Here is a 71,005-nt window from a genome sequence, read left to right on the forward strand (position 1 = left end):
TAGGCCCTGTTTAGTTCCCCACCCAAAATTTTTTCGTCCATTCTATCGAATCTTTGGACACATGCATGGAATACTAAATGTATATAAAAAAATAAACTAATTACACAGTTTGATTGAAAAACGTGAGACGAATCTTTTAAGCTTAGTTACTCCATGATTAGCCTTAAGTGCTACACTAACTTACATGTGCTAATGATAGATTAATTATGCTTAATAGATTTGTCTTGTAGTTTCCTGATGAGCTATGTAATTTGTTTTTTTATTAGTTTCTAAAAACCCCTCCCGACATCCTTCCGACATATCCGATGTGACACTCAAAAAATTTTCATCTCCAATCTAAATACGCACAATAGGGGCATAGTCTAATATGCAGTACCTCCTTTTTTCATCTTTCAACTTAGGCCTTGTTTAGTTCCAAAAAATTTTGCAAAATTTTTCAGATTCTCCGTCACATCGAATCTTTAGACACATGCATCGAGTATTAAATATAAACAAAATTAAAAACTAATTGCACAGTTTGGTCGGAATTGACGAGACGAATCTTTGGAGTCTGGTTAGTCCATAATTGGACAATATTTGTCAAATACAAACAAAAGTGCTACAGTGTAAATTTTCCGAAAATTTTTTGGAACTAAACATGGCCTTTAAGAATGAAATGGGCTCCATTTCTAGAAAACCTTTTACAGCGATTCAATGTTTTGTCGTTTGGAACAAACAAAATACAAATGCGACTCGTGTAGTCGTGCTCGGCCAGCCAGCCAACAAATCCAACGGGCGAGAATATATTTTTTAAAAAGAAAAGCAAACTGAAAATCAAAACTCAAGATCGAAATCTGGCTTTCTTTTTTCCAAGACTGACCCGTGGGCCACCCTGTTGCGCCCCACATGTCAGTGTAACGGTCGAAGCGCCGCACAGTGCCTTTCGTGGAAGCTTCCCACGCTGCCTGTCACGCAGATAAAATGAGCAGAAATCCCGCGCGCACGCAGACTGTCACGCACTCGGCCACTCGCGCTCGCTCACACCGGAAGAGGGAGGGAGGGCCTGGCGTTGCAGGCGGAGGCGCGGAGCCGGAGGCGAACCCGCTGGAGCGCACGCGAAGTCCGAGGTGAGGCGATGGCCGCCGCCGCCGCCCCCCGGTATCTCGATCCTTCCAGCGTCGTCGTAGATCCTTGTCGTTCTGACATGGTCGATTGGCCGGGCCTGTGCGTGCTGCTGTGTTGCGCAGTGGTCAGTGCCTAGGCTTCGCGGGATCCTGCCAAGGCGGAGGCGCTGCGTTGGGCTGCGGATGGCCTCGGGGACGGGGAGCTCGCCGGCGGCGGCGGCGCATGAGGAGGAGCAGGTGCTGGAGGGAGAGGACGCATTCGAGATACCCAGTAAGAACGCGTCGCACGATCACCTGCGACGGTGGAGGGTACGGCGTCTCCACCACTACAGTTCGGTTCAAATTCTGTGTGTTTTTTTTTTAGTTCGGGATGAAATTACCATACGCTTGAGCAGTTGAGCTCAAACCTGCGCATTGCGGTCCGCACCGCCAAACGGCCTGTAGTTGGTATTGGTAGATGCCGCGTTAAATGATGACAGGATTTTTCGAATCAGTAGTTTGTTCATCCTTTTAATTTACTACCAGTTTGTCACATCGTATTACGGTGGTGTTTTTTCCCCCTGAGAATGTGCTCTGCACACATTTCGTCACTAACTTGGCCTAAACAGCAAGTGGCGGCACACGAAGACTCAGCACTCTGATGGGTGCTTGAGAAGTTCCTTCAGACTCTCTCTGTGCAGTCCATTCTTTCGTGGGACTTCTGGTTTGCGTCGCAAATAATGTCACCTTTTTGTGACTTATTTATGCTGCCTCTGATGGTCATCACTGAATTAGAGTTATCTTGAATGAATGCCGGGTACTGAAAACGATGGCATACTGCATTCTGAATACTCCTGTATCACTGTATGTATACTCGTGGAATTAGAAAGTTTGTTGGCTATGTAATTCCCCTTGAGTATATAGTAACAAGAGTAACAAGTTTCGAATCCTAATACTTGTTACTCCTAACCACTATGTACACTTTTACGAGAAACATTAGTAAAGTTTGTTGCATAACTTGCATCCTTCGATAGGAGGCTGTACTTACTATGACTGCATGTTCTCTTTTCACTCTTCATTTCAGCAAGCTGCTCTGGTGCTCAATGCTTCTCGTCGTTTTAGATACACTCTAGACCTGGAAAGGGAGGAAGAGAAAGATAATTTAAGAAGAATGTTACGATCCCATGCACAAGTGATACGAGTAATATCTTATTTGCTAGTTTAAATAGCAATTTTCTTTTCTGAAGTAAATACATTTTTCATTCCAAGTCTGAATTCTTCAGGCAGTATTTCGTTTCAAGGAGGCTGGCCAGAAGAACCTAGGAGGTAGAGGTACTGCTTTCATCATCCAACTTCTAAGCTTAATGGAAGATTCCACCATCCTTGCAAAATGGTCATGTAACAAGGGAAATCCCATGTGAATGGTGACATGTCATTATTAGTTTATCTCTTCCATTCGTAGTAATCATTATGCCATTGTAAATTTCTTCTTTCATTTCATATGTTAAATTTGCTAAGTCTCTTACATCTGAGTGACCCTCAGCTTTGTACCGTTTTCACATTTTCCTGATCATATGGCCTTATATTTCATACTTATTCACGTGCTTTATCACAACATAGGTTACCTTGAACAATCTCAATTTTGTCGCCATATAATCCAATAAAAATGATTCCCTAAAAAATCCAATAAATCTCTCTCTCTCTCTCTGGATTAATTGTAGTTAATACGTTTGTGATGTTTTTAATGCTGTTATCTAAGCAGAGTATTGCACTAGCATAAAAGATGAGACGCTCTCTCAGAGATTTTCAGTTGATCTGAAAAAACTCAAAATGCTGAACAGAGACCATGACGCTATTTTATTCCAGGAGGTTGGAGGGGTAGGTTCAATTGAAAATGTACTTGGATCTGTATCTTATTTTCCTACTTTTCATTCTGCGGTTTGATGACATATTTCTTACAGAACGCTCCCATTTAGGTTAAGGGGCTTTCAGATTTACTAAAGAGTGACTTAGACAGAGGAGTTAGTCCAGATGAGAATGAATTGATGCAGAGGAGAGACATTTTTGGGGCAAACACATATCCACGCAAGGAAAGAAGAAGCATTTGGGTACACAATTTCTTAAGCGATGTCTTATTTTGAGTGTGGGGTGCTAGCCTCTGTTCTGAAATAACCACTCCTAGTTCATTTATTTTACTTAGCTGTCTTATTTTCCTACAGTATTATGTCGACCTATTCCGGTACTCGATTTGTCCGGACCAGATTCCAAGTGGTCCGACTAATAGTCGCTTAATCGTGATTAGTCGTCCGATTAGGATGAAAAGCGTCTAGCTTTCAGGTTGTGTGTATTGCGTTGCTGAGAAACTGGGCTTCGACGAGCTGGTGGGCTGGCGACCCCGAAGATGAGCTCCTCTAGTCCTCCAATCCCCCTCCATCCTGTCGCTGCTATGCTGTGTGCGCGTCAGCCTCTGTTGCTGCTGCTCTCTGCCTAGTGCTTACATACACATACACCTACGTGGCTGTGTGATGTACTCCTATAGTCCTATGTGCAGATGTGGATAAGCGGCCAACTGGCCATCAAAACCTCACAAGAATCTGTGCCCTAGTGCTTTTAGACTCTTGGTGCTTGCTTTATACTATAATATGCTATATGATATATCAGTCTTCGAAAATACAGACGGCTACATGGACGGTTAAGACTGACTAGAAATACAGGACGACTACATGGATGATTAAGACCGACTAGACTTGACTAATAGGGCTGGTTGATGATTAATCACGATTAGTCATCTAGTCGGTACCATGGAGACTAGGGTTGGCTAGACGATTTGTTAACACTACTTTCACTTTATTCCGCCACCAAGATAGGATGTTAATTTTGTTTGTGGAACAAATAGAGATTTAATAATCCTAATTTACATGTAGTATTTTCAAAGAACTTTAGAACACAAAATACACCAAGTGATATTTATTATTCACTGGCACTTCATTGCTTGAAACATACAGCTTGCGTCTTCAAATTTAATATTTATTATCTCCTTATTTGCAGCATTTTGTATTTGAAGCTTGTCAGGATTTAACTCTTGCAATTCTAATGGTAGCTGCTGCTATATCATTATCACTGGGCATGACAACAGAGGTACGTTTATAACATTCTGATAATCCTGTCTCCTCAATATGGATAGTCATATTATCTTTTTTTTTTCTTAAACATATAGTAGTCATTTTGTCTTACCTACCTAGTTCCAACTAGGATGTAATTTTGATGAAATAACACTTAGGCTGATTAGGATACATGATTTAGGGTGTAAAAGATGGATGGTATGATGGTGGAAGCATATTTTTTGCTGTCTTCCTTGTGATATTCGTTACAGGTAACAATTTGTGTTTTACAGTTATCTCTCTTCATTCTTTTACTGTTATCAAGTTTCATGCCTGCATCAGTTCATCGATAAGCTTAAGTTATTGTCTAAGTTTGTTCTCAACCACCAAGGCACCAACCCAGCCTCACCTTGCAGCTCATTCAGGCAATCAAGCCCTGACTAGTATGTATCATTTTATAGTTTAGTGTTTTGGGGGCGCAGATGCAGACCGATCATGCCTAATGTAGTCAACAGAGGTTACTTTCATGTAAATAGTCTTGTAGGGTTTCAAGCTTAGGAGCCATGATGTCCTACTCTGCAAATGTGCGAGTGCACCCTACCTTGCTGGCAATGTTATTGGGCCACTATTTTCACTCTTCTTATGTGTGTTCGAGAAAAAAAATAATGTTATCTGCCAACCATTCCACCAAAGATCTTAGGTATTAGAGAAGGCCATCAACCAGTTCTTTTTCCTCTTTCCTCTCTCTCCTGGAGAGACCTCGGTCTTCTGGACCCTCCATTAATTCCTCTTCTTTTATTTTCTCAAGAGAAACCTGTTTGCTTTTTTCCCTTTTCTTTTCTTATATAGATAAATATTGACCACAGTAGGAGAAACCTGTTTTCGCTCAAAAATATGATCATATGTCAAAAACTGCACTTAAACATGGTCGCATTCTATTTTACGGTTTTCCCTCATGGTACAATACCCCGAGTCATCATGTTCTGATATTTTATTTTTTTTACAACTTTCTTAGCAACCAGTGATTATAGACAATCACTTCAGTTTCAACATCTGAATGAGGAGAAACGAAACATACAAGTTGAGGTGAGTACGTTTATGCATATTTATTTTGGGATTTAATTCTGAATATAGACCGTCATTCTACGTCAGTACCAACTTATTGTGATCTATAGGTCATCAGAGGTGGTAAGAGATTAGTAGCTTCAATATTTGACCTTGTTGTTGGTGATGTGGTTCCCCTCAAAATCGGCGATCAAGTATGAAATCATATATTCTGGTCTATCTCTACATCTTAGTTCCTTCTCTATTTTCCCCTCAAAATTTGATGTGGTTATGTTCATCCATCTTTAGGTTCCTGCAGATGGTATACTTATATATGGTCATTCTCTTGCAATTGATGAATCGAGTATGACAGGGGAATCCAAAATTGTAGGTGTTGATAAGAATGGAACCCTTTTTTGTTTCCTAAAAGCTGTGTTTCTAAATGTTTCAATTATATATCATGATCAGGTTAATAAGGACCAAAGGGCCCCTTTCTTGATGTCCGGTTGCAAGGTTGCAGATGGTTATGGCTCTATGCTGGTAAGCATCAGACTTTTTTTCCAGGGCTTGTTGAGTATAACTTAATTGACTCTTCCAAAATATATATGGTGAGTGGAGTGTGTTGCTTTAGCTGAGTATCTTTCCTGTACAGTATTATGTGTATCGGCTGCTACTATCACATTCATTCTGGCACTTTATATTGACCACTAACATGATCTTTCTGCAATTGCTATGCATACAAAGGTAACTGGTGTGGGTATCAATACTGAATGGGGTATGCTGATGGCCAACCTTTCAGAGGATGTTATTGAAGAAACCCCATTACAGGTTAATCTCTTAAGTTGCCTTTTGAGAAGGGATGCTTACGTACTATGAGTCTGTATTGACTATTGATTGGTCCTTGCTCCCACTTGCTTTGACATAGGTACGCTTGAATGGTGTTGCTAATCTTATTGGTATTGTGGGTTTGTCGGTTGCTGGTGCTGTCCTTGTCGTCCTCTGGCTAAGGTCTGTTCAAGAGTTAATTGCCATGGCCATGTGGTATATGTTACACAGTTATGCAACACTTCAATGTCTGATTCTTACAAGGACTTAAAAAAATGCAGGTATTTTACTGGACATACCAAGAATCCAGATGGGACAACCCAATTTTTGGCTGGAACAACAGGTGTAAAACAGGGATTTATGGGGGCAATTAGAATTTTGACAATTGCTGTATGTATTGCTAGCTAGTTTTTTTATTAATGTTATGAAGCTTTTACACACCGGATTATGCCATATTTTTTGATAGGTGACTATTGTGGTTGTTGCTGTGCCTGAAGGACTTCCTTTAGCAGTAACATTGACGTATGGATTGTAATCTTTCATGCAAGTTAATTATACTTTTTTTAGGTACATTACTCACGGTTTCTTTTTTCTTTTTTGTTTCAGTCTTGCATATTCAATGAGGAAAATGATGCGAGACAAGGCTCTGGTACAACCTTCAGATAGATTTGCGAAGCAAAACCTTCATATGACTCAGTATATGTATATATATATTTGTATCATTGACTTTTTCATTTTTTTCCCAGGTGAGACGGCTCTCATCTTGTGAAACAATGGGATCAGCAACCACAATTTGCAGTGACAAGACCGGAACTCTTACCATGAATAAGGTTTGTGAAGTCAATATGGACTCACGACAAAAGCACCGTGTATTATTCCCATGCTGCCTAGGAATATTGTGCTGTATATTTTTTTTAAGTATAAAAGGCAGGAACTCTGCCGCTAATAATAATAATGTGCTGTATGGGATGGTGTTACTTCATATTTTTTTCAATTGAATTCTAAAATATGAAATTCTAACAGTTTCAAGTGCATGTGTTCCTCTACTAGTGTTTAACTATGAAACCCATGATAGCATAAAGTCAATGACACCTTAAATTCATATATTCTTTTGGTGCCTTGTTTGTATTGATCTTCTAGATGACAGTTGTTGAAGCATATTTGGGTGGGAAAGAAATGGATCCTTATGATAATGCCAACACGATGTGTACCAGCGTGACAACTCTATTAATTGAAGGAATTGCACAGAACACAACAGGGACTGTGTTTATGCCAGAGGTAATAACTCCATAAACCTTGTGTTGTTTGCATATAGTTATGTTACATTCACATATATGCCATTTAAGTTCTATTGATATGAATTGCACGAGACCAATCCTATATTGTTTTCATAGCATGGCAAATCAAATCCAAGTTAGTATGGTTCCCTATTTTTAGGATGGAGGACCTGTGGAAGTTACTGGCTCACCAACTGAAAAAGCAATTATTTCTTGGGGCCTTATGGTAATACTCAGTATACACTCATTTATTTTGCATTATCTACTTCCATTTATTTTATTGGTTTGACAGTTTAACTGTATAGATTGGTATGGACTTCAAGGATGTGAGATCAAAATCTTCAGTTCTTCATGTTCTCCCATTCAGTTCAGAGAAGAAGCGTGGTGGTGTGGCTTTGAAAGTGGTAAGCTTATTCCATGTACTAAAAAATTCTGAATGAAATAATCTGTTGTCGAAGAAGAAATTATCATGTCTATTATCAATTGTTCTATAGTGGAACTAATAAGGACATAAAACTATATACTTTTTTTTGAACGAACATAAAACTAACTTGGTTCTGTGTAAATTTGAATTTTGCTATTATTTTCACATTTTTTTAACTTTTTTATGCAGTGCTTGTCTATATTTCAAGATTGTTACAACTAATTTGCTGAAAAATATTGTTGGTGAAAATAGAGAAGTGTAAAAGGGCTCAGAAGTGTGGGAGCTGGACAGGATTGGCTCCAGAATCTTCCCCAAACTTGCAATATGGTATCAGAGCTAGGGTTTCCTCCTTGGGCGACGGCGGCGCGAGCTTTGGCGCGTGAGTGCGAGCGGCGCGAGCAGGAGTGCCACGCGCGGGTGCAGCACGCGTGGGCGCGCGAGTGCGAGTGGCGTGCGCGGGAGCAGCGTGCGCGAGCGGCGCGCGCGGGAGCAGGACGCGAGCGGCGTGCGCGGGGGCAGGCGAGGAAGGCGGCCCCGGCGCCCGTGCAGCCCAAGCCCGAGCAAGAAGAGGCCGGCGGTTGCTGCGGCGGCGCCATCCAGGGAGGCACGGAAGGCGCGGACAAGGATTCTGCAGGCGCGGCATGCGTGCGGACTGCTGCAGTGGGATTTGTTGGTGAAGGGAGCAGGACGTGGATGCAGCTTGGATTGGTTGACGGGGGGAGAAGATTGTGGCAGCAGTGGTGAACTCCCAACTCTCCTTGTGCTTGCGTGGTGTGTCTGGCAGCCTGGGAGCAAAATTCTTGCGTCCTGTGGGTGCATGCTGTGGCTGAGAAGGTAGGCTGTGTATTGACTTGTTGAGGCGAAGGTTTCTTGGTTATCGGTGCCGTCTGAACTGAGGTGGAGATGGATCCTGATGGGGAAGAAAAGAGGAAAGTGGAAGAGGATGCAGGGAAGGAAGAAGGTAAGCAGCATAGCAGTGATAGTAGTGGTAGAGGTGATCCACTAATTACCAAGAGTGAGATGAAAAGTGAGATGAGGTCTATGATTTTGGAGCTTGTGGAGATGGGCATAATTGGTTCTAGGCCACATGAGCTGAAACTGGAACTGATGCCGAATGAAGTGAAATTAGAGGGAAGTAAAAATTATTTAAGTTGGGCTAGAAGAGCACTATCTGGCAGACGAATGTGTTGAGCCGGCTAACAGGCTTAGCCCCGAATGGAAGATTTGGCGTGCGACAAATTCTACTATTGTGGCGTGGTTGTTGGCATCCATGTCACCATCTGTTGGCAAAATGGTGGAAGCTATGCCTACTGCAGCACAGATATGGAAAACCTTGAGTAACATGTATTCCAGGCGAGGGAATGTGATGGTGATGATGGAGATTCAAAACAAGGCTGATGGAGTGAAACAAGCAGGGCGGTCAGTGGAGCAGTATGCTAGTGAGCTGCAATACTTGTGGGGAGAGCTGGATCACTATGCTCCACTTCATATGAGAGACCCACAGGATGCCCAAGATGTCCAAAAATGGGTAGAGGACAGGAGAGTGACTCATTTCCTGAGGAATTTGGATCCCGAGTTCGAGAGCAGGAGGGCTGCCTTTTGTCACCAGGACAGTCTTCCTACCATGGAGGAGGCTGTGTCAGCCATGGTTATTGAGGAGAGCAGACTACGGATGATGAGTGGTAATAATCCTGTAAAGTCAGCCTATACCACAGTGGCAGTCAAGAAGTGTTACAACTGTGGAGAGGAAGGACACTTGAGCTACAATTGTCCTCTTCCCAAGAGTTATGTTGGTAGGAGTGGAACTCGTGGAGGTCGCGGTGATGCCCATGGTGATCAAGGTGGTCGTGGTGGTCGTGGAGGAGGACGTATAGGGGGACGTGGCAGAGGCAGAGGCCGTGCTGGTCCTCAAGTCAATGCTGCTACCTCAGAGGAAATTCCTTCTCTTACTTTAACTGGGGAACAGGTCAAGCAGTGGGAACAATGGCAGAAGATTAAAGCATCTGAGACCTCCAGCACTCCAGTCGGTCCTGTGATTACCACCACCAGTCACTTTGGTAACTTTGCCAACTATGCCCACTTGGGCAAAGGTATTCAGGCACAGGCACTTGCATCCACATATAGGCATAATATAGAATGGGTCATCGATTCAGGGGCTTCTAAGCATGTCACAGGCATATTTAGTTCTTTTAGAACATACACTCCACATTCCTATTCTGAAACTATCCAAACTGCTGATGGTACCTCCCAACCTATTCATGGAGTAGGATCTATAGACTGTACCCCATCCCTTCATTTAGCTTCTGTTTTGCACGTTCCTTCTTTCCCAGTGAATCTCCTCTCTGTCAGTTCGCTTATTGATCAGTTCAAATGCATTGTTACATTTGATGAAAACTTTTGTACCTTTCAGGAGAAGAGAACGGGGAGAGTGATTGGGACTGGAGTCAGGCGTAATGGATTGTGGTTCATCAATCAGGAGGAGTCAGCATTGACAGCAGCTACTGAAGCACAAGAGCGGGAGATCTACTTGCTTCATTATCGGTTAGGACATGTACCTTTTGGAAACTTGAATAAATTATATCCTGATGTTTTTAAGGGTGTGGACATAAAGAAACTTGTGTGTGATGCTTGTGAACTTGGGAAACATACAAGGACAACTTATCCTAGTATTGGTCTTCGTAGTTGTGAACCTTTTATGTTAATACACTCCGATGTTTGGGGTCCCTGCTCAGTTACATCTGTGAGTGGATTTAAGTGGTTTGTCACCTTTATTGATTGCTATACTCGTATGACATGGATCTACATGCTTAAGGGTAAGCATGAGGTTCTTCGGTGCTTCCAAGACTTTCATAAGCTGGTTGCGAACCAATTTAATGCTAGGATTCGGATTATCCAAACTGATAATGGGAAGGAGTATGTGAATAATGAGTTTGAGGCATATCTTTCAGATCATGGGATCATACATCAAACCACTTGTCCTAATACCCCACCCCAGAATGGTGTAGCTGAGAGGAAGAACCGACACTTGTTGGAAGTAGCAAGGTCAATGATGTTTCAGATGAATGTACCTAAATATCTTTGGAGTGAAGCGGTGCTAACAGCAGCATATTTAATTAACCGTATGCCGTCCAGGATTCTTAACATGAGGTCACCTACTGAGCTATTGTTGGGACAACGAGAATTTAAAGTATCTCCAAAAGTGTTTGGTTGCGTTTGCTTTGTCAGGGACCATAGACCTTCAGTCGGAAAGTTGGACCCTCAGGCAGTGAAATGTGTTTTTGTTGGATATTCTTCTACACAAAAGGGTTATAAGTGTTGGGACCCTGTTGCAAAGAAATTGTTTGTGAGTATGGATGTGACGTTTCGTGAGTTTGAACCATACTACACAAAATCATGGGATTTGGATCCGTTCTTGGAAGAATTCTCTTCAGTCACTGAGGGTGACAGTAGAGAGGGGGAGAATGATGAAGGAGTTGTTGCTCAAAAGGAAGTGATTGTTGGTGATATCCCGTGTCCAATGGATGTGTCTGAAACTCCGAAGGCGGTTGATCAGGATAATGTTGTGGATATGGGAAATGGTGGACATGCGGTTGATCAGGATAATGTTGTGGATATGGGAAATGGTGGACATGAGAATGACGAGATAATTGGTGATGGGAATGAGGAGGCAATTGACGAAGGGAGTGAAGGGGGGATTGCCAAGGAACCAATAGTATATCAAAGAAGGCGGTTCAGGAATCAGGGGGAGCAAATAGTTGTTAAGGAACCAATAGTGTACCAAAGGAGGCGGCTTAGGAGTCAGGGGGAGCAAGTCGATGCACCACAGCTACAGCAGCCTGCTTCACCAGTCCCAAACCTCTCCACGGATCTCTCTCCATCGAGTTCCTCGACTCAATCTGGGTCAAGTGGTAATGCCTCTTCTTCTCCTGACCATGTAGAGTTACCTCTTGCACAACGTAGAGATACTAGATCCAATTTTGGAAAACCTCCTGTTCGTTATGGATTTGAGCATCCTAGTACAGACTATGACATTGCCAATTTCATTTCATACTCTCGTCTTTCACCTGCATTTAGAGCATTTGTTACATCTTTACAAACAGTGCCTATTCCAAAGGACTGGAAGTGTGCAAAACAGGACCCCAAGTGGAATGCAGCTATGAAAGAAGAGATGCATGCTCTTCAGAAGAATAAGACATGGGAATTGGTACCACTTCCAAAGGGGAAGAAAGCAGTTGGTTGTAAATGGGTCTTTACTGTGAAACAAAATCCAAAAGGTGAGGTGGATAGATATAAGGCTAGGTTGGTCGCGAAAGGGTATAGTCAAACATATGGTATTGATTATGATGAGACTTTTGCACCAGTGGCAAAAATGGGAACTGTTAGAACCCTAATCTCTTGTGCAGTCAACTTCGGTTGGCCTCTTCATCAAATGGATGTGAAGAATGCATTTCTTCATGGTGACCTACAGGAGGAGGTTTACATGGAAATCCCACCAGGTTTTGCAAATAGTCAAACTGTTGGGAAGGTGTGCAGACTTAAGAAGTCACTCTATGGACTAAAGCAGTCACCTCGGACATGGTTTGACAGGTTCAAGAGGGCAGTCTGTGACATGGGATACTGTCATGGGCATAAAGAGGGGCGCCGTAGGGCGCAAGTGTCCTAGTTGGGCCTTAAGCCCATTAGTGTTAATTAGTGTCTCTCTTAGTTATTTGTCTATAGGAATAGTACCATATTGTCTAGGCACAAGAGGTGTTAGTCCTATGTACCTTTTATATTCAGCCCATGGGGCACAATGGAAATCAAGCAATGAATTATGAAGAAACAATTCTAGTCTCCCTCAATCTCTCAAGCTCTTGGTAAAGCATAAGGCCTAGTTATCCCAAAGCTCTTGGCAAAGCATAAGGCCTAGTTATCTATCTCCCAAATATCCACCGTGTTCATAACACCTGGTATCTAGAGAGTCCAGCGATCCTCCTCCATCAGCCAGATCCTCCATCAGCCGAATCCTCCAGCACTTCCGATCCTCCATCAGCCGTTTCCAAAAAAAAAAAGATACTGATCCAGATCGTCGCGTCGCCTACCTCATCCATCGTACCGCGCCGCCACAGCAACGCCACCAGCCGCCGCCGCACCCCCATCACCACAGCCGCTGCGCCGTAGCCCCATCACCACCATCCACCGCCGCCACAATCATCGATCCAGATCCACCACAACACACCGCCGCTGCCACGCTTTGCCTCGATGGACTTCCCTAAATTTGCGGGGAAATCTGATCCTGTGGGCTTCGTCAACCAGTGCGACTCCTACTTCCGCCGAGAGCGCATCATGGAGGAAGAAAAGGTATGGCTGGTTTTCCGTAATTTAGAAGATGACGCCCGGGTTTGGTTCCTACAAGTCCAGCATGCTGAAGGCACCCCGGCGTGGCGTCGCTTCACCGAGCTCCTGCACCTGCGCTTCACATCGCCCCCGTGCCCCGACCTGCTCCACCATGTGTCTCCTGCTGCCAACGACACTTCCCGCATCTTTGCTGATATATTCACGCAGCTGGATCGGATCAAGGAGTTGCTCAACGCGAAGGATAAGAAGGACCGTGAATGCCGGGCGGCTGTACGTCTCCAGGCAGCAGCACGAAGACTCCTGGCTCGTCGCCGAGCGCAGGCTCTTCGTGCCACAAAAGCATCGAAGGAGCAAGCAACGGTGCGCCTCCAGGCAACAGTGCGAGGAATGCTTGTCCGTCGCATGGTGCGGCAGATACGCGTGCTCCTCAGCTCGACGTTGTCGTACGTGTTCATCCACTCGGACTCGCCGATACGGCCTGCGGCTCCAATTGCAGTGGAGGTCCAAGTATGGGCGTTTCTAGTGCAGCGACCTCGCATCCAGCATCAGGCATCAAAGGCTATCTCATTTATCCTTGTGCCTGCCGTGGTGCTAGACAAGGGCCAGCTGCTTCACACTCCACACTTCAGCCTACATGAAGCCAGCAGAGGCGCTCTTTCCATGGGATCCAGGTGGATATCTTTGTATTTTAGTCTTCAATAAAAAGGGGAAGCCGAGATGTAAAAGGCTTAACCCTATTTCGCTTCAGGACGAGCTGGGTCTCCAAGGGCGGGGGAGATGTCATGGGCATAAAGAGGGGCGCCGTAGGGCGCAAGTGTCCTAGTTGGGCCTTAAGCCCATTAGTGTTAATTAGTGTCTCTCTTACTTATTTGTCTATAGGAATAGTACCATATTGTCTAGGCACAAGAGGTGTTAGTCCTATGTACCTTTTATATTCAGCCCATGGGGCACAATGGAAATCAAGCAATGAATTATGAAGAAACAATTCTAGTCTCCCTCAATCTCTCAAGCTCTTGGTAAAGCATAAGGCCTAGTTATCCCAAAGCTCTTGGCAAAGCATAAGGCCTAGTTATCTATCTCCCAAATATCCACCGCGTTCATAACAGATACACACAATGCAATGGTGACCATACAGTCTTCTATAAGCATAGAGGAGCTTTTATCACCATTATGGCAGTCTATGTGGATGACATAGTGATTACTGGAGATGATGAGGAGGAAATCAGATGGTTGAAGGAGAACCTGGGAAGAGCCTTTGAAGTGAAAGATCTTGGACCACTTCGGTATTTTCTCGGGATTGAGTTTGCTAGATCACCCAAGGGAATTGTCCTTTCTTAGAGGAAATATGTTATGGATCTGTTGGCAGAGACTGGAATGCTCGGATGTCGACCATGCAGTACTCCTATTGATAAGAATCATCAAATCTGTGCCCAATCTGGAGATTCAGTTGATCGGGAAACATATCAAAGATTGGTCGGAAGGTTAATATACTTGTGTCATACAAGACCTGATATTTCCTATGCAGTAAGTGTGGCAAGCAGGTATATGCATGACCCAAGGACAGGACATATGGATGTGGTCTACAGAATTTTGAGGTACCTAAAGGGAACTCCCGGGAGAGGGATATGGTTTAGGAGAAATGGACACTTGAATTTGGAAGGATATTGTGATGCAGATTGGGCAAGTAGCAAGGATGATAGGAGATCTACCTCTGGTTATTGTGTTTTTGTGGGAGGTAATCTTGTTTCATGGCGGAGCAAGAAACAAGCAGTTGTGGCTCGATCTACTGCAGAGGCCGAATACAGGGCAATGGCATTGAGCTTATGTGAGATGTTGTGGTTAAAAGGCTTGTTGAAGGAGTTGCGGCTGTTAAGAAATGAAACCATGATGCTTCATTGTGATAACATCGCTGCAATGAATATTGCAAACAATCCTGTTCAGTTTGACCGCACAAAGCATGTAGAAATTGATAGATTCTTCATCAAGGAGAAGCTTGATAGTGGGATCCTGAAGTTAGAGTATGTGAAATCACGTAGCCAACTAGCAGATTGTTTTACAAAAGGTCTAGGACCTAGTGAAAATGAGTTGAGTTGTAACAAGATGGGCATGTTAGATATCTTTAGCCCATCTTGAGGGGGAGTGTTGGTGAAAATAGAGAAGTGTAAAGGGGCTCATATGTAAAACTTGTGAGATAAGAATAGAAGTGTGGGAGCTGGACAGGATTGGCTCCAGAATCTTCCCCAAACTTGCAATAAATATCATCCAAGTGCATTTGGATAATCTGCCACATTTTCATCTGACCCTGACAATGTTGGGGTTTCTTCCCTTCTCTGTTTGGATCTTCTTTTATGTAAATATGCCTATTAGTTCTATCCTGAATGCTTGTCATGGCGACAATATCTGTGTCGTGAGAATCTTTCCTACTCCCTTTTAGATTGCCTTACCCCACTACTCTTTTGTTTGTGTATTTGCAGTCAGATACAGAGGTTCGCATTCATTGGAAAGGGGCAGCGGAGGTACTATTAGCATCTTGCAGAAGATGGCTTTCTGCTGATGGTTCTGTTCAGCCAATGAATTCCATCAAGGTAAATATACGCCCAACTTGCCTTTTTAGTCATTCTGATTTCTAAAGTATTATCAACTTTAAAGTATTCTTTTCAGCATATCGAATTCAAGAAATCAATTGATGATATGGCAGTGAGGTCATTGCGTTGTGTAGCTTTTGCATATTGCCCCTGGGAACCCAAAATGGTCCCAACAGAATCTCTAGATAAGTGGAAGTTGCCTGAGGATGATCTGACTCTTATTGGAGTGGTCGGGATAAAGGTAGTTTATTCTGAGCCTTTATATATTTGTACCTCTCCTCAGTACTTGAATAGTTGTTTGACTTTGATATTACTTCTCTCTCTCTCTCTCTCTCTCTCTCTCTCTCTCTCAATGTAATGCGACTTCACTAGCACTAAATATAAGGATATAACGCTCAATTTCATTTTGCTAGCATCAAGTTCTTACACGTCATTCTCAAGTCCCATAACCATAAGTATGGCAGAAATGAGAAGTTATTAAGAGTGTAATGATGCAGAAACTTGTTCTTGGTGTTTTCTACCCATTATGTTCCAAAATATAGTTTTTATATTAGTTTTCCCCTAAGTCAAACGTATTTAACTTTGACCAAGTTTACAGAGAAATATATTCACATTTACAGCACCAAATAAATGCATTATCAAGACATATTTCATGCTGGATTTAACGAACTAGTTTTATGTTGTGTACATTGATGCATCTTTGATCTTTCTGTAAACTTTTTTGAGAGATCTTTCTGTAAACTTGACTTGGTCAAAGTCAGAGAAGTTTGACTTAGGACAAAACTAGAAGTCTAGAACACCTTATATTTTAAGATAAAGTGATTTTTTATTTACAGGCCCACTCTATGTTTAGATCATTCTGGAAAGTAACTCTCTTTTTGTTTATTTGCTTGTCTAGGCACATATTCTGTTCATATTTGTCCATAATTTGTAACTTCTCAGTGATTGAATTCAGTATTCACCCTTCTATAAGAGTTTCTTCTACTGTAGGATCCCTGTCGCCCAGGAGTGAGGAATGCTGTACAATTATGCAGTACTGCTGGTATAAAGGTTTGTTGTCATTTGTACTCATTTATGTTCCCCTCTACTTTTTTATTTATCATGCATTCATTCATTCACCGTCCGTATTTCATCCGTTTGTTCTAGTCTGAGGCTCTAGCTTATTGGTTAATCTAGATCATGAGTCATGACCATCTCTTTAGCTTTTTCTTGCGAACGCACCTGAGCGTGTGTGACCATCTCTTTAGCTCATATTCTGACAATGTGCCAATGTTAAGTTCATTTTATGAAATAATTTGCTTCTCATGACTTAAATATCGATTTCAATGTTGTTCTATTTTGTCTTCTCTTTTTACCTTTAGGTACACATGGTCACAGGAGATAATGTTGAAACAGCAAAGGCCATTGCTGTGGAGTGTGGAATATTAGATGCAAAATATACTGCATCAGAACCTAATGTAATAGAAGGAAAAGTGTTCCGCGAGATGTCTGAAACTGCACGAGAAGATATTGCTGACAAAATTACAGTAAATCTCCATTGATCTCTCTCCCTCACTATGTTACATTTTAGGATTTATATGCAACTGTAGATTCCAGTTATTATTAAAATTACAATAATATACTTAAATACTTATAAAATGTATATTTCCCACTTATATATGATTGGATTTCAATACAACACATCATTGTATCCAATGGTTGATAAGACTTACATAGTATTGTACCTTTGGTGTCATGGTGGAGTTGTTGGTCCAAATCCTAGCGCACACAATTTTAAAGAATAACTAGCTGTGTGCATCCCTGATTAGTGCAAAGGTTGCAAATTATCTCCATTATCTAAAATTCCACCTACTTAGAGCTCCATATAAGACCCTGTTTACTCATCAAAATGTTTTACTATGATCTGTGGCTAATTTGGAGCTACTGTTATCCATGACAAAGAAGGCTCAAGTTAAATTGGATGTAGCTGGACTATAATGATGCTTTCTGCTGAAAATTTATGGTTCTCCTTTGTTTTATAATGCAACTAGCGAACATTTGTGATGCCTTTTATTTTTATTAATAACATGTCATTACTAGACCATATAAAAAAACTAGTTGATTAGTTGGACTTAATAAAGGAAGAAGCCCATTTTACTTCCCTGAACAATCCCACTCTGTTCGCTTAATCCCATCAATAAAATGTCAGCTCAATTTACTCCCCAAACTATTTCAACTATTCCAATCTACCCCTGTAAGTTTTAAGTTAAAATTTTGTAGAGTGACAAAGGACATCATAACTTATGTTAAAGAAAGGTACATTAAGAATTGTCATGATTATTTTCATAGATTAGGAGTGTGTAATACTAATTAACTGTAGACATACAAAAATTATGAACAATATGATGAAAATTCTTAATGTATTTGTCTAACATAGGATGTCATGTTATTTATCACCCCACAAAATTTGAACTTAAAATTCAAGTTGTACATGGAGAAACAACAATGACAAATTCATTAGGGCAGATTGGACCAATTGAAATAGTGGGTTAAAAGGATAAAGTGGATTGTTGGGGGGTGGGGGGGGGTGGGGGTGGTATTAAAAGGGGTTTTCCCTAATTTAAAACTCGTCAATTGAATTTTCTGAATGTCACTCACTCAACCAACTCTCTGTTGCAGGTTATGGGAAGATCTTCTCCAAATGACAAACTTTTGCTTGTTCAATGTTTAAAAAGAAGGGGCCATGTGGTAGCTGTTACTGGCGATGGCACAAATGATGCTCCTGCATTAAATGAGGCCAGTCCAAAATTTTATTCCTTTGATAGTCAACCTGCAATAACCTTCTCCTAATCCTGAACTTTTTGTCATATAGGCTGATATAGGTCTTTCAATGGGAATATCAGGAACAGAAGTTGCCAAGGAAAGCTCAGACATTATAATCTTGGATGATGACTTCACCTCTGTTGTCAAGGTTATCTTCTGTAACTTCAAAGTATAAGGCTTTCTAACCAAGATGTGATGTGTCCCAGTATACTTTTGTCACAGCATGCATGTTGCCTTTGCTTATTGGCATGCATAATGTCAATGTGTTTTTTTTAATGCACATATTTTGTCAACGTGACATATTATCAAATCACTCGTAATGTTTCTTTTTGTGATCTTTCTGTTAGTTGACAAAATGCATTAAACGATATAATGTTTACAGTTACCATAACAGCCCATACCTGCAGATATTCTTGCTGATTCTATACTTCGCTTGCTTTGAGTATACTTAACGGTAATTTATAACATCTGTCTAGACTTTAGAGTGTGAATGTTTATTTTAATTTTCTCCTTGCAGGTTGTTCGATGGGGCCGGTCTGTTTATGCAAATATTCAAAAGTTTATCCAGTTCCAACTTACTGTTAATGTTGCTGCCCTAGTTATAAATGTGGTTGCTGCTGTGTCCTCCGGGGATGTTCCTCTGAATGCTGTTGAGGTTCTGATTTTCCTCTTGACCTGTAGAACTACAATATTATTCTTACTTTTAAATTTTTTATAGCTCCTCTACCTTTTTACTGGAGTGGTTTAGCATGCCACGTGCATGAGAAGGGCTATGGCAAATTTTTGCTGTCTATTAGAAATATTGGATGCATAAGGCTGATTTGATGACCCGGGCTGGCAGAGCTATTCAAGTACAGTATGTTCTCACAGGAATTCTGGTTTATGTGGCAATGGCTACAGAGCTCCCTCCTTGGGCTCTCAAAGCCATAGATAAGATTAGAAGGGCTTTCCTGTGGAGAGGCAGAAAGGAGGCAAAGGGGGGGCACTGTCTCATTGCTTGGCCCAAAGTGTGTCGCCCCCGAGAGCTCGGTGGGCTTGGGATTGCTGATCTGAAGACCTTATGCATTGCTTTGAAAGCACGTTGGCCGTGGCTCAAGAGAAGCGAGCCCAACAAGCCGTGGGCAAACCTTCCGATCCAAGTCAGTAGAGAGGTAGCAGCCCTCCTCTCTATGGCTGTTACAACTGTGGTTGGAAATGGATCTAATACACTCTTTTGGAAAGACAGATGGCTGGATGGCAAAAGCATCCAGGATATTGTGCCTTTGGTCCATGCACTGGTTTCTAAAAGAAGAGCAAGTAGACGTTCTGTGCTCGAAGCTTTGTCTGGAGATAAGTGGATTGAGGACTTGCAGGGAGGGGCTGGCCCAGCTGCTCTCTCTCAGTATCTTGGCCTTTGGGATATTCTGAACACTGTGGAACTAAATGAGGAAACTCCTGATAGGCACATCTGGAGGCTTTCTTCATCAGGGGCTTATTCTGCAAAGAGTGCTTATGCTACCCTTTTCCAAGGCGCTATCCTTTTTGAACCTTTTGAGAGAATCTGGAAATCCTGGGCTCCCCCTAAGTGTAAATTTTTCATGTGGCTTGTTGCCCACAACAGATGCTGGACTGCGGACAGATTGGCTAAGAGGGGGCTTCCTCATCCAGATCATTGTCGCCTTTGTGATCAAGAAGTGGAAGATATTCAGCACCTTCTCGTGGGATGTGTCTTCTCTAGAGACTTGGTTCTCCCTCTTGTCGCGCTTTGGCTTTGCTGCTCTTGCTCCTCAACCTTCTGACCAATCCTTTGATAACTGGTGGAGAAAAGTTGATGGTGCGGTCAGCGGAGATTATAATTTGGGTCTGAATTCCCTAGTCATTTTGGGAGCCTGGAGTATATGGCGGCATAGAAATGATTGTGTTTTCAATGGGGCGTCTCCTAATGTTAACCTGGCTCTAGCTATGGCTAGAGAGGAGGCTCATTGGTGGAGTAGGGCAGGAGCTAAGGGTATTTCCTTGCTAACTGCAGGAGGTTCTGTCTAATGGTCTGCTGTTTGGTCGTTGTTTCAGTCCTTTGGACTGCCCTTTGGTCGTTGGTATTTAGTTAGCCGGTGTAGCGTTGTGTGTGGGTGTCTCGGGTCTATGTATGACTCTTTTTCTTCTATTAATATAATGATACGCAGCTCTCCTGCGTGTTCGAGAAAAAAAAAATTATTTATTACGGGAATTGGAATACAGATTATTACAATAGATTTTTATTTCTAGAAAATATAGCAAAGCACTTAATGTAAGACCTTGCAGGAATCTTATTTGGTACATTTCTTGCAAATGATGCCCAGTTTCTTTTTTATCTACTTATTGTTCCCCCTTGTCAGCTTCTTTGGGTGAACCTTATTATGGACACACTCGGAGCTCTTGCATTAGCAACCGAACCACCAACAGACAACCTAATGAAGAGGCATCCCATCGGACGAAGGCATGGCATAACATCCTTGATAGTTATCAACACTTTTGTTTTGTGTATTCTGTTCTATTTCGTAATTAGGTGTCGTGCAAAAGAAGCATGACATACTTCCTAATTTACTTCCACAGGGAACCTCTTGTGACAAACGTTATGTGGAGAAACCTTTTTATCCAGGTCTCTAGTTGTCTACTCATCTTCATGTCTTGAAATAGACCCTGTGGAATGGGGGCCGTGTTCATTTTTACATATCTAATTTCATTGCAGGCACTGTACCAGATAGCAGTTCTTCTCATATTCAATTTTAATGGCAAAAGGATTCTGCATTTACAGAATGAAAGTCGGGAGCATGCTGATAAAATTAAAAATACCTTTGTCTTTAATGCATTTGTCTTTTGCCAAGTAAGTTGGTCGCTCTGCAATTTAAAGTTTCAGTTATAAGATTCTCTTCAATGTGTAAGTACCTTCGTGTGGCTTCAACATACGCTTGTCAAATATCCACTTTTTTTTAAAAAAAAATGGATATATCGCCCTGCAAATTATTCCAAGAATAATATGTACTCTACAGCTTCTTAGCAACTTGGTAAGTCTATTAGACAGCACCATAGAATTGTTTTCCCATACCTGCCGTGCCATTTGTGTCAGATCTTCAATGAGTTCAATGCTCGCAAGCCTGAAGAGAAGAATGTCTTCAAGGGAGTTACAAACAACCACCTTTTTATGGCCATAGTGGGTGCAACCACCGTACTTCAGGTAACATGCTATTTGAATGCTTTTACATGGTTTGACGAACGGCAATTATCAAGTATTAACACTCTCTGTCAGATCTTGATGATTGAGTTCCTCGGGAAGTTCTTCGATACTGCTAGACTTAACTGGAGACTATGGTTGTTGTCAGTGGCTATTGGCGCAGTGAGGTATGCATGTATGCTACTTTTGTGTTTCAGTCAAAATGCCTACAGCGTGCTTAGTGTTCCATATAAAGGATACCCAAGCATTGTTTCTGGTTAGTTCCCCCATTGCTGCTGATACCAAGGAAGTTTAGGTAATTTGATGTGGACACGAATTCCCAACAATTTGTAATGCTAATCTTACAGTATACGTACCTACAAAACGTTCAAAGTTATCACAGTTGCATCAACCACCATCCTTTAATTTGCTCTTTCAAGCACCGAGTCTGATTTGACGACAGCCCAATAATCCTAGATTCATTTGATGCGCCCATTTTGATTCTGATTTGTGCCCATTTTGAATCCAGTTGGCCTCTCGCCTATCTTGGGAAATCCATCCCCGTGCCTGCCAGACCCTTCCAGAGCTACTTCAAGCATTGTTCTTGTCGTAGAGGACCACAGCAAGGTAATTCACGAGTATATACTATATGTCTAGACAACCTATCGTTTCCCATTGAGCTTGCGCCGGTGCCTACGTGGCTTGTGTTACATGTTGCAGATGAAGAGCAAGGCGGCAAGAGCTGAAACTTGTCAGGTAGAGCCGCAAGTGCAGCACTACAGATAAAAGGGCGTTTAATTAGGACAACGCACCTCTCCGGCGTCTGTTTGAGCAATGTTATCTGAAGCATCCGCAGGCTGTGTCACTGAGCCAGGCTAGATCCTCAGCAGGAGCCAGGAGCTTCAGCTGAAGCAAAGAAACAGCCAGGGCGTGCATTCCCTATATTTGTATGCAAACGCAATCTAGAGAGAATTAAGAGAGACCCGGCTCTTGGTGCGGGGTGCATCACTGCAGATTGCAGAGGATTGTCCGTGCGTTACCACCCTCTAATTCATCGCAAAATGTTGAAACTAAACCTACATTTCCCAATGAATTTCCATCGAATTGAACTATTAGAAGACAGTAGTGGCTTGGTGCCTTGGTTGTTATCTTGCGAACTGCAGTGCGTGCCATGCGGTCAGGGGGCGTGCCTGCGTTTCTATTGCTGCAGAAGCCGAGAACGCGCGCTCCCGGCAAATCGAATCGAGTGCTCCGCGCGGCTTGTTCTGCGTCCTGCCTCGCCGTGCCCGTGCTGTCCCCTTGTCCTCCACCAATGGCGCTCCATGAGTCCTCGCCGTGTTGTATTGTACACTTTTGTACTGGAGTCTGGAGATTGGAGGGTAACGAGTATTCGCGATCCCGGTTCCGGGAGCCTAGCTAACAGCCAGGAATGTGCAGTGGCCAGTGAGGCACCGGCACCACTGGTTTGGCCAAACGGCGGGACCGCGGCCTGGAGCAAGCAGGCAATCACGGCGTCTTTCTCCCGGTCCCCGGAGCCCAACGCCCATGCCACGACGACTCGTGGGCGCGGAGCCCCCTGGCCGCCGCCGCCGCGATTGGTTACTCATTTGCTCAACGCGCCTCGCTCATCCACGAAACGCACGGGCATGTTTGAAGTTTGAAAACGCCCTGGCAGACACTGTAGTACCTCGCTAGCCAGGCAACGATCACAGCACCATGCGATGGAAATCGGACGTCCGATATTCGTGTCCTGGCCAGGCAACCTTTTCTTGGGACCCAACCAAACAGCCCCGCAGTACCCCCACCTGCCTGCGGGGGCACCTGCAACTGGCGAGCTGACAGAAGGTGATGAGCACTGCTGATTGCATTAGACTATTATTATTACTTTGATAGAGCTCCTGATTCTCCGGCCTTGTTTAGATACAACCAAAAACCCAAAATTTTATAAGATTTCTCGTCACATCAAATCTTGCAGCAAATGCATGGAGCATTAAATATAGATAAAAATAAAAACTAATTACACAGTTTGTCTCTAAATCGCAAGACGAATCTTTTAAGCCTAGTTACTCCATAATTGAACAATGTTTGTCAAATAAAAACGAAAATGCTACGGTATCAAAATCCAAAAAGTTTTTGGATCTAAACAAGCCCTCGGTGGGAAGGGAGAAGTTATTATTTGCCTTTTTACGAGGAAGAGAAGTAGTAATTATTTATAACTCTCTAGGATAAATTCTAAACCAGAAAATTTCTGTGCATCAGATCCTAGCCTCCTAGTTCATTTTCAGAAAATCATTTCACAAAATGATTATAAAATCACTTCGTTTAAAAAAAATCACTTCTCTGTGAAAAGAGCAGTCTGACGGAGCTTGGGTTCGCCCAGAAGCTCTGCCAACCCCCACCATCGAAATGTCGCCCTCCACGATGTCTAATCGCAATTCGGAATCCACACAGCAGATTAGCAAAGCTCACGCGCAATTATACACAGTTTCCATGGAGACTTCCAGAGCAATTACTACATCAACTTGTGAGCAGACAGAAGATAAAGAGCGCTACAAGGTACATGAAGCGGACTCTTTTCACACGCCTAACATCACGTTCATTTTACAGCATACAAGCAGTTTATGCTCCTTGCTGTTGTTCCAAAGTTTAATGTCCAAACAAGTAAACAGCACACAATATATGCTAATATTCCCAATAACAAAATATTAACTAGTGTACAACATCATGTTAACGAGAGGTACTTGTATATGCACCCAGAGCACTGCCCTGCGGGCTGCGGCTCACTTCAGCTGATCTTATTAATGGCAGTACAAAAACATACTAGCAGTAGCATGAGTAGGCAAGGTGGTTCTTGTTGGAGATGTAGGTGGAGATGAAGTCTGAAGCATGAGTTGAGGTGCTGGACTGAGAAGGCACAATGATCTGGGTACGACCAGATGCGATCCTCTTACCTGTGACATGCCCGTAGAATAGGCCAGCGACAGCAGGGATGAACACGTCACTCTGTGAGCAGATCTCAAGGTCCAGAGCCCTTGCTAGGTCGGCATTGCTGGATTTCAGGAATTCACCTTTGTTCTCAGCTGGCATAATGTCATCCTGCAGAAACACAAAAGTGTACTAGTTAATTTACAAAAAAAAAAAAAGCATGATTGTGTACATGAAGTCCCAAAAAGAAGCAATGCACAAACTGGGTGTATTCCCTGAGCTCTATGTTAGTTTTACTATGCAATATAAGGCTACCTTTTATGTCAGTTAGCATAAGACAGAATACTATTGACAGCTTTTATACCATGGCAAGGCAACAAGAGATTATCCCATATGGCCATATTCCCATTAGGAAGAAATGATTGGACAAAACAGAACACTCATTAGATGCGTAGTAAGTTCCTTGCCTTGGTATAAGTGTTTGGAAATTCTTCCTTTAGATCATTCAGGCCTTTGTGCCACCATGTCTCTGTCAAGTAGATGGTTGTATTAGCAGAGAAGCCAACATTCCTGAGGAAAGCCAGAACCTCTTCAGGGTTATAGCAGCCTTTCCTTCGAGCGCCTCTGGTTGTCTTGCAACTCTTCTTTTCCAGCAAGTCGGTCCGCAGATCGATTGCCAAGACCTTCCCATCTGATTTCTTGCTTAATTCTTGAAGCCTATCCAACATTTTTCTGGCCACTTCAGAATATTCATGCTTCAGTTCGAGGCCACTGAACATTGCAAGGCAAGCAGTTGCATCCAAGTCCTTGTTATTCGTCTCCTTTGGCCTTAAACTTACTGAAGAGAAAATGACTGCTAGTCTTAAGTACTTGTTTTTTTGGAAGATGGGCTGGATGGTGTCTGTGATGAAGCTTTCAGTCACACGGTTTGGTACTCTGATAACTGCTGGATTCTTAGCACTTACTTCATCAGGTATTTCTTCTATTACTTCGACAACACCATCCAGGCTCCTCACGAATTTATCCACATTGTACATGTCTTGGAATTTTCTGTAAACAAAACTTATGTCATTAGTTGAGATAGACAAGAATTGTGACATTTATGAAAACAATTTTGAATTCCTAGAAGTTAAAGGCTCATACTGTGTGCACAAGAATTTGCATCATTTATGTATCTGAAACAGGGTTCATCTTAAGGAAATGGAAAATTGTCTACTTGTCAAAGAAGCATACCGCTTATTTCCTAATTCATTTCCTCTGATGTCTGGGAGCACAAGTGTTGCACCTAGATACCTTGCAACAACCACAGCATCTGTGATCTGCAGATAAAAATTGGGAAATGGTGTTCAAGTATTCAGTCAAGTAGAATATGCAGATGTGTAGCTTGTTTTTTGCTTACACAATCAATTATGCCAAAAAGTTCAGAGTTACAGGCTCACCTGTGAGATGTGATATTCAGGGCCCATAGTCAAGGAGAATGTAACAAAACCATTAGATGGCTGATTTTCTGCAGTAATCAGTAGTATCAGTAACCACATTGTTCAGGTAAATGTTCAGATCTGAAGAACTTGAAATTTTAAAAATGTGGAGTTACTTACTTTGACTTGGTTTGGTCCAGCAAGGTTTAACGTCCTCGATAGCGTCCATCAGGTCCTCCACTCCAGCCATATCGACGCTGTTCATTTCAGCATTGTTGTCAAGCTTCACTGTGTTCGACTCCACACCTGTTGCCTCCAAGGCCAGCTCCTGCAAACATGAATTTTGGTTATGACATGCCTGAATCAGTTGACAAAAAATAATACTTTGCAATAATCTGAATCATTTCCAAGATTGCTTAATAATTCAGTGGTTTAACACACAGGATGCAGCCGGTTAGTTCAGGATACCAGTTTGTTTGTTCTTCTGATGGAGGGACTGAGGGAGCTATCTCAAATTTTAAGATGTGCTTGATGAATGATGATAGTGACTGTTTGCAATAAAGAAATTCAAGAATAGTGACTGCCCCTTTTGCTTTATGATACTCCCCGGTTGGTGTTTTCTTCTCAAGGATGCGGGCCACCACCAGGCCTTTTTCTGGGGAAGCTCATAATAATGTATAGTTTACAGATACCGAGCTTCTGATTGCTTTGACCACCTACCTAATATAACCTTGGGGCAACGTGCTTATGGACTGGAATTGAATAATATAAACCCTAGCTAAGCCCCAAAGTCAAGGCCACACAACATTGCAAGATCCGCCTTCAGCATTGGATCCCCAATTCGCTTCAGATTTGGCAAGAACTGGACTGAAATGGAAACACTAATCACACACTACACTCTGCGGAGACCGGCCAGGAGAAACACAGATCAACAACGGAATCAATTGCGCCTCATCTGAACCCGTCGCCCAAACAATACAACACGGATTCGTCGAAACGGACGACTGATCCTCGGAGCACACAGATTTGCTACACGCTACCGAAATCAAGAACCAACAAGCGGCCTCCAGACCAGACCCAGGAACGGAGAGCGAGAGAGGAGAAGGGGGGGAAATAAACCTCGGTGACGGGGGAGGAGAAATGGTCGTGCTTGATCATGTTGCCGAGCATGACGAACATGGAGAGGGTGAGGAAGCCCGCCACCACCTGCCGCGGGTCGACCGCCATTGGTTCCGCCCTGCCAAGCCGACCGCCGACGCGAGAAGGAGACTGGAGAGAGTGGGGCGGACAGGAGGACCTGGGACTGCACTGGGGGAGTGGGGAGATGACAGATGATAGATGAAGCGGGGCGGGTCACCACCGACAGATGAAACAGGGACCGTGCGCGACTGTGACAGTGCGAGGCAAGCACGCTCCGCACGCGGGGGTGCCGGTTTTCGGCGCACCACTGCCTCTTCTACTCGCGGCGGTTGGTTGGTGGCGGACTGGCGCCGGGTATCCCGGCGTCGCGACCGGCGTGGCAACGGCGGGTGGCCGGGTTGGGGTTTTAGGCCCTGTTTAGTTCCCACCCAAAAATTTTTCATCCATCCCATCGAATCTTTAGACACATGCATGGAACATTAAATGTAGATAAAAAAATAAACTAATAACACAGTTTAGTTGAGAATCGCGAGACGAATCTTTTAAGCCTAGTTACTCCATGATTAGCCTTAAGTGCTACAGTAACCCACATATGCTAATGATAGATTAATTATGCTTAATAAATTTGTCTTGCAGTTTCCTGACGAGCTATGTAATTTGTTTTTTTATTAGTCTGTAAAAACCCCTCCCGACATCCTTCCGACACATCCGTTGTGACACCTAAAAAATTTTCGTTCCCAATCTAAACAGGCTTACAGAGGATTTTGTTATTCTGACAGCGGCGGCAGTCAGTCAGACACGGCTGTGGCATACCTGTACCATCGGTACACAAAAATACCTAATTATGAAATTTGTGTAAGCCTAATTACCTTAATTTTAATTAAAATTATAGTAGTATATATTTATAAAAATTTGGCTAGAAAAATTAGAGAAAAAGTTTATATTATCTTCCTTAACTTTCGGAAAAGACTATTTTTCTCTTTCAATTCTAAAATCGAACAAAAACATTTTTCTAAACTTTTAACAAGATCCAATGAATATGAAATTTTTACTACAATTTAATCATACAATAATTAATCTAACATAAAAATTTCAAGAAATCGTGTCATAAAATATTCTATTTAATTATAAAAAAACATAGATCTAAAGGCACAACAAAAATTTTGTATTAAAGACAAGGTTCAGCTAGGCGCTAGGCGTAATCGGGGCGCTGACCCATTACCTAGCGCCTAGTCGGGAGTACTCGGTCCTAGGCGCTCCTAGGCGTTTTGGCAATATAGCCATAAATTATATATATATATATATTATATATATGACTATTGACTATATGTCTATATATATATATATATGTATATAACTACTATATATGAGTCACAGACTCAGTATTTGTGCCAGTAGAGTAGTAGACATACCTGAGTCCTACTCCTGCCTGTTCCTAGCTCCTACATGGCTGCAACTGCAACACATTTTTACAGCTAGTATTAGTCAATAACTCAATACTCAATAGACAGCTAGATAGGAGTATAGGACACTAAATTGTGACTTATCTGGATGATTTCAGCAGCCTCCCATCCATGAGCACACCATACCTCCAGCTGGTGATTACAATACAAGTGGATAGGACAATAATAGAAGTGCACAACACAATTTATAAATAAAGCACAGCACAAACACATAGTTCTTAGTTCAGGTCTCACAAATAATAAAAGAAGGCACACAGACACATAAACAAGGTGACACAGCTGCAGTCCATATCATATTTCTTCTTCACTGTAGTCCCTATTCTCATCTTCATACTCTTCTTCTTCAGACTCAAATTCTTCTCCTTCATAGAGCTCTCTCACTCTTGCACTTCTACGCCTCTCAAGCTGTTCATCTGCTCCCACTGCCTCTCCAATGACAGACCAAGGTATCCCTGTACCTTCCATCTCATCTTCCTCCCCATCTCTAAATTCAACCAATGCACAATCATCCCCACCTTCTTGGAGAAAACCTTGAGCTTCACATGTATCACTAGATAAAAGAACATCAATGATTTTCTTTGACTTGATCTTTTCTCTCTTACTAAGCAGCTTGGAGTTGAATTGGATATACACCAGCTTGTTGAGGCGGGCTGTAGTAAGCCTATTCCTCTTCTTAGTGTGTATCTACAATTGAAAAAGAGGATTCTTAGTTCTACTTCTACAATTTAATTGTAATGCTGCTGAAAATGAAATATTAGGTACTAACCGCTTCAAACCCACTCCAATTTCTTTCACAACCAGAAGAGCTTGATGTCAAAGAGCGAAGAGGGGAGATCAGCAGGGGAGGAGCTGGGAGGGAAGGGAGCTCACCTTGGGGACTTGTGGTGGCCGGTGGGGAGGTGTTCCAGACTTCCAGTCGAGGACGAGCAGGGCAGCGGCGGCAGGGGACGAACTTGGAGGAGCAGGGGACGAGCAGGACCGGCGGGAGGAGGAGCAGGAACAGCGGGGGGCGCCTCGGGGATGAGCAGCAGAGCAGGGGAAGAGAATGGAGGAGCAGGGGAAGAGATTGGAGGAGCAGGGAGGTCGCCGCGCTCCCTTCTATTCTCCCGCGCCTCCGTTTCGTAGCCGCGCGCGCGCCTGGACGCGCGGGATTTGGCCGCGCTCGCCGATTTGGCGCGGGAGATTTGGCGCGCTCGCGCTCGCCTCTCCGATTTGGCCGCACTCGCGCTCGCGCCCGCCTACGCGCCGACTCCGCGCCGCCCAGCGCGCCTCCGCGCCGCCCAGCGCCGACTACGCGCCGCCTAGCGCCGCCCAGCGCCTGGAAGCGCGACTATGGCCATAGTCGAGGCGACGGGCTTCGCCTAGCGCCTAATCGCGCCTAATCGCCGCCTAGTCGCCGCCTAGCCGAACCTTGATTAAAGATATCATATTATATATTTACTATATAGTAGAGTGCAACAAATTTTGTATTAAAATATACCATATTATATATTCATAATAATTTTTTAAAAATTCAACTAAAATAATAAAAAAGATAAAGATAAAATTGCCTTGAAAACCGTTTATAACCGGGTCACGGAGGTAAGGTTAGATGAACGGTTTTCAAAATTAGGAAAGTGTTTTATCTGGTTTTGAAATTTAGACTCCGTTCCTTTGCCTTATAAGAGCAACCCTAACAGGGCCTCTACTAAAACCCCAATAGCTAAATATGAGTGTTCAGGCTAAAAACATTACTTTAGCAGGGCCTCTACTTCAGACCTCATATTTGGTTGGGCACTCATATCTTTCCCCCAGACCCTATTCCTGTTGGCCCAACAGGACAGCCACCATTCTCCATCGCGTATCCTAGCCCTAGCGCATGCTCCCTCTCTCTCTCTTCCCTTGTATGTGCATGACACCCTACGGTAACCGGCTCGATGTTCTAATTATGTCCCTGTCCAAAGGAAGAAGAAAAAAGACGATGACGAGTGGATCTCTTCTGTCATTCTCTCTGGAATAGGTTTGGGGGCCCAAATTTATGTGCTAATGTTAGAGTTGAAGCAAAAAAGTTGAGCCCCCAAAAGTAGAGGGAGCACCCAAATTAAAAGTAGAGGCCTAGTTTTAGAGACTAGTGCTGCAGTTGCTCTAAGCCGTATTTTTCTGCCAGTCAGCAGTGTTTTTCTCTCTCGTAATAAATCAGCTAACAATATTTTCAACCATGATTTTTCAGATCAACAGGCTTTTAGAGAGGAAAAGTGGACTTTCGTAAAAATTAAAGGAGATACCATGGACTTTTAAATTAGATCTAGATCTGTTTTGATAGAACCGAAGGTGGTAAAACTCTTCTGACTAGACCCTCACTCTACACTACTTCATCCGTCCCAAAATAATTATGGTTTTAAGTTTTCGTGTTAAAAATTTGACTAGATTTTATATAAAATATGTGCAATATTTGTATCTCTAAATAAATTTATTAAAAAAAATAAATTTAAATATCTTTTTGATGATACTAATGTAACATAATATTAAATATTTTTAAATATATATTTAATCAAAGTTGTTTTATAGGAAACGAGAACCGTAATTATTTTAGTATAAAGTGCATTGTAGAGTTTATTCTAGAAAATTAGAGTAATTATTTGCAGTTAAAAATCAGCTTCGAGAGAATTTGGAGCTGTTTCTTAAACCATATTTTTTTCCAATCCATTCATTGCTTTTAACGAGAAGACTGCCACGCCACCGGCTAGCCTCGTCGGCTCCTTCGCCTGGTCGTCGTCGGGCCCTTGGCCGGCGACGAACACCAATCAGGTGTGCGCACCCCCTCTCTTCCCTTCCTTTTGTGCGAAACCGCGCTCCAAACCCTATGTATTCGGATCTGTTCTAGTTACAAGTGTATATACATGTATGTATTATGCCTACTAAATTCGATTTTCTTGCAAAAAGAAAAACATTGGCTCTACATGTGTGCACCCTGATTTTAGGCATATAAAACTCAATTTACCTCATGGTCTTCTGGATCGATGTTCGACTGTGGCATGCTTTTGCAGCAATTGTGTTTGAATCTTAATTCCAGATTAAACTTTTTTTAGAAAACACGAAAGGATGGCATTGAAATTTAAGGCATCTGGCTACATTATCCTGAAAGAGGAAGCATCCTGCAACAAAGATAATGATAGTGGTAAAGATGGATCACTTCCAATAAGAAATAGGTATCCGCGGCAGCATCCTATCATTTTTTTTGATGTTAAAGAAGGATGCGATAGGAAGAAGATAGATGAGGTATGATAACTATCTATCCGTGTGATATTTCACTCCTATTTATATTTCTTCCCTTAGCACCGACTCTTGGCATTCTCTTTCAGTTCCTGCTGCAATGGTCTATTCCTATTGCCAAGTCCCGGCCAAATGACATAATCATCCCAGACCCTGCTCCCCAGATTTGTTATCTTCATTACAGAAGTTGATTGAACATTCATTCCATTATATTAATTATTTCGTTTAATCATGTAATATTATAGGGTAGTTAAAGTCTACTGTACATTGTTGTCATATATGAACCTTGCCTAGGAACATGAATCACATGCCTGAACCATGATAGGCTTTAGATCCCCTCGTATTCTCTCTCTTCCCTTCTTGTTGCATGTTGGGTTTCATGGTTTTATCATTGCTGCTATTCTTATTGTCATATATGCACCTCCATGGACTTTATCTTGATGTGCTTTTTTATAGTTGGATAACTGATGCCTTTACCTTTTTCAACTGCGATGCATCCATCTAGTGGGTGAATGATATCCTCTTTGATAAATTCGACGAGCTGAAGCGCATCTTTATAAAGGATAGTGTGCGGCGCTTCCTCCGATTATTCAAGAACTGTGGAGGCAGGGGCATGTCATGGAGTTTAACCGTCACCGCACTTAAACCTCATGGTCTGTTATAATGCTCTGCGATGTGCAAAAGTTGTACTGGAGGGCAAGGCACCTGAGCTCAATGGAATGCACGCCAATCCCAACTGCATAAACCCATATGGATACTTCCCGCTCCATGAAGCTGCTGAAAGGTTCTCTTGTGACATGATCAAGTTGCTTTTACGCCATGGCGCATCAGCCAATGTGCACACTGTTGGCAATGATGTCATCGAGAACCTACTTCCACTCCATGTTGCAATTGAGAATACTTGCATGCATAAGTATCTGGAGGACAATCTTTCTCCCAGCCAGAGTCATTTGGATTATATCTACAAGCTTATCCATCTGTTATGTCTACCTGAAATGGTTTGTTTTCCTTCCCTGTATGAGTTTCTTGTGCGCATGACATAAATGCTAAATGACACTTAGATTTTTTTTCCTTGGTGTTTTACAGAAGATCTTCTTGGATACAACTAGATTGCTTGCTGAAAAAACAAATAATCTACTTGAAGAGCTCTGGAACTACATTGAGAATGGAAAGCTTATCCAGTCTGCGATTCTACTACTGGCTGCTCAGGAGCACATTCGCAGGGGTTGTTCCTCCAAGAAAAATGGTAGCAGTAAAAAAGATGGGTTTTACGTTATCAATAAGCGTATACTGTGGCTTTCATTTGCCTTGAGATGGGAGAAAGGTTCAAATGAAATGGCGGAGAAGCTTCTGAACGAAAGAAGAGCACTTATTGATTGCACAGGGTTGCTTGTTGATGTAATTTCCCAAACCGGTCAACGTCTTTCTTCATATATTCAGTCACATTCAGAGGTATTCATTTTTTGTTAGGAAAAAGTCTACATCACCCCCTGAACTATGGGGTGGTGTCTACTTTACCCTCCGAACTATGAAACAGTCTAATTTACCCCTTGAACTATCCAAAACCGTTCAAATCACCCCCCGGGCGGTTTTTGAAGGCGGTTTTGCTACAATACCGTGGTTTTGACTTTTTCTTTTTTCCTATTTGTTTTCATATAATCTTTAAAAAATCATAGTAAATCACAGAAAAATCATAAAATAGAAAATCTAATTTTGTTGGACTCCGCATTAGTAGATCTACGCAATGAATATATATTATGGTATACTTTATTATAAATTTTTTCTACAGCTTTAAATTAGTTAGAAAAATCAAATTTTATCTGTAACTAATTGGAATAATTCATAGCTGCAGCTTCTGTGGTCCAATTGTGGTGAAATTTTATATGAAAACAAATAGGAAAAAAAGAAAAAGTCAAAACCACGGTATTGTAGCAAAACCGCCTTCAAAAACCGCCCGGGGGTGATTTGAACGGTTTTGGATAGTTCAGGGGGTAAATTAGACTGTTTCATAATTCGGGGGATAAAGTAGACACCACCCTATAGTTCAGGGGTGATGTAGACTTTTTCCTTTTTTGTTATATTGTACCCATGGTTGCTCACATCCTCAGATGCCTGTTGCTTAATATTTTAATATTTGTATTTACTGTTGCTATATGTGTTGTTTAAAAAAAAGCATGCCCTAATTTTAGCAAGAAGAATGTTAATAATTCTTGCATCGACTAAAAATATCTGTTTTATTTGACAACTTTGTAAGTTCATTCTTCTAAACATATCTCTACAGAAATAAACTTTGTAAAGACTTTCACAAGATCACCAGTTGTTTTGCAGGCTGTCAGAATCTAGTTGCATAGATTAGCATGTCTTCTGTTTGCCTTTGAGGTTAAACTTAGCATACTAAATATCATAAGACTATGCTTCCCCAAAAGTGCCGTGGTGTTATGGCGGGTGGGCTGGTTCTGGCCCTGGACGTGCTGCATCAGCAGCCTAGGATTAGTTCACAGTTTTTTCGTTTGTTCATGTTTGTTAGCATATAAGATTCATTAGTTACTAGGATAAGATTCTTAGTAGGTTTGTTGGGTGCTTTGTCTATAAAGGTATCCATAGGTAGCTAGGGAAGGCAAGCAGAAATAGATCCAAGAAGCAGCTCAGAGCCTACACACTCCACAGCAAGGTTGCTTTTTTTTTTGCACAAGTCTGTTCAATCTCTGACCTTGATGTTTGCTCCACCGAAGCGGGTGCCCTCCTCAGTCTTAGCCGCATCATCTGCACCATCATCATGAGATCCGGCAGGCTGGATTTTGATTCAAACAAAATGAATGAAGATATTATTCAAAAAAATTTAGAACTAAATACAACCCATTTTAACTTGTTGTACTTCATTCTTGGCAAACACACAGAAGTACGTGAGCTGAGAATTGGGGTCATGCGAAACCAGGTCCTAGCCGTTTCGAGTGCTAACATAAAACGTGAATCATTCTGGTTCTTGCTTCGTAGGCTGGAAATCTCATTTGGTATCGATTCTTAGGTATGCAAACACACCCTTAGCCTGCAAACTTCAGATCCTGGGACTGGGAGCTCGTACCATAATTTGTCTGTGGGCCCATACATATACAGTTCATGATCAACATTTTTGTCTGATCTTCATTTTCTATCGTATAGCCTGAAGAATTTGACAGCTTTCTCTTTGATAATCCAGAGCAGAACAATTGGTGATTTTAATGCTTGTTCCATGCACTTTATAGTCAAATGCATTTATAATAGCTGGGAGCAAGAATAAATGAACCAGTGTAAAGTCTACTTTAAAATATAGAAGTGCGAAGCCATTCATGACTTGTACCTTTGAAGCGTCTAGATTATAATGTTTGATTACAAAGCTTGTGGAATCAATATAGATGTATATAAATTGTATGTGATTGTATGTTTAGCTATTTTTGTACACTGTTCTATTGTCTTACAACTCATATTGTATAATTGCAAATTTCTCGTTGAAACAATTCTTTGCATCATATATCTCTTCTACCATTGGTTATATGAGATACAGTAGACCTATGTTGATGATATATTGTCTTTTGTGTTTATTTTTATTCTACTTATACATCAGCTTGTATGTCATGCAGGTACCCCGTGTGGAGGTCTTGGAACATGTTTCATCTATCCTCAAGGAATATGGGTTTAATCCTACTGGAGAAATCATGGACACTATAAACCTGTACTAGTCTTTATGTTGTTTCACACACAAAAATTCTATGCAAACACATGTTTAATCTGCTGATTTTTTTTTCTTCTTGAAGCCGGCCTTATGACTGCAAAATGTCAGACACAGAGACATGCAACAAAGGTGCGCAGGCTCAAGTTATTCTTTTTTACATTTAACAAAATGAGTCCTAACCTCTACTTTCTTTTTTCATGGAGAGCAGGGCTTATAAATCCAAACATGGCAGTTATGGAATCAGATAATCTGCACGCTGCAGAGGAAAAGGTAAAAATAATCGAGTATTACTGTATTGGAGCATCATTGTCTGCTTCTTGTCGTGCAATGTCCCTATTGTGATATCTAAGTACATAAGATGTTGTTCACACAAATAGTATTGTGTGCTACTGATGCAGCCAAGCAGGGCAGTAGTCAGATAAGCCACTTGCATGATTAGTTTGTTCTCAAGTTATGTACTTATATTTGCTTGCTAGTTGTCGATTGTTATGGGCTGGTGCATATAAGGCACACCAATCTCTCTTTGTTAGAAAGGCAAAGTTGTTCTCAACTTCCTATCTCTAGTCTTCGAATGGTCTCTACATATTTTTCTGTTTTGTACAATTACATGTTCATGCAAACTATTTTATGCCAGGGTATTGTTCTAGAACTTATTGCCCTGTGAACAAATCTGAAAGTAATTGCTAAGTTATAAACAAAATGTCATTGCTTTAGTTACATTATGATAACATCTAATTTTCTTTCCTCTTTGGTGGATGCATAATCTTGCGATAACAGTGCTTGGTCTTGTTTCGGGTTAGAGTGAGGGTGTTCTCTAATATTGTGGCAGCAGAAGAACAATAGCTATAAGAATTCTGCTGTTTACCAGTTTGATTTTTTAAAGTTTTTAAAATGGTCTAAAATTCCCAAGTTGAGAAATCTGTTTTTTAATTGCACCAAATACAGATGGCCTACTGCAATACCACAGTAGTTCAATTACGATTGAACTCTTTCATGCTAATGTGGAGACCAGTGTGTTACCCATCAGGTCATTTACCAAGGAAAATGAGTAACTGCAGCTACAAAAAAAAATGATAGGAAATGATACAAGTTGTGAAATTAAACTAGCGCTAGGCCAAAACTCTATTGGCCTTGGCCATAATTAGCTTAGTAACATAGCTGGACTGAGAGATATCAACACTGAACTCGAAATATGGGGCTTGCATGTTATTGTTATTTCGACGGCCTTAGTATTCTTGAACGATTTGTTGCATCTGATGTTTGTTTGGTGCTTGTGAGAGATTCTGATAAGAAGTAGCAGTATAATATCATGTTTAGAGGCAATAACAATATTATGTTTCATTTCTATGCTTTTGCCGTACTTTGTGCTGGTTCAACAGCTTATGATGTTGCTTAAGCATGCTACTTAAGTACTGCACTGTAGTAACATATCTAAAGAATATCGTTATTGGGTGTTGACATACATCTCAAGCGTGAGGTGCTGGCTAATATGCTGTTTCTGGTTTTCTGAAGCTGTACTTTATTGAAATATGTGACAGGCTGTGACAGTGACAAAGGAAGTAGGCAGAGGATGGGATCCAACATATATGAGGAGAAGTTTTTTCCCATATTGGAGATCAGTGTTACGAACCAGGTGTCGTGTGAGGTTGTATCCAGCCTATGCAGAGGGATATACTAGGCCTGTGCTTGATCTTGAACATTTCCGTGTCTCTCGGAGCAAGTCATTTGCCAATGGATCTACTCCAACTCCAAATCATAAACTTGGTCTGGTGGGAAGAATCTCACCACTTACAAGCAATCAACCCAGAAGGGCTTTTAGCACTGCTGCTATTAGTGCATTCAGGCTCTTGAAGATGCTAAAGTATGCATGAGTAGAAAGGTACATCACAATTTTTGGCTTCCTGCATCAAGTTTTCTAAACATGTCACAAAAATAAATGGGAGGAAAGAATTATTAAGGAAAAGATCACAGTTGTCTTCAATCAGTAAGATTATTCGTTGTTGTTTCTTAAAAATTAGCTAGTTGCTTGATAGGGTTTGGTGTTCCTAATATCGTGCCTTATTTTCTTGTGTTTAATTTTGTATGGTGCCTTGGTCCATTTTTATTTGTGCAGGTGACTTGGGGGAGGAAGAGTGTTTATTCCTCGCACGTCCCTCCAGTATCTGACAGGCTGCATTTTTTGGTGGACACTCCAGTTAGATGATATTTGTGTGGCAAAAACTTGTGCTACTATGCCTCTCATGTGCGCGCTGTAAGACTTAATCCTAGGTGTAACAGTTGCGTGGAATTTGCACTGATATGATGCTGACAATGCATTAGACATGCGTTTGTCAAGACACGACATGGCATTTCAAAGTTTGCAACTATTATTCCCTTTTTTGAGCACCTGCAACGTCGACTCCAACATATGCTAGGCAGAGCTCCTGCTCTATATATTCTATGCTATGGCTTATTCTCTTGAGAGGAGATTTTTTTATGGAAGTTTTTCTATGATTTTTTTAGGATAAACTACGTAGAATATTTGTTGCCTACGTTATCTCTATCCATACTCCCGCAATGCAACTGTTGGAGTATGAGTGTATTAGGCCCATGAGGTTAGGCTCATATCATGCTATATTGCTATTCTTTTAGGGTTATGCCATGAATCCAATCAAAAATTCTATCATCGTATTAAGCTAGGTTTTCCTCTTCCCTCATCTCCTCCCCAGCAGCTACCAGGTGCTAGTTGTCGGTCGGTCAGCGTGTCGCCGTCGAGAGCAATGGCTGGCCATCCTCCACCACCTCCTCCCTCTTTCACCTATTTTCAGTGCTTCTCTCCCCTTCCCAACTCTACGTGGGCACAGGTGGCCTGCTCGACGCTGTTGTCGGCCAGGGTGCCCTTGTTGTGCAGGGGCCCGCTCGCTTGCCTTTGCCGCCGCACAGACCCGCCCGCCCAGCGTTGCCGCCGTCGCCTCCCTTCTCATGGCCGTGGGCCCGAGCGCTGATGTGGGTGTCGTGGCTACGGGGGTGGTTGACGCGAGCGCAGGCACCACCGATACGGACGCCATGGTCGCCGCGGACGCCGTGGCCGCGGCTGTTGGGCCCGCCCCCATGGCTGTAGGAGCTGTCGCCGCTGTGGTAGCAGGGCTGGGGATGCCGCTAGACGCCGTCGTCGCAAACGACGCCCACTTGCACGTGCCTAGTGTCGGTGCGGGTCCCTTTATCTTCCCCGCCCCGCCTCCTCCACCGCTCGCTTCCCACCTCAATGCAGCGGGTCCCGCCGCCGCTCTTGTCGCTGCACGGGCCGCTGCCGCGGAGGGCCCGGCCCGTGTGCGTGCGGCCGCCTTCGATTGGGAGCACAAGCGTGATGCGGCCGATGCACTAGCCCACCAGATCGCCGAAGCGAGGGCAGCTCCTTGTCCTCCCTGCCTCACCCGATGTTGGGGCCACCTCCTCCGGCTCCATGGGTCACCACGTGTCCCACACCGCTGTCGACGAAAGCTAGTCGAAAGCCTACGGTAGTAGTTTATCGGCAGACAGGTGCGCAAGCTACGAACTTGATGGTGACGCAAGACACAGACAAGGGTTTTATCCAGGTTCGGCCGCCGTGTGGGCGTAATACCTACGTCCTGCGTCTGATTGTATTGGATTGTGTCGAGTTGAGATAAGTTGTCTAAGGAGGGTCCCTTGTCTCTCTTTATATAGTCCAGAGGGCAGGGTTACAGATCTGGAAACTAATCCTAGTCGGTTACAATTGCCATAGATAATACGATATCAATTCCTATTCTAACCGACTAGAATCTGGCTTGATCTCCACGTCTTGTTTCCTTGCGTGAAACTCCGAACAGTTGGATCAAGCCTCGAACTGTCTCGTGATGGGCCAAACCACCTGGCCCAAGTCTAGCCGTAAGGATATAGGGGTTTATACCCCCACAGCTAGTCCTCGAGCTCCATGTATTATGATGCAACACGCCATCTTGAGCTTCTTCGACCAGCTTCTCATAAGGGTGAGTTTTACCTAGGTAGATTTTTAATGAGGCAGCATTGCACAAAACAACTCATTTTGATATCTAAATCTGTTTTATACATCTATCATCTCTCATCTATGTTTGAATATATTATCTAACTGATGAATATGTTTGAAATCTGTGTTTATTGATATGTTATCTGTTCAACGGGCTATGGACTGGCCCAACCCTCTATTTTTACCGTGCCTGATGGGCCAGTCCGATTTTTGCTCATTAAACTTCAAAATAAGATATCTTTAACTCTTAGAAATGCCCAAATGCCTCCCTGACCTGTTTTGAAGTGGTTTTGAATATGGTTTCTTGTGTTGTTTTTACTTAATTTTGGTAAAATCTTGATAAAGTTTTTAAACTACAAAAATGTCTTTATGCTCCTAAAGTTTTCAAAAAAATCCTAAACATAGATAATGATATAATGAGCCCAATAAAATATTTAGAGCTCACAAAAATATCTCTAGAAGCTTTTAAAATTAAAATGGAAAAAGTGTGTAGAAAAATCTAGAAATTTCCAACAACATTCTTGTTGATGTATAAACACATTTTAAAAACTTTCCACCACACAAAACATAAGGTGTAACCAACACGAAGCATGGCATGATGAATGCATTCAACATTGATGTATGTTGCACTAGTTGCATTGCATCTCATATTTTTGGCATGCAAAGTTTAAAACACATTTAGACTTTGTCAGAATATTATTTAGAATTACCTAATTTTTTGGATGTTTTTCTCACTTTCCTATATCTAAATCTATTTTTGTTTGAGCTTATAGAGACGAGCTCTAAATATCTTATTTGGATTTTTCATAACCCAAACTATCTATGTGGGTTATCTTGGAATTTATAAGCTTAGAGACATTTTCATTGTTGAAAAATCTTGTCAAGTATCTCCTACAACTAAAAAGACTAAATCTGGGACATTTTTTTGGTGCGGTTTTGGTTTCGTCAGCCTGCGCGTCACCGGTCGTGCGTCCGCTGCGGGAACTTGGAAACCCCCCATCCCCTCCGTGATCACCCCCCCTTTCCTATCTTCACCGTGACCACCAGAGACCCCGATCCCACCCTTCCCGCATCACCGCCTCACGCACCAGAGACCAGACCCCTGATCCCCTTCCGTGATCTGCAAGTCCCTCGTCGCCGGTGGCGTCGTGGGAGGAGTGTGAGTCTCCTTCCCTTCACTCGCCTTCTCCCCTCCTTCTGATCCCCTTCCCTTCGTCGTTGGAAGCTAGCACGTGTCCCGATCTCGGGTCTTCGCGTGGGCGCCGTGGGACTGGGCGCCAGCGGCCGCGGCGGATCGGGTCTTCACGTGGGCGCCGTGGGGCTGGGCGCCAGCGGCCGCGGCGGATCGGGTCTTCGCGTGGGCGGCGTGGGCGCCGTGGGGCTGGGCGCCAGCGGCCGCGTCGGATCGGGTCTTCGCGTGGGCGGCGTGGGGCTGGGCGCCAACGGCCGCGGTGTGGGCGGCGTGGGGCTGGGCGCCAGCGGCTGCGTCTCCGCCGCCGCCGCGGGGGAGTCCGCGCTGCGCGCCGTCGCCGTCTCCCACATGCCCTACGGCCACTGCCGCCAGTTCCTCCAGGAGATCCGCACCGCGGCGGGCATCCAGCCATGCCGAGCAAAATTCGGTGATTTGTGCCGATTCGCCGCGTCGCTGTGCCGATGTGCTCCGGTTTTTGTTTTCCTGTGAAATGATGAATCTGGATTATGTGGGGGTATAAACCCCTATACCCTCATGGGCCTATATGGGCCGCACCATCAGAGGTGGCTTGGCCCACAAGATGAAGACGTGCGGCGCACGACTGGTCGGCGTCCACCGCAAGGCTACGAGATTTTGTACCAAATAGGATACTTTGCTTGTAACTCTGTCCCTTCAGGATATATAAGGAGGGGCAGGGGTCCCCTAGAGGACAAGTCATACACATTATTCTCTCAACACAAATCAATACAACCAGACGCAGGACGTAGGTATTACGCCAACTCGGCGGCCGAACCTGGATAAAAAGCTTGTCCGTGTCTTGCGTCACCATCGAGTTCGTAGTTTGCGCACCGTCTACCGATAAACTATTACCGTGGGTATACCCCAAGGTAGACTGCCGACTAGCTTTCGTCGACAGATTAACTGGTGCCCTGCGCGCAGGTGGACATCGGCCTCAGCGACGGCAGCTACGCGAGGGGTGCCGTGCCGAGCGGCGCATCCACTGGTACGTCGGTCTGCTTCTGCTCTGTTCCTGAGCGACTGCTTGGTTTGCTGCGTCTCGAGGGGATTCGAGCGGTGTCTGAGATCGTCGAGGCTGTGTGGCTCTGTGACATATATACTGTGTGTGTTTGTTGGTTGGGGGATAATAACAGTCCTTCGTCATGTTGAACAGGCTAGGACGGTTGTTTTGTTGCTAGATCTGATTGATGCGTATATTCTTGTTCTAAGTTTTCAGTCTGTTCTCCGCCGCCATGACCAACGCTTGTTTGGGAAGGGTTTATAAAAATCATCTTATAGTTTCAAAGCAGAATCATCACCGTCATGACATGGTCAGCTGATCTGAAAATTGCTTACCATCTGGATCTGTTAATGAAGCAGGATACAAACTTAATTTTTGATATAATGTGATTTATTTGTTTACCTATTTTTCAGTTACACTTGTCTGAACCTTTGTTTTAATAATCGATTATAAGCATGATTTTGTTTTCAATTAACACAGAAATAATGCAGTAAAGCACTAAAGCCGATAGAGCTCCCCTGAAGTATTCTTATCTAATGAATCAAGAAACATATTTATATGTGATACCGTGCCATTTAATCATTTTGGTATGTTAGCAACATAGAAAAAGACATACTAAATGGAGTTCCATTGCAGTTCCATTGCTTGTTCTTTGACAAATTTTGAAAACTAAATGGAGTAGCTTACTGAACTCTGAAGCTTACTGAAATGCTGGAAAGCTAAATTGTTAAGGTTAAGGTATTTTTTTCTTTTGACAGGGAGAAGCGCTTGGCATTGGACGCGAGCCACGCACACATTTAGCATTTTTGAGTAGTATATTGTTCTTCCTATTGTCATCTGTCATCACTGCCTTTTGTTCAAGAGAAATGGTCTTTGCTCATTGATGTGCTTCATTTTGGCTCGGAAATTAAACAAACTACTATTGTCGTGGAATCTGGATAACTATTAGTGTCCCTGCATGCTCTAAATTACCTGCTGTTGCTCCACTCCAACGATTGAAAATCTTGCTTCAGGTTTGAATTGTCCTAAGTTCTTTTTAACGTTTCAATTCAACAGTGTATTCCTTTATATAACAAGTAAACAACATGTTATGTGCTCAAATCAACAGTGTATGCCTTTTGCTACTATGTTACTGCTCAAATTAGATTTCCTGCATAACCATTTATTTTCAAGTGCAGATTATCATCATATATGCTCTAAATTACTTCATTTCTGATTTGCACAGGTCACGTGCTGCTGTTGCTCCACTCGAACGATTGAAAATCTTGCTTCAGGTTTGAATTTTCCTAGGTTCTTTTTAACGTTTCAATTCAACAGTGTATTCCTTTATATAACAAGTAAACAACCTGTTATGTGCTCAAATTAGATTTCGTGTTATGTGCTCAAATCAACCGTGTATGCCTTTTGCTACTATGTTACTGCTCAAATTAGATTTCCTACATAATCATTTATTTTCAAGTGGAGATTATCATCATATTCTGTAAAACTTGTTTTTCTCAAACCTGTGTATCACCGATATTAAACATTATCTTGGTCGTATCACCGAAAGGTCTATAAAGTAGAATTTGTGAACTTATAACATCATGCTCTCCGTGACTATGTTTGATTTTAGAAACTTTGCTTCTTTAATATAAATATCACTTTATAGCTGGTATTTAAGTTTTATTATAATATTATTATCTTATTGTGCGATACGTGTATTTTTAATAAAAAATGTTAACTATCCCGTAGCAACGCACGGGCACGCTACCTAGTTTACAAAAAAAAAAGAATTTAACTAAAAAAAGACAAAACTACTTTGAAAACCACTCCAACCAGGACGTAATCTAAACAGTTTTGATAGGTCAGGTCTTTATGAGGTAAGATATTTGCTTTTGGAGTTTTAAGAGGAAAATCAGACTACGTCGATTTATTTTTTCCCTCCTCTCTAGGCTTGGTATACAATAAGCGTTGTGTGTAGCAGGTGTCAACAACAGTATGTAACTGGATGTGGAATGACTCGGATGACAAAAACATATTCACTGGTGCAAATAAGCATGCACTACAAGGAGACATCTGTTCGTTTGAGCTTATCTACCGAATCTGCTAGCTATTTAGCAGTGTTTTTCTCTCATAATTAATCAGCGAACAGTACTTTTTGTCATGGCTTGCTAATGCCCTAGCTAGATATAGTGTCGTAGGCCAAAGGCCATGCTGTGGCGGCATTGGATTTAAATGTTTTTCTGGACAATCTAACTTTGTTTTTGGCGATATCACCGTGTCAATTGGTTAATAGAATTCATACATTCAGCTCAAGAACAAAGAAAGAAAATTCTTGACCCCAACGATGAACTAACAAGAAAATCTCCGGCCCTGGCAGCTCCATGTAGGGGTGTAGGACGTATGAACCAAACGAAATGCGGCCTGACGGGCATTCGATCGATAGTACTAGACGCATTGCCATTGCCAGCAATATGGATAAGCATATCGACCAATAGTTCACATGCGTAGTTAGGATTATACGGCTAAACGAGTTGAGAGCAGCCGCCCACGACGACGCTTATATTAGTTTGGACAAGGTGAGGGCACGACCTGTGCTCTCGTCGTCAGTAGTGACGCTTTAATTTCATATTTTCAAGGGAAAATATGCCAATATGGTCGTCACCGAGTAGTACTCTGATAGTCTGATGTGGTTTGCCTTTCATTATCAGCGTCAGTTTGCGTTCTCTAAAAAAATTATCAGCATCAGTTTCCGATACGGATGATGCACTAGTTCTAAGAGCATCTCCAACCATTATGCATTTGAAGTTATACATTTTAGGCAAATTGCAAACCCCCAAATGAAAATGGCAAGTCTAAAATCGGGTGATCTCCAACCGTTATGCAAAATGCGAAGTCCATCATCTTTTTTTCCCGGAAATTTTGTTTCGCGGCACTCGTTCCTGCGCGGCCAATCGATCCCGCGCCAAACAGCCCGCCGTCGTGAGCTGCGCAGTTCGTCGTTCCCGTTCGCAGTACCGATCGCATTGATGAAGAAGGCGTACCTGGCCGGCGTTGATGAGGAAGGCGTCGTAGATTCGTCCTATCGCGCGTTGCGTCGTCCTATTGTGCGCTGCTTCGTCCAAACGCGCGCGCGAAGCTGGCGAAGGAGGACGCGCGATGCTTCTCCTATCGCGCGAAGTGGTGGCGGCGCGAAGGGAAACCGCGCGAAGGGAAGAAAAAAGCCCGCGAGGTGGAACCGAGAATCCCGTGATCTCTATTTGCATAGCCGGACTCCTTTGGCATATATGCCAAGTTTCCCCCTCCAAATGCATAGCTATGTAAAATGCAAAGTCCAAATGCATAACGATTGGAGGGGTTTTTTTTGGAGTTTTATGCATTTTGGTAAATGCCAAGTTCATTTGCATAATGGTTGGAGTTGCTCTAACCAAAGTCGCCTCCATCTAGAAGACCCTGAAGAATCACATGCCCACATATCAACCCTATATTTCTTCAAAAAAAAATCAGCCATATATTTGCCTTATCCATGTATATAGTAGCAAATTAACTTGTGAAACAGGAAACCAATATTCTATATGCTTAAAAATAACTAAAAATAAAGCAATCCTATTTTAAGTTAACACGCTTTGGTGCAAGATTATGTATCCTGCAGTCTACTTTCCAAGCCAACCAAACAAGTCGACAACTAGAGGAGGAAAAAGCAACCAATAATGTGACAGCGTGTTTCGTCCCAACAGCACCCTGAACACCTCAACATGTGTTACCCGTAACACAACAGTAAACATCATCTTATTCACATCAACTGCTCAACTTCTTCCTCGGACAAATTCCCAAGTGCATACATGCTGCTATGACCGGTTTAGTATGTAGAAACATAACAAAATATTTCCGTCCACAATGGAGTCGCCAAAAGGAGTATTGATGTGACAATGTAAGAGATCTTGCCCCATTTTCAACCGAAATCCATGAAAAATAAGCCTTCAAGCAACATCACTTTTCTTTCTTTTTTCTTAAAGACTCCCATAGTCCCATCCATATTGGATCGGAAGTTTCGGTCAAGTACACGGGACATTACAGTTGTATCAAAATTTATCATTATCTTGTTGTTGACTCTGTTGAGGCTTGGAGTCTTGGGCTAAATACGGTCAAGTACACGGGACATTACAGTTTCGGTCAAGTACACGGGACATTACAGTTATATACTTCTAGCGAGATCACAACACGCAGCCGTCCTAGCCACCCTTGCTTGCCTTGCTACGTAGATTTAGCCATGTGTGATCCATAAGTTCTGGATCTAGCACTTGATTGCTAGTATGTGACCCTCACTGCATCAACCTGTGAGAGTGATTAGAAGGAGGCATATAACTAGGTCCCAAAATATTATGTGTCATAGCCTTATTTAACCTAGGAATGAAATGTTTTGGGCATGGGTAGAGCTATATTCAAGGATGTGAGTGTGACTATATCCGTGCAAATTTAAAATCATAGTAGAAAGAGTCAAATTTTCACCATATTTGCACCCCGAGATGATAGATCAGTGCATCCACAAGACTAGATGCAGCCTCCTCAGATTTGCTCTAGCTTCGCCCCTAGTTTTGGGTACTTAGGGGATAAGGCCATGAGGGGGATGCCGCTACAACATTATAACCACAATTGTTGTCAAGAGAATCTATAGCCTAGTGAACTTGGGATTGTAAATGTATACCTCTCACAAATGCAACTAGTATTTTGTCGATAGACGGTAGGCATCAAACAATGCCATTGCTAACAATGAAACTTGGACTACAACCAAGTGTCAATGTGCAACCACTATTCCATGCACCATCATCAACTCGAGCCTATTGGCACGTCGCTGCCTCTTTGGCATGGCTTGCACACTGCTAGCGGTCTCCGCACACCACCACTTCACTACACCAAGCAGACTTGCACTCCACACGCGCACGCAAGTGTGCTTGTACTGAGTAACTTGTAACCTTTGGCCACACCCGCAAGCAAGGATCCACCATAGTTTAAGCATGGCACCTAGGTGGCTAGGCCAACACGATGTATCATTGACTCTTTGCTTCTTGCATCCCACATGTTGTTGTCATCTATGTCCTGCATCTACCACCAAGCTTGATGTGCACACTGACACAAGATTGCCTCCCTGCCTCTATGGCCCACATGCCACTGCAGCCCAATGACCAGAAGGCTAGGGCGAAAGGAAGAGAAACCTATCGAAAGAGGGAGCCATAACAGATTTTAGTGATGACAAAAAATATGAGGATCTCCCGCGTGTGGAATAGGCGATTGCTGAGAAGGTTCTCTCACTGATGTTTGTCCATGTGAACATAGTTCATTCAGCGATGAAGCCTGCATGGGGTAACCCATATGGGCTCAAGTTCTAGGCAATTAGAGAGAAGAGGGCTAATATGTTCGTGGCAGAGTTTGGGAGCGGTACCAACATGGAGAGGGTCTTGGCAGGCTCTCCCTGGATGGTTGGCAGATATGCAATCATTCTAAAAGCCTATGACAAGAAGCTCAATGCATCGAAGATCATGTTTGATTGCCTAGAGATGTGGGTTCATATTTTGAATCTACCGCTTGGTTGGATGAACCAGCACCGAGGGCTTTGAGCAATGAATTTGTTCAGCCAAGTGATCATGATGGATGTGGATGCGGATGGTAAAGCGAGTGGAGCATACCTAAGATCATGGGTGGCCATTGAAATTGATAAGCCCTTGCGGTGAGCAGTGCTCTTACGTATGAGCAAAATAGAGGAACCACGATGGTTCCAAGCCCAATATGAAAAGTTGTCTTTCTAGTTTCTATTGCTTTGGTTGTGGTATAATTGGCCACTCGAAGGTGGAATGCTTAGACTTGGTACCCCATGATGAACGTGGTAAACTACAATATGATGTTCAGCTTAGGGCATTAGAAGAAAGAAAAAGGCATGTGCAGTCCTTCACTGGGGCTGTTGCTAAGACCATTGGAGTGGCTCTTCCTCAGCCTCTAAAGCCCCTAGGTCACTGTACAGTCGTTTAGGGGATGGTAGATCTTTGGGAGGTGAAGGATCCCACCATTCTTTAGAGTTAGTTGGAGAAATAGAAGACCAGAAGGTGCAGTACCCACTTAAACAAAATCCGGCATAGTTCCAAGTGGACAAGAGAGGTTGGTTGGCATGGGGGCGAGCAAGCAACTTGTGATGCAAGATGAAGATACTTGTTGTCCACAACTTTAGAAAAGGAAATCCATGGTGGTGGATCTTGCCACACAAACTCCTGATTTGAATATCCCTTTGGCAGGGTCTAATGCTATTGTGCCGAATGGTCTAGTGAATTCTAGAGTGAATCAGTTGGACAAGATTATAGATAATAGTAGTGAAAGCTTGATTGAGACGCCCAAGAAGTAAAAGCAAGGTTACACCCCAAATGTAGGGTCGATAGTGGCTACAAGTAGCAGCCCCATTGGGCGCCATGAAAACATTATGACTCAACTATCAGGGCTTAGGGCCGTCTAAGATAGTTCAAGAGCTCCATAGCTTGATATAGCTACATCGCCCATGTTTGGTTTTCTTGTAGGAGACACATGTGTTCTATGATTGAGTGGATGTTTTGAAGAGATCCTTAGGTTTTGCTCATGGCCTTGGGGTTGGAAGCTTCAGAAGGGGTGGTGGTCTGGCACTTTTCTGGACAAGTGACATTGATGTGAAGTTACAAAGCTACTACAAACTACATATTGATGTCACTGTCCTAGACCTGATGTCAAAAATAGCAAGATGGAGACTCACCGGCTTTTATGAGGAATCTAGGAGAGAGCTGAGATATAGGAGTTGAGACTGCTTGAGTTGAGATACCTAAACACCCAAAGGGATCTTCCTTGGAGGCCCATGAGCAGTTTGGAGGACATGAGAGGCCAAAGAGGCAAATGGATCGATTTAAGGAGGCGGTGCATGCTAGTGGTTTTGTGGATGTGGGCTACATCGGGTTACCCTACACTTGGGATAACAAGCAGCAAGAGGGAGACAACGTGTAGGTCCATTTGGATAGGGGCCTTGCAATGATGGCCTTCCTCAGCTTTGTATAGAAATGTTAAAGTGGCATGTTCAGACCATGGAATCAAGCCACTATTGCTTGGTTATTAAGTGCTCGAAACAACCACTAGGAAGAAGGGGTAGATAACACTTCTTTTATGAAAATATGTGGCGCCATCACTTGTCTTACCTCCCAATGGTGGAGTCAGCATGGAAGGGTGGCCTGGGAGGGAATGAGACACTCGGCCAACTTTCAGAACACTTGGGGATTTTGCGACAGTTGTTGTCTTAGGGACAAATCCACATTTGGCTTGGTGAGGAAATGATTAACACAACTCCACAAGGAACCTAAACAGCTATAGAGTCAGTCCATCAGCTCAGGCCCAACTAGAAATGAACATCGAGTGATGGCAGAAATATCTGAACTATTGTCTAGAGAAGAAGCTATGGAGAAGCAAAGATCCCATGTTCAATGGCTTCGTGATGGAGATAGTAATACTTCCTTCTTCCAAGCAAAGTCGAAAGAGTGAGATAAAACTAACCATATTTCCTTGCTTAGATAAGCTGATGGCTCGATGGTGACTATACAGGAGGAGTTGCAGGTTGTGGCATGTGGTTTTTAATGTTGATTTGTTCATAGCTGAGTGACTTGGACACCGATGCAATCCTAAATTTTGTGCCACAAAAGGTCACACAACATATGAATGATGAGCTCACCAAGCAATTTACAGTTGATGAGGTGGAGAAGGCACTCTTTATGATGGGCGCAAATAAAGCATTGGGACCTAATGTGTTCACGGCTGGTCTACCATCATCATTGGAAGCTGTTAGGGCCCAGTATCATGGCGGCAGTGTTGTTGTTTTCTGCATGGTGGTGTTATGCCCACCAAGGTTAATATGACAACTCTTGTGCTCCTTCTGAAAGTCAAGAACTCATAGGTGATGAAAGAATTCAGGCCCATATCACTATGCAATGTTACTTACAAGTTGTCTTCTAAGGTTCTGGCTAACAAATTGAGAGTGTTCCTTAATGAAAGTGTGTTAGAGGAGCAAAGTGCATTTGTATTGGGTAGTCTCATTATGGACAATGTGTAAATAGCTTATGAATGTACTCGCTATTTGCAATGTAAGAAATGCAATTCTAGTGCTTGTGCTATCAAACTAAACATGGCTAAGGCCTATGGCTATTGAATGGGAGTACTTGAGGAGAATAATGTTGAAGCTAGGATTCGATGACACCTTTAATTTTCTTATTATGAGGTGTGTGTCATCAGTCTCCATGTCTATAAGAATTAATGGGATTTTATCAGAACGCTTCAGACCAAGTCAGGGGATCAAGCAAGGGGACCCCATTTCTCCCTACCCATTTCTCTTTTATGTAGAAGGGCTTTCTTGTTTGTTCAAGAATTTGGGGCCAATGTTCCTATCTAGAGGTGTGCATGTGGCTGTCCATGACCCCTAGATCTCTCATCTACTCTTTTGCGAATGACTGTATCATCTTCTTAGAAGCATCACAAAGGGGGTCCTCTTGTCTACAGAAAATCTTGGATATCTATGGCCGGGGATCTGGCCAGTTAGTAAATTAGGAGAAATAAGTAGTATTCTTGAGTTGAAACTATACCAACGATATGAAGAATGAGGTTCAACAAACTCTGAATATTGATAACTTCACAAAAAAACTCTGAATATTGATAGAGAAGCTCTAACTAAAAAATATGTAGACCTTCCCACTACCTTGGGATGGTCTACCTCGGAAGCTTTTCAAATTTTGCCGAACCAGATATGAGGAGCAATAGGATCATGGAGTGGAAGAGGCTAGCAATGTTGGGTGGAGACTAATTTCATCGAATCCTAGAGAGGCCCAACTGGTGATGATGGTGTCCGACCTGATCTCGAAGAGAGGTCGATGGAAAGAAGATGTTATTCATCATTATCTTTTTCCCAGTGGATGACACCAAAGTGGATTTTTGCAAAGGGGAGTGTGACACATCTTATGATGGAGAAAGATATAGTTTGACTTTTATCATTTGGCAAGGGGATGAAATAATATATTCAAAAGTTTTCAAAAAGGTTAGTTGTGAATCAGTAACAGCTTGATGAATCACATGGAATAAATATAGACTCAGTATTTTATATTGCAGTTGAAGTTCAATATAAGTTTGGTTGTCTATATTCGGTGTTATACAAGCAAGGCCTTGTTTGTAAAGGACATTAATAAAAAATAAACCTGGTTTTATTGAGCAGTTAAAAAATTGTTGACTTGGATTATGAGAATCGATATGGAATTTGTAGTGGCTTTATGTATTCTTGTGATGAAGCAGCTGATAAAAGTTTGTTGATTGTTTTTTATGCTACTATAGCAAAGGAACTTTATTATAAGAAGAAGAACATATAGTATTTGTCAACACCGAGGAGTGGAATATAATTGATAAAATAAATATTACATAACTTAGTGCTCTATCATTTGTATATTTGAAAGGAGGTAAGTAACTGCTTGATTCATATGATCAATGTTCTAATGTGTCTATATATTCGATGAATCATTTGCATTATAACATTCTAAGGATGTGGCTTTTTTGGACTTCCTTAGTTGTTTGTCCTCATTTATGATGTTTCTTTCTTTAAAAAGAATACACATAATTTGCAAATGCGTAGAATGAGTATTAAATCTTGATATATCAACTGAGTTAACTTTTCTCCTTTTTCTTTGTACGATGTAGGGGCATATTTGAGATCACCAATAAAGGTTTAGGGTTTAAACTGATAGATTCTATAAGTTTTGGTAAATTATTATTTTCTATAAGAATTATCTAGGAAACCAGCAAGGGAGACTTATTTGTCAAAAGAAACGATGGAAATCTATGGTGAAAATTATGAGAGAAGACTCTAGAAGGATCACAAAGACACCACACTAAAGCAGGCCCCAAAAGGATCCAAAGTGGGCCCGACCGGTCCCACCCTTGGGTTGGCCGACCTGTCCCTGTGCCACCTCACCTCCTCCTTCTAGAAGCTTCCTCCACTGCCTCCTAGGAGACCCTAAAGTTGGTTTGATCCAAGGACTCATGTTTATCCCACTAGGCTATATAAGGAGACCCTTGCCCCCTCCTAGGAGCATTTGGGCTAGTTAATCTAGTATTGTTTGTTAAGGTTATTACAAGCAAGTTAAAAATGGTCTTGGTTTTTTTAGCAGTTAGAAAAAAATGTTGACTTGGATTATAATAATCGGTCTAGAATTTGTAGTGGCTTTACATATTCTTGTGATCAAGCAGTTGATAAAAGTTTGGTGGTTGTTTTTTATGATACTATAGCAAAGGAACTTTACTATAAGAAGAAGAAAACTGCATTTTATATAGTATTTCTCACCGCCGAGGAGCGGAATATCATTGATCAAATGAATATTGCATAACTTAGTGCTCTATCATTTGTATATTTTAAAGTAGGTAAGTGTCTGCTTTAAACAATGATTCATATGAATCGACATTCTAATGTGTCTATATATTCGATGAATCATTTGCATTTGTGACATTCTAATGTCTCTACATATTCTGATGTATAGTTCGATTTCTGTTGAATGGCCCAAATAGAAAGGATAAAAGTGACCTACAAGATAAAACAAATGTGGAGTAGAAAAGTATGTTAGAATATTTTTCCCTGTACAGTTTTTGTCTTGGATGTTCTTTTTCTAGATATTCATGAACATCTATGTAATTGTCATAAGCGACTTCAGTCTGCCTAGGTTTAATCGTTAAGGAAAAGTGAAGGACCATTAAGTCAGTCAACAAATGAAGATGGAGGTCGTTGAAGTGATTTGGAAGGCTATGGAATCGAATCGAGCATATGTTTTCTTAGGCTCATCTGAGATAACATAAGTTGTGAAGCTATGAATTAAACTTAGGACTTTTTTGTATGCATGCAACTTGTAATTGCTCATGAGAATTGAACTTAGACCAACGTTCCTGTGGGATGAAACCCAACATCTACCCTCTTAAGCTCACCCAATGTAGCTTAAGGAATGGACCTGAGAATTGAACTCATAACCTATCTTGTGTATGCAACTTAGTATCTGCTCCTGAGAATTAATTTAACCTTACTTAATTGTATTGGAACTTGTTTTGAATGATTCCAACAGATAAAAAGTGAGAATATTTTTAGCTACATGTTAGTAATGTACATTTTGTACTCACTTCAATGTTTGTTTTTTCCTAAGGACGTGGCTTTTTGGACTTCTTAGTTGTTTGTCCTCGTTTATGATGTTTCTTTTTAAAAAAGAATACACACAGTTTTGCAAATGTGTAGAATGAATATTAAATCTTGATATCTCAATTGAGTTAACTTTTCTTCTTTTTATTTGTACAATGAGTGTTGACGGTAGTTAATGTCAATATTTTATTGTTAATAAACACACATAGGGGCATATTTGAGATCGCTAATAAAGGTTTAGGGTTTAAACTAACAGATTCCATGAATTTAGTGAATTATTATTTTCTATAGGATTTATCAAGGAAACCACAAAGGGGGGACTTATTTGTCAAAAAAAATGACAAAAATCTATGGCTAAAATTATGAGAGAAGACTCTAGAAGGATCACAAAGACACCACACCAAAGCAGGCCCCGAAAGGACCCAAAGTGGGGCTAGCCGATCCCACCTTTGGGCCGACCGGCCTATCCCTGCACCAAGCTTCCCCCACTGCCTCCTAGGATGCATCTCCACAATCCTTTAAGTTAGTTTGATCTAAGGGCTCACGTTCATCCCATTAAGCTATATAAGGAGACCCTTGCCCCCCTCCTAGGAGCTATCCCAAAACTCTAATTCATATATCGTGCTACGCCTATGACAATCATTAGATATTTCACTATTCAAGATTTTTCATGGATTAGTGTATCTACGGTTGGTCTTGTCTATGGTTTCTAAACTTGGATGAGTCATTTTTATTGAAGAGATTGATTTAAGCTCACCATTTGAATTTTGGCCAAGTTATCACCATAAGGCTTTGTCCTCGTTCGTCCAATTTTTAGCAATGGCATATGGATTATTAATACGTTCTAGACAAATATCATTTAGGCATTGTCATAGCTCTTCTTGGTCATCTTTATGGCCTATGACTCCTATAGTTTGGTTGCCTTAGTGAATTTCTAGGGTCATTATAAGACTTAGGAGATAGAGCATAAGAAGAATCATCAGGGTCAAGGATGGGTTGAAAAATGGGTTCAGGTGAGACATTTAGTGTGGGCATAAAAGGGGAGAAGATAGAATTGACTTCTGAAGGGTTTGGCTCTCCTATGGAATTATTATACATGTCATCCCTGTATTCTTCTCAATGTCCTTCAGGAGGGAAAGGAAGTTGAGGACACTTTCTAAAAGATGTCATTCTAAATGAGCTTGAGGTAGCTGGTTTGTTTTTGCCTGCCTTCGATACTGGCATAAGTGGTTGTTTTCCCACTTATTTGTTATCCTTATGACTTTAGGGTTATCAGCACCAATTAGGTAAAATCTTAACCAAAAATGTAAACTTGTGGCCAATCCATAAGAAAATTTAGGTTGATTTTCTTTCACACTTTGTCTTAAAGCGCTTAAACACTCCTTAATCTATTGGGTTCCTAAAAGCATCTAGGCCCCTAGAATGGATTTTGATGATTGATGACAATTGTTCATTACTATGACTAATGTGTATTTTGCAGAGACATTAGATTGTTAGGTCATGGTAATGGAAGTCTTGGGCAATATGGTTTTTATGCCCCCTATGAAAGCCCTAGTTTGGTTTTGAATAATTGATGAAACCCAAGTACTAACCTTCATGCTAAGTGTATAGATTAGATAAGGTTGGTACATACCAAGTGATTAAGCAAGAGATGATCATGGCAATGATGGTGATGACCATAAGATGATTAAGTGCTCAACTTGGAAAGGAAGAAAGAGAAAAATAAAACTCTATAGAGATCAAGGCAAAGGTATTGTTTAGGATTTTGGTTTTTGGTGATCAAGACATCATAGAGGGTGTGATCACATTTAGGATAGATAGTCATACTATAAAGACAAGAATTCTTTAGCTAAGCGGTTATCAAGTGCCACTAGGTGACATTGTTCATGTGCATGCATTTAGAACCTAGTGAGCTAACTTAACAACTTTGAAGAAAATGATTGTGAAAATGCTAACACACTTTGCACATATTGGTACACAAGTGGTGGTGTTGGCACACTTGAAGAAAAAGGTGGAGTTTGTAAGGTAGAGAAAGGTTTGGGTTCCTCTCTTCCTCCTGCCGAGCTTACGAGGCGGGATTCAGCGCTTTATAAGAAAATGAAATACATATTTTCTGTTGCACCAGTGGAAAATTTGGAGAAGTCGTGGAAATGTTTTTTCACTCAAAAAACACTCATGGGACGCTGGCCGCTGAGGCGTCGGACGCTGGCACAACGTTCGGTGTATAGTGGCTAAGCAGTGCTAGGGAGAAGTGTGAATCGGAGTGTCCGACGGGTGAGCGTCGGACGTGGCCTATGCGCTGTTCCCGTGTTCGGTGAAGTGTGATGTAAGCGACCACATGAGCGAGCAACTCTGGCTATGAAAGTCGGACGCCAGGGAGCATCCGGTGTGGACGTATCAGACGCGTTCGACGCCTGTGCAATTTGCAAAGCTCCCTGAGTTGCGTCCGATGCTTAGGGGCGTGTCCGGTGCATTACACCTAACGCGTCCGACGTTTGAACCTGTGATCTTGAGCGTGTAAGTGACCGTTAGAGATCGACGTGCGAGATTCAAAAGCAAGACACGTGGTTGTCTTCTAAGTGTCGATCCAGCGTTCGACGGCTAACCGTCTGCGCGTCCGAAGCCCCTCATTTTTGGACAGTGAGAGAGTCAACGGCTCTAAGCAAACACCTCTCACTCATCTCCTTCATAGATTAACCATTTTTGAGAGATTGGGAGTGATTCTAAGTGCATTTGCTTGAGTGATTGCATCTAGTGGCAATTAGGGATCGATTTGGCTGCGGTTTTCTTGTTACTCTTGGTGGTTGCCGCCACCTAGATGGCTTAGAGCAGCGGAGGAGCATTGGTATGAGTTGGTGATTGTTCGTGGCCATCTCTTGATGATTGTGAGGGGTTTTGTACCTTTTCCGGCGGAGAGCCAAAAGGTAACTCTAGTGGATTGATCGTGTCAGTGAGCTACCTCACTTATGGGTAGGTTCTTACGGTGTCCTAGTGAGGACGAGGTTCATGCTACACCTTTTAGCCGTCAAACCACCAAGTGTTGGTCGACACAACGGGGACGTAGCGCGCCAGCAAGCAAGTGAACCTCGAAAGAAAATTATGTGTCTCTATTGTAATTGTTCATTGGATTTCTCCCGATGATTAGACTTCGTATTATTATGATTGGTTCATTCCCTCTATGTGGTGGTATAAAGATCAAATCCTCTCTTTTTACTTTCCCACAAACTAGAGTAACTTACTTGTATATAAACTTTAGGTAGCTCTCTAGTACAAGTAGATACATAGTTCTTGTATGCATAGTGATTATAGCAACTAGAATTGTTATATAGGTGGTTTACAACCCTTGTAGAGCTAAAGCAAAATTGCATTACGCCATTTGTTGTACTAATCAAATTTCTCTAGTGGTTTGTAGATTTTTAAATAGGCTATTCATCCCTCCTCTAGCCATATTAGGACCTTTCACCTTATCGAGGGAAATCATTTCGGTTTTCAAAGGATGGACAATAAGGTTTAGGACCATTAGTTCCAAGCGTCGAAGGTGTTGGGTGACGTTCGGATTAGTCATTAGGACTTTGTTTTTCCTTTAGTCTACTATTAAGGGAGGTGCAAATGGATAGCTTGACCCAGGTGAGTCTAATGGTTTAGGTGTGGTGCACACTTATCAAACTTAGCACTAGTTAGCTGCAAATTGTCCCTAAGATTGATTGGAGTTAAAGTCATTCATAAAGGAGTTTGAATTGGAAGTGAATACAGTGTTTTTCTGTTGACCGGATGCTAGAAGTGCAAGCACCGGACGCTGGGTGGTGCGTTCGGTCAGTACTAGGTTTTCCTAGAGTGACCAGACGCTACACAATAATGTGCACTGGACGCTCCGATACTTGCACTGTAGCAGTCCCTCTGGTTGACTGAACCACCAGATGTTGACCGCAAGTAGGATCGAACACAGGTTGCAGCGTCCAGTCGCTACTCAAAGAGTTCTAGAATGAGTTTTGAGCGACTGGACGCATCTGGTGGCTATAGACCGAACATAGGCCTACGTTTGGTGCAACATAAAGGGCACTTTGGCAGGTTGACATACAATAGCTGTTGGCTAGTAACCTGATGTGTTCGGTGTGTGTCACCGGAGCGTCCCATGCTCTTGAAAGTTGCTATTTTGGAGGATAATAGTTGGATTTGAGTGTTGGCTCTATAAATACAACTCTTACTCGTCCATAACAACGCTCTTGCCTATTTGTTCACCTGAAGCAACCATTTGAGAGCAAGTGAGATCAAGAGCCTGGCGTGGTGTTATGATTTGATAATCCAAGATTAATGACCTCATTAGTGTATAGGGAGTAGCAAGTGTGCATCCACCATTCTCATTAGACTTGTTGTGGTCAAATGAGAGTTTGTGGTTGTTACTCTTGGTGATCGCCACCACCTAGATGACTTGGTGGTGATTGGGAGCTTAGTGATCATCTAAGGAGCTTGTGGATGACCCAACTCATCTTATGAGTGGTTTTGGGGGATTCACTGTGTCAGAGTGAGGAAGAATCAGTCTGTAGAGAGCACTTGATCCTTGCAGGAATCATGGGGAGCTACACCCTTGTGCGGATGCTCCAATAAGGACTAGTGGGGAATGACGACTCTCCGATACATCAAAAAAATATCACGGCATTCCTATCCTCTTTACTTTGAGCATTTACTTTCAAGCATTTCAATTCTTGTCTTTACATTCCTAGAATTGTCATGCTAGTATAGGATTTGAACCAAGGGTGCAAACTTTTATCTCTGTAAAATTACTAGGAAACACACTTTAGGCACCGAGGGGTGAAATGGGCTAGTAGGTTTTAATTACCGCATTAAATTTTAGAATTAGCCCAATTCACTCTCCACTCTTGGCATCTTGATCCTTTAAGTTCCTTTATTTACAAAGAACATAAACTCAAGATCAAGATGATGATTTTATTTCTCTCACTGGGACTGTTACATTCCCACATTCTTAAAATCTATACAAGCCTGGCTAGCTTCTAATCTTGGTTAGCCTTAGTCTGCTCTTACCAAGCCGATCTATGGTTGTTTGGTTGTCTCCTCTTCTCCAAACTAGTAAAGTTACCTCAATTCATGTTGCTGTTTGGAAGCAGGGTGCAGGTAGACCTGGGTGGTAGAATTGCAAGTTTGAGTTTGATGAGGTAGCTTGTGGTTTGGCGGGCTACCGTAAGCCATACCGTTAATCAGTTTTTAAATGTGCATTTTTATTATGGCCATTGACTATATATGAGATTAAGAATGGCAGCGGGGCAGTTTCGGGTCGGATAACCGCGGGTTTCGGTTCTCGCGGGTTCGAGTTTGGGGATGATTTTTTACCCACAGCTTTCGGGTTCGGTTTCGGGTTTGGGATATCCGTAATAAGTCATTAGAATTAATTTTCATATTTTATAATATGAAAATAATAATTTTTTACTTAGATTATTAAACTTATTTTAAACTAACTCATGAAAGTATTTATTTTTTATTGCCTCTTGTTTATACATATAAATATGTGTATATATATATATATCATGTATATATATTTATAGAAAGTCCTTATTGCTATTATTATGTTGACATAGAAAGCGGATTTTGGGTATCCATTCGGGTTTCGGGTATCCGCGGGTTTGGTTTTGGGATGGGTTATCACCTGAATCGGTGTTGTTTTGGGTTTCGATTTCGTGTTTTGGGTTCGGGTGTATATAGACTTCACTCGATCCGAATTCGCCCCGTTGCCATCCTTATGAGATTGCTTAACCTAAGCTTGTTGTGTAAATTGCACAATGTTTTGTACTCCAAATAAACACTCAAACACAGTTCACAGCAATATTCTGAACACGTCCTCCCCAAAAAAGGGGATATTCTAAAGACAAAATAAAGAAACAAAAAATGTTATTACTTTTAAATATATTTCCTTAATCAAACTGCATACCTTCTGTAAGGCACAAACGTGCATAACAATTAAATAGCTCCCTAATGAACTCATGAGTATACACTTCAGCGGAATTTATGCACCTTAGTTCCTAATGTAGTAATAATAAACTTAAGAATGAACACAAATATTGCCTAGAAAGTCATGTTGACCTCTAGTTTCAAATACACATTGTTATTGGCCTGTGTGTTGCAAACTAAGAAATTGTTAGTAAAAGTTAGACAAAATGATAGGCTAAAAGCCTAAACATTCTGTGCGACCTCAAAACTTAATTAACCTAGAAAGGATAGACTTGTGTATCAACAACAAACTCACCTTCAGGTGGTATCCTAGTTGGGAGGAGCAACTTATTTTTTCTGGTGAAGTCATTCAAACCAATAAGTTTGCCAATTCAGTTAGATTTACCCATGGAAAAAAAGCCCGCTATTTTTGCCGCTATAGCCCGAAATAGCTTAAAAAAATTGTACCGCTATTTGCGTTCATGTACAATTTTGCCGCTAAAGTACGCTAATTACGGTTTATAAAACGGTAAACACCTTGGCCTTAGCTCGCTATTTAAAACATGGGATTTACCTCATCTCACAATGGGCAATGCTGGACTCTTCATCCATCTATGGCCTGTGCTAAGGCCTAGACAGGGATGCCTTTGTTGATTGGCTCAATAACCTCCAACTCAATGCAGATGAGAATTGGATGCTTGCAAGGGACTTCAACTTCTATAGATATGGTTCCAGACATAAATAGAGACAGAGGAAATATGAATGACATTATGATCTTCAATGAAATCATCAGCAATTTGGGCTTGATTGAGATCCCTCTTAAAGGAAGGAATTTTACATGGAGCAACATGCATAGTGATCCCCTTCTTGAGTAAATTGATTGGGTTTTCACAACCCCTGACTGGATTTGTGACTTCCCTAATACCTTACTTCTTCCATTGGCCATACCTACCGCAGATCACATTCCATGCAAGATCCAAGTTGGCACTTCAATTCCAAAAGCCTAAATTTTTAGGATTGAAAATTTTTGGGCAGATCACCCTAGTCACCTTGATTTAGTTAAATCAGTGTGGAGCTCCAATGTCCATGCCTCACCAATAGTGCATCTAGAATAACTGCTAAGTTCAGGCTACTCAGAGTTGCTTTAAAGAAGTGTGGAGTAAAGGTTTATCTAACCTCAGCAACTTGATAAAGTACTATAACACTATCCTAGAAACCTTAGACGCCTTAGAAGAGCAAAGGCCACTCTTCCTTGAAGAATTCAACTTCAGAAAGATCCTAAAAGAACATATTCTTAGACTTCTTAGATATCAGAAAGAATATTGGAAAAAGAGGTACACTATTAGATGGACAAAGTTTGGTGATGAAAATACTAGTTTCTTTCATGAAGTAGTTACAGAAAGGTACATGCTTAACACCATCACCTCTCTTGAAACAGATGATGGAAGGACTATTTGTGACCATCATGAGAAAGTTGCCTTGTTTTTGGAAGAATACAAGCAAAGAATGGGTTGTACCGCTAAACCAATGACGCTCTATAACTTGAGCCAGGTTGTTCAAACTAAGGATAATTTGGAGTCTCTGGCAAGGCCCTTCTCCATTGATGACATTGATAAAGTTATCAAACAAATGTCTACTAATAAAGCTCCTAGCCCGGATGGTTTCAATGGATTCTTCCTAAAAAATTGTTGGAATATTATCAAAGAAGATTTGTACCATCTTTGCTTTGATTTCTTTAATGGCTTGGAATCCATAAAAACTCCTTCATCACCTTAATTCCTAGGACAAACAACCCTACAGGTGTCAATGATTTTAGGCCTATCTCTCTCTTAAATTGTGCACTTAAAGTCATCATAAAGCTCATCCCTCTCATCCACACAAATCATATATGGGTTCATCAAATCCATGACAATTTTAGGATTGCCTGACCTGGACTTATAAGTACATGTATTAGTGCCAATAGGCAAAAAAAGGAAATTATCATTCTTAAACTCGACTTCACAAAAGCTTTTAACACTGTCAAATATAATGTCATTATGCAAATGATGATACAGCTTGGATTTGATAATAAATGGTGTGACTGGACTCAGAGAATCTTGGATTCTTGTTCCACCTCTATTCTGCGCAATGGAGTACCTGGAAGGCATTTTCAATGCAAGCGAGGCATCAGGCAAGGAGATCCCCTCTTCCCACTACTCTGTGTTAGTTGTTGATCTTCTATAGTGTATCATCAATAAGGACCATCAAGATGGTTTGTTCGAGCTCCCAATCCCCTCTTATGAAACAACCCAATACCCCATTATTCAATGTGCCGATGATACTATTCTTATCATGAAAGCTTCTCAACGAGAGCTCTTTATCCTGAAGGGGCTCCTAGAATCTTTCTCCCAGTGAACTGGTCTTCAAGATAACTACAAGAAATCATGTCTAGTTCTTATGAACCTCCTCCCTGCAAAGGCCCAACAACTTGCTGGTGTTTTTGGTTGCAAACTTGAAACTTTACCTTTCACTTATCTAGGACTTCCAATGGGCACCACTAAACCCAGAGTTGATCATTTTGGCTTCATAATGAACAAAGTGGAAAAGAAAACTTATAGCTACTTCCAATTTCCTTACTCATGCTGGAAGACTTCAACTAGTGAACTCAGTCCTATCCTCTTTGCCAACATATGCAATGTGCACCCTACAACTCCCAGTGTCTGTACTTGAATACATTGACAGAGCTAGAAGACATTTTCTGTGGAGAGGCTCTAACACTAATGCGAAGATGAAGCCTTTCGTTGCTTGGAAAAAATGTTGTAAACCATAAAAGAAAGGGGCCCTAGGCATCATCAACCTTAGAAGTTGAAATTCTGCTTTGCTTAAGCATTTGGACAAATTCTACAACAAGAAGGAAATTCCTTGGATCAAGCTGATTTGCTATGCTCATTACCCCAATGGGGAGATCCCCCATGCCCCTATTGATAAAGGTTCTTTTTTATGGAAAGATATTTTAAAGCCTTGCGATCTCTTCAGAGTATTGCCAACTATAAACTAGGAGATGGGTCAATGGTTCTATTTTGGTCAGATCTCTGGAACGATAATGTTTTACAAATCAAGTTTCCAAAGGCTATTTTCCTTTGCAAAAAACAGGAAAAGGTATCAGTGTCTGAATTCTTATTAAGCAACAACATTGAATTCCAGTTTCTCTTCCCCTATTAGAGCAAGCTTATCAAGAGTATCAAGCCCTTTAAGATTACATTCAGACACTTCAAGTGCAATCAAATACTAAAGCTTCCTAGCATTATATTTAGGGAAGCAGCCACTATACATCAACAAAGTTCTACAACTTTCCCTTCAAAAAATGTGCAGCCCCCAACTCCTTTTATCTGGATTTGGGACTCTAAATGTTCCAACAAACTCAGAGTTTTTGCTTGGCTTCTTCTCATGGATAGGCTAAATACAAGGAACATTCTCAAAAGGAAAAGCACAAGCTAGAAGGCAGCAACTACAATTGTGTCCTATGCAATAACAATATTGAAGAGACGGCTTTCCACCTGTTCTTTAGTTGCTCTTTCAGTCAGGCTTGCTGGAGATTCCTGGGTATTCATTGGAACCTTACAAGTGCTTGTTTCAAATGACAATGCAAGCAAAGCAACATCTTCGAAACCCATTCTTCATGGAGATCTTCATCATTGAGAAGCAGAGAAGTAACTTTATCTTTGATAGAGGATGCCCCTCCTTTATCTCTTGGAAAACCTCGTTTCATGAGGAAGCCAAACTTTAAGCCTTTAGACTTAGTAAAGAAAAACGACATGCTTTTCTCCTCTGTTTAGACCCCCTCTCCTAGTTCCTTCTGCTGCTCTTGAGTGCAGCTTCTCCTGCCCTCTCTTGCAAGGTCTCCCCTGCTGTATTTTTGGGTAAAAAAACACCAAACAAACAAACTCACCTGCAACTTGAGGATGTCCTTCAGGATCATCGGGAATACGTCAGTTTCCAATTGCATGAGAGGCTTTAGATCTGGTATATGGGAGAAGAACAAGAAATGTGCACCAGCATTTACATTTTCAATTCCAGTTAAGTTGGTAACACAAGTATCTTTTACTGAATGATCAAACGACAATTGTAAACATTCAGGAAGAAAAGAAACCAGAGAACGTCCAATTGTCTTAAGTTTTTTTTTCCGGTCCTCTGCTGGCGTGGTTCTGATGCTGATGCTGCTGCATCATAGCGAGCTGATGGTGCCCATCCACCATGTTCTGCATGACACATTGCAATGTCAATTGTAGTTTGATCCCACCAACCATACATATGCAGCAGAAAGTGCTTCACCGGCGGCCAAGGGGATGAGGAGCGGCCCGGCTCGAGCATGGCACCGGAGGAGGGAGGGAAGACGCACGGACCCGGAAGGACGGAAGGTGACGGTAACGGTAGCCAGGGCTGACCACGAGAAAACGAGATGCTCCCGTGTTTCCACCGAGCGAGTGGTCGGTGGCTGAGTTGGACTCCCGTGTTTATATTATCTTCCTTAACTTTCGGAAAAGACTATTTTAATCTTTCAATTCTAAAATCGAACAAAAACATTTTTCTCAACTTTTAACAAGATCCAATGAATATTAAATTTTCACTACAATCTAATCATACAATAATTAATCTAACATAAAAATTTCATTATAAATAGACAATAGAAATCGTGTCATAAAATATTCTATTTAATTATAAAAAACATAGATCTAAAGGCACAACAAAAATTTTGTATTAAAGATATCATATTATATGTTTACTATATAGATCTACTCATGTAGAGTGCAACAAATTTTGTATTAAAATATACCATATTATATATTCATAATGATTTTTTAAAAATTTAACTAAAATAATAAAAAAAGATAAAGATAAAATCGCCTTGAAAACCGTTTATAACCGGGTCACAGAGGTAAGGTTAGATGAACGGTTTTCAAAATTAGGAAGGTGTTTTATCTGGTTTTGAAATTTAGACTTCGTTCCTTTGCCTTATAAGAGCAACCCCAACCGGGTCTCTACTGAAACCCCAATAGCTAAATATGAGTGTTTAGGCTAAAAATATTACTCCAACAAGGCCTCTACTTCAGACCCCATATTTAGTTGGGCACCCATATCTCTCTCCCAGACCCTATTCCTGTTGGCACAACAGGACAGCCACCATCCTCCATCGCGTGTCCTAGCCCTAGCGCATGCTCTCTCTCTCTTCCCTTTTATGTGTATGACACCCTACGGTAACCGGCTCGATGTTCTAATTGTGTCCCTACCCAAAGGAAGAAGAAAGACGAAGAAGAAAAAGACAATGACGAGTGGGTCCCTTCTGTCATTCTCTCTGGAATAGGTTTGGGGGCCCAAATTTAGGTGCTACTGTTAGAGTTGAAGCAAAAAAGTTGAGCCCCAAAAAGTAGGGGGAGCACCCAAATTTAAAGTAGAGGCCTAGTTTTGGGGGCTAGTGCTGCAGTTGCTCTAAGGGCAGCTCCAGTCGTGAGTCGACTTTTCAATGAGAGAGAACACCACATCAGTAGAGAGAAAGAGTCGACTCCTTCAGTACAAAAAAAGTGGGTCCACATAAAAGATTAAAAAATGCAGCAACGCTGGTGAGGCCAGCGCACACGGACGGATCTCGGACCACGCCATGTCGAGAAGGAGGTCTGCAGCACCCAAAATTCATTTTTTTATTGGCAAGAGTCGACTCACAATCTTGCATCGACTCATTTTCTCTCTCTTCGACGAGTCGCCTTCTCCAGTGGTTGGGTCGACCCATGGCTGTGCCAGCTAGGACGATGAGTCGCTTTTGATTCGCCACTGGAGAAGCCCTAAGCCGTATTTTTCTGCCAGTCAGCAGTGTTTTTCTCTCTCGTAATAAATCAGCTAACAATATTTTCAACCATGATTTTTCAGATCAACAAGCTTTTAGAGAGGAAAAGTGGACTTTCGTAAAAATTAAAGGAGGTACCATGGACTTTTTCTAAAATTAGATCTAGATCTGTTTTGATAGAGCCGCAGGTGGTAAAGCTCTTCTGACTAGACCCTCACTCTACACTACTTCATCCGTCCCAAAATAATTATAGTTTTAAATTTTCATGTTAAAAATATAACTAGATTTTATATAAAATATGTGCAATATTTGTATCTCTAAATAAATTTATTAAAAAATTTAATTTAAATATCTTTTTGATGATTCTAATGTAACATAATATTAAATATTTTTAAATATATATTTAATCAAAGTTGTTTTATAGGAAACGAGAACCGTAATTATTTTAGTATAAAGTGCATTGTAGAGTTTATTCTAGAAAATTAGAGTAATTATTTCCAGTTAAAAATCAGCTTCGAGAGAATTTGGAGCTGTTTCTTAAACCATATTTTTTTCCAATCCATTCATTGCTTTTAACGAGAAGACTGCCACGCCACCGGCTATCCTCGTCGGCTCCTTCGCCTGGTCGTCGTCGGGCCCTTGGCCGGCGACGAACACCAATCAGGTGTGCGCGCCCCCTTCTCTTCCCTTCCTTTTGTGCGAAACCGCGCTCCAAACCCTATGTATTCGGATCTGTTCTAGTTACAAGTGTATATACATGTATGTATTATGCCTACTAAATTCGATTTTCTTGCAAAAAGAAAAACATTGGCTCTACATGTGTGCACCCTGATTTTAGGCATATAAAACTCAATTTACTTCATGGTCTTCTGGATCGATGTTCGACTGTGGCATGCTTTTGCAGCAATTGTGTTTGAATCTTAATTCCAGATTAAACTTTTTTTAGAAAACACGAAAGGATGGCATTGAAATTTAAGGCACCTGGCTACATTATCCTGAAAGAGGAAGCATGCTGCAACAAAGATAATGATAGTGGTAAAGATGGATCACTTCCAATAAGAAATAGGTATCCGCGGCAGCATCCTATCATTTTTTTTGATGTTAATGAAGGATACGATAGGAAGAAGATAAATGAGGTATGATAACTATCTATCCGTGTGATATTTCACTCCTATTTATATTTCTTCCCTTAGCACCTACTCTTGGCATTCTCTTTCAGTTCCTGCTGCAATGGTCTATTCCTATTGCCAAGTCCCGGCCAAATGACATAATCATCCCAGACCCTGCTCCCCAGGTTTGTTATCTTCATTACAGAAGTTGATTGAACATTCATTCCATTATATTAATTATTTCGTTTAATCATGTAATATTATAGGATAGTTAAAGTCTACTGTACATTGTTGTCATATAAGAACCTTGCCTAGGAACATGAATCACATGCCTGAACCATGATAGGCTTTAGATCCCCTCGTATTCTCTCTCTTCCCTTCTTGTTGCATGTTGGGTTTCATGGTTTTATCATTGCTGCTATTCTTATTGTCATATATGCACCTCCATGGACTTTATCTTGATGTGCTGTTTTATTTGACAACTTTGTAATTAGAGTTCATTCTTCTAAACATATCTCTACAGAAATAAACTTTGTAAAGACTTTCACAAGATCACCAGTTGTTTTGCAGGCTGTCAGAATCTAGTTGCATAGATTAGCATGTCTTCTGTTTGCCTTTGAGGTTAAACTTAGCATACTAAATATCATAAGACTATGCTTCCCCAAAAGTGCCGTGGTGTTATGGCGGGTGGGCTGGTTCTGGCCCTGGACGTGCTGCATCAGCAGCCTAGGATTAGTTCACAGTTTTTTCGTTTGTTCATGTTTGTTAGCATATAAGATTCATTAGTTACTAGGATAAGATTCTTAGTAGGTTTGTTGGGTGCTTTGTCTATAAAGGTATCCATAGGTAGCTAGGGAAGGCAAGCAGAAATAGATCCAAGAAGCAGCTCAGAGCCTACACACTCCACAGCAAGGTTGCTTTTTTTTTTGCACAAGTCTGTTCAATCTCTGACCTTGATGTTTGCTCCACCGAAGCGGGTGCCCTCCTCAGTCTTAGCCGCATCATCTGCACCATCATCATGAGATCCGGCAGGCTGGATTTTGATTCAAACAAAATGAATGAAGATATTATTCAAAAAAATTTAGAACTAAATACAACCCATTTTAACTTGTTGTACTTCATTCTTGGCAAACACACAGAAGTACGTGAGCTGAGAATTGGGGTCATGCGAAACCAGGTCCTAGCCGTTTCGAGTGCTAACATAAAACGTGAATCATTCTGGTTCTTGCTTCGTAGGCTGGAAATCTCATTTGGTATCGATTCTTAGGTATGCAAACACACCCTTAGCCTGCAAACTTCAGATCCTGGGACTGGGAGCTCGTACCATAATTTGTCTGTGGGCCCATACATATACAGTTCATGATCAACATTTTTTGTGTGATCTTCATTTTCTATCGTATAGCCTGAAGAATTTGACAGCTTTCTCTTTGATAATCCAGAGCAGAACAATTGGTGATTTTAATGCTTGTTCCATGCACTTTATAGTCAAATGCATTTATAATAGCTGGGAGCAAGAATAAATGAACCAGTGTAAAGTCTACTTTAAAATATAGAAGTGCGAAGCCATTCATGACTTGTACCTTTGAAGCGTCTAGATTATAATGTTTGATTACAAAGCTTGTGGAATCAATATAGATGTATATAAATTGTATGTGATTGTATGTTTAGCTATTTTTGTACACTGTTCTATTGTCTTACAACTCATATTGTATAATTGCAAATTTCTCGTTGAAACAATTCTTTGCATCATATATCTCTTCTACCATTGGTTATATGAGATACAGTAGACCTATGTTGATGATATATTGTCTTTTGTGTTTATTTTTATTCTACTTATACATCAGCTTGTATGTCATGCAGGTACCCCGTGTGGAGGTCTTGGAACATGTTTCATCTATCCTCAAGGAATATGGGTTTAATCCTACTGGAGAAATCATGGACACTATAAACCTGTACTAGTCTTTATGTTGTTTCACACACAAAAATTCTATGCAAACACATGTTTAATCTGCTGATTTTTTTTTCTTCTTGAAGCCGGCCTTATGACTGCAAAATGTCAGACACAGAGACATGCAACAAAGGTGCGCAGGCTCAAGTTATTCTTTTTTACATTTAACAAAATGAGTCCTAACCTCTACTTTCTTTTTTCATGGAGAGCAGGGCTTATAAATCCAAACATGGCAGTTATGGAATCAGATAATCTGCACGCTGCAGAGGAAAAGGTAAAAATAATCGAGTATTACTGTATTGGAGCATCATTGTCTGCTTCTTGTCGTGCAATGTCCCTATTGTGATATCTAAGTACATAAGATGTTGTTCACACAAATAGTATTGTGTGCTACTGATGCAGCCAAGCAGGGCAGTAGTCAGATAAGCCACTTGCATGATTAGTTTGTTCTCAAGTTATGTACTTATATTTGCTTGCTAGTTGTCGATTGTTATGGGCTGGTGCATATAAGGCACACCAATCTCTCTTTGTTAGAAAGGCAAAGTTGTTCTCAACTTCCTATCTCTAGTCTTCGATTGGTCTCTACATATTTTTCTGTTTTGTACATTTACATGTTCATGCAAACTATTTTATGCCAGGGTATTGTTCTAGAACTTATTGCCCTGTGAACAAATCTGAAAGTAATTGCTAAGTTATAAACAAAATGTCTTTGCTTTAGTTACATTATGATAACATCTAATTTTCTTTCCTCTTTGGTGGATGCATAATCTTGCGATAACAGTGCTTGGTCTTGTTTCGGGTTAGAGTGAGGGTGTTCGCTAATATTGTGGCAGCAGAAGAACAATAGCTATAAGAATTCTGCTGTTTACCTGTTTGATTTTTTAAAGTTTTTAAAATGGTCTAAAATTCCCAAGTTGAGAAATCTGTTTTTTAATTGCACCAAATACAGATGGCCTACTGCAATGCCACAGTAGTTCAATTACGATTGAACTCTTTCATGCTAATGTGGAGACCAGTGTGTTACCCATCAGGTCATTTACCAAGGAAAATGAGTAACTGCAGCTACAAAAAAAATGATATGAAATGATACAAGTTGTGAAATTAAACTAGCGCTAGGCCAAAACTCTATTGGCCTTGGCCATAATTAGCTTAGTAACATAGCTGGACTGAGATATCAACACTGAACTCGAAATATGGGGCTTGCATGTTATTGTTATTTCGACGGCCTTAGTATTCTTGAACGATTTGTTGCATCTGAGGTTTGTTTGGTGCTTGTGAGAGATTCTGATAAGAAGTAGCAGTATAATATCATGTTTAGAGGCAATAACAATATTATGTTTCATTTCTATGCTTTTGCCGTACTTTGTGCTGGTTCAACAGCTTATGATGTTGCTTAAGCATGCTACTTAAGTACTGCACTGTAGTAACATATCTAAAGGAATATCGTTATTGGGTGTTGACATACATCTCAAGCGTGAGGTGCTGGCTAATATGCTGTTTCTGGTTTTCTGAAGCTGTACCTTTATTGAAATATGTGACAGGCTGTGACAGCGACAAAGGAAGTAGGCAGAGGATGGGATCCAACATATATGAGGAGAAGTTTTTTCCCATATTGGAGATCAGTGTTACGAACCAGGTGTCGTTGGAGGTTGATTCCAGCCTATGCAGAGGGATATACTAGGCCTGTGCTTGATCTTCAACATTTCCGTGCCTCTCGGAGCAAGTCATTGGCCAATGGATCTACTCCAACTCCAAATCATAAACTTGGTCTGGTGGGAAGAATCTCACCACTTCCAAGCAATCAACCCAGAAGGGCTTTTAGCACTGCTGCCATTAGTGCATTCAGGCTCTTGAAGATGCTAAAGTATGCATGAGTAGAAAGGCACGTCACAATTTTTGGCTCCCTACACCAAGTTTTCTAAACGTGTCCCACAAATAAATTGAAGGAAGGAATTATTAAGGAAACCACACACTTGTCTTTAATTAGTAAGACTATTCATTGATGTCTATTAAATACATTATACATATTAGGGCAGTCCCAACGGTAGAAACCAGACACATATTCCATGATACCACGTCAGCAATAGAAACTATCTCACACAATGGAGAGTATGTTCTAGTAATAAATATTAGTTATTTTTCTCTCTCTTATCTCTTCCTTTCTACTCCAAGCAAATCAGATGGAGAAGGAGCACACAGCAACTGCTCGTTTATCTTCATTCTCCACCAACCAAATCAGATGAAGAAGTAGCACACAAGCGGGAATGCATGCAGAGCCAACAAGCGGAGGTGCGGGCGGGTGCACGGGCCACGCAGCGCTGACAAGCGCACGCGGGCAGCCGCATGGGGCAGCCAGCACGCGAGCATGTCGCCGGTGACCGCACGCGAGCGCAGACCCGGAGGACGGAGGCGCAGGCGGGCGCGTGAGTTACTGGGGGGCGAGCGCACAGCACGACGAGCGCGGTGGCGTCGATGGCGAGCACGGCGCTGGACGGGCGAGCGAGCGCGCAAGATGGCATGGGCGAGCGGCGCCAGCGGACAAGTGCACACGACCGCGGAGGCCCGGGCGGGCGAGCGAGCGCACAGGACGGCCGGCGAGTCTGGACGAGCACGAAGAAGGATCCGACGAGCACTTCCTGTTCCATCTCGGGCTAGAAATCACTGGTTTCTTCCCAACGGTGAGATGGTCGTTTCTTCTCGCCTCGATTCAAGAGTAGACGTGGTTTCTCTGGGAAGAAACGGTTTCTACTCCCTCCGTCGCTGAAAGAATCAATTTCTAGAGTTGTCCTAAGTCAAACTTTTTAAACTTTGACCAAATTTCTAGAAAAAAATGCTAAGATTTATAGTATCAAATTAGTATTATTAGATTCATCATAAAATATATTTTCATATAATGTGTATTTTATATTATAGATGTTGTTACTCTTTTCTATAAAGTTAGTCAAACTTTAAAAAGTTTGACTGGCACGGATTTTAGGAATTGATTCTTTCAGGGACGGAGACGGAGGGAGTATTATTTTTCTTCTTCTTCCTCATTAATCAGGCTGTCATCTCAGCATTTTTGCCTAGTTGGCAAGTTATTAAATGAAGATAGAAATCATCATTAATATTCATTGGGACTGCTCTTATAGCTACTATAGGAGATGGGAGCGGGCAGCGGGCCGTGGCCGTGCGATTCTGGACGGCAGCTGCCGTGGATCAGGTGTCTTGCAGTTGCAGGAGCACGGCGCGGC

At 41.8% G+C, this 71,005-nt stretch overlaps 4 protein-coding genes and 1 pseudogene across 5 annotated transcripts; 4 read left to right on the forward strand and 1 right to left on the reverse strand.

Annotated features, from left to right (window-relative positions):
- Positions 1,008-22,768, forward strand: LOC8055893 (calcium-transporting ATPase 5, plasma membrane-type). 2 transcript variants are annotated; one of them, XM_021454850.1, is made up of 35 exons: positions 1,008-1,106; positions 1,227-1,412; positions 2,167-2,283; positions 2,366-2,414; positions 2,845-2,960; positions 3,059-3,190; positions 4,131-4,220; positions 4,386-4,455; positions 5,199-5,269; positions 5,359-5,442; positions 5,537-5,614; positions 5,696-5,767; positions 5,972-6,055; positions 6,153-6,235; positions 6,334-6,442; positions 6,519-6,574; positions 6,659-6,701; positions 6,799-6,882; positions 7,193-7,330; positions 7,490-7,555; positions 7,635-7,733; positions 15,565-15,675; positions 15,752-15,916; positions 16,666-16,725; positions 17,037-17,201; positions 18,334-18,450; positions 18,527-18,625; positions 18,995-19,132; positions 20,832-20,932; positions 21,049-21,094; positions 21,185-21,319; positions 21,563-21,670; positions 21,743-21,834; positions 22,176-22,273; positions 22,367-22,768. In XM_021454850.1, exons 2-35 carry the CDS (start codon positions 1,287-1,289, stop codon positions 22,390-22,392), a joined length of 3,228 nt encoding a protein of 1,075 aa, XP_021310525.1. In that variant the 5' UTR covers positions 1,008-1,106; positions 1,227-1,286; the 3' UTR covers positions 22,393-22,768. The 2 variants fall into 2 exon arrangements, with proteins under 2 accessions (XP_021310525.1, XP_021310526.1); XM_021454851.1 differs by lacking the exons at positions 1,008-1,106; positions 1,227-1,412; positions 2,167-2,283 and having other exon boundaries at positions 2,394-2,414; positions 3,044-3,190.
- Positions 24,138-27,485, reverse strand: LOC8055894. The gene is made up of 6 exons (XM_002462562.2): positions 27,109-27,485; positions 26,170-26,317; positions 26,011-26,078; positions 25,805-25,890; positions 25,039-25,621; positions 24,138-24,742 (listed from the first exon to the last, which is right to left on the reverse strand). The coding sequence occupies exons 1-6, from the start codon at positions 27,214-27,216 to the stop codon at positions 24,467-24,469; spliced, it is 1,269 nt and encodes a 422-aa protein (XP_002462607.1). The 5' UTR covers positions 27,217-27,485; the 3' UTR covers positions 24,138-24,466.
- On the forward strand, positions 31,269-38,009 carry LOC8054761 (annotated as a pseudogene).
- On the forward strand, positions 38,515-43,210 carry LOC8055895 (elastin). The gene is made up of 5 exons (XM_002460429.2): positions 38,515-38,862; positions 40,782-41,175; positions 41,688-41,751; positions 42,525-42,779; positions 42,992-43,210. Exons 1-4 carry the CDS (start codon positions 38,515-38,517, stop codon positions 42,565-42,567), a joined length of 849 nt encoding a protein of 282 aa, XP_002460474.2. The 3' UTR covers positions 42,568-42,779; positions 42,992-43,210.
- Positions 65,251-69,776, forward strand: LOC8055896. Its single transcript, XM_002460430.2, has 7 exons — positions 65,251-65,379; positions 65,662-65,851; positions 65,935-66,009; positions 67,685-67,776; positions 67,859-67,905; positions 67,985-68,046; positions 69,314-69,776. Exons 2-7 carry the CDS (start codon positions 65,675-65,677, stop codon positions 69,644-69,646), a joined length of 786 nt encoding a protein of 261 aa, XP_002460475.2. The 5' UTR covers positions 65,251-65,379; positions 65,662-65,674; the 3' UTR covers positions 69,647-69,776.

Source organism: Sorghum bicolor, chromosome 2 (assembly GCF_000003195.3).
Source record: "Sorghum bicolor cultivar BTx623 chromosome 2, Sorghum_bicolor_NCBIv3, whole genome shotgun sequence".
Taxonomy (NCBI): domain Eukaryota; kingdom Viridiplantae; phylum Streptophyta; class Magnoliopsida; order Poales; family Poaceae; genus Sorghum; species Sorghum bicolor.

Excerpts from the sequence above, each read along its gene's own strand:
- LOC8055896 (XM_002460430.2), top strand. The coding sequence starts at position 65,675 with ATGGCATTGAAATTTAAGGCACCTGGCTACATTATCCTGAAAGAGGAA. Across the intron at positions 65,852-65,934 it reads ATAGGAAGAAGATAAATGAG|TTCCTGCTGCAATGGTCTAT; the intron begins GTATGATAACTA and ends ATTCTCTTTCAG. Across the intron at positions 68,047-69,313 it reads TGCACGCTGCAGAGGAAAAG|GCTGTGACAGCGACAAAGGA; the intron begins GTAAAAATAATC and ends AATATGTGACAG.
- LOC8055893 (XM_021454850.1), top strand. The coding sequence starts at position 1,287 with ATGGCCTCGGGGACGGGGAGCTCGCCGGCGGCGGCGGCGCATGAGGAG. Across the intron at positions 6,575-6,658 it reads CCTTTAGCAGTAACATTGAC|TCTTGCATATTCAATGAGGA; the intron begins GTATGGATTGTA and ends TTTTTGTTTCAG. Across the intron at positions 21,095-21,184 it reads GGAGAAACCTTTTTATCCAG|GCACTGTACCAGATAGCAGT; the intron begins GTCTCTAGTTGT and ends ATTTCATTGCAG.
- LOC8055894 (XM_002462562.2), bottom strand. The coding sequence starts at position 27,216 with ATGGCGGTCGACCCGCGGCAGGTGGTGGCGGGCTTCCTCACCCTCTCC. Across the intron at positions 25,622-25,804 it reads AATGAATTAGGAAATAAGCG|AAAATTCCAAGACATGTACA; the intron begins GTATGCTTCTTT and ends TTTTGTTTACAG. Across the intron at positions 24,743-25,038 it reads TTCCAAACACTTATACCAAG|GATGACATTATGCCAGCTGA; the intron begins GCAAGGAACTTA and ends GTGTTTCTGCAG.
- LOC8055895 (XM_002460429.2), top strand. The coding sequence starts at position 38,515 with ATGGCCGTGGGCCCGAGCGCTGATGTGGGTGTCGTGGCTACGGGGGTG. Across the intron at positions 38,863-40,781 it reads CCGCGGAGGGCCCGGCCCGT|CTAGCACGTGTCCCGATCTC; the intron begins GTGCGTGCGGCC and ends CGTCGTTGGAAG. Across the intron at positions 41,752-42,524 it reads GCCGAGCGGCGCATCCACTG|GGAGAAGCGCTTGGCATTGG; the intron begins GTACGTCGGTCT and ends TTCTTTTGACAG.